Genomic DNA, 63,121 nt, shown 5'->3' with positions numbered 1-63,121 from the left:
AAGAGAGGAGCCAAAGAAAGATCCCCACCAAAACATCGATTATGGATTAAAATGGAAAGTAGGAGAAGCAGAACATAAAGACATCGGTGAGATTTATCGGTTCAGTTTAAAATCAAATCGAATAAATTAAAAATTAAAATTTTAGTATTTATAAAAATTAAATTGAATCGATCTAATTCAATTCGATTTAATTTAATCGATTTAAATTTTTAATAAATTTTTTATTTTTTATATTTTATTTTTATTATTTTAAAATTTAATTAAAATGTTTTAATTTTAATATAGTATAATCTCTCTATATTATTAGAAATAATATATTATTATTACTAATCAGTTTGATATTTTTGATTTTTTTCTGATCAAAATCAAACTGAAATAATTGAAATTTTTAAAATTAAAAATCAAACCGAATCGAAATGAATAAAAAATCGAATTGAATTTTAAATTAATCAAATTCAATCAATTTTTTCAATTTAAATGGAATACAGCTTGCTTGCATATGGAGATCCCATAGAAAAAACTCAAAGCTGACTCATTCTTTATATGCATTCTTTATTCTATAAATTAAAAAATAAATTTTTTATTTTAAATGAAAATTTTAATTAAAATAATTAAATTGAATTAATTTTTTTTGTGAATACATATAATAAATTTATGAATCATATTTTATTTTTTAATTTTAATTTTCAATTATAATTAAATTGAAAATGAAGGACCCAAATGTGAATATTAAAGAATTATCCCACTTAGTTGACTCTACAATTAAATGAAAGATGAGCCACAACCTTACTTTAAACTGAGACCATAATCTAATTAAGCATGGCTCTTGATGTCCTTCTATAATTTTATATAACTTATGAAATTATTTAATCTAATAATTTAATTTATAAAATTACATGCAAAACTTTATATTAGAGGTTAATTGTTGGGTTTTGCACAAATTATATTTAATTAGTTTAACTTTATCGTAACTTTAATTTTAATTATAATTATGTATTTGTAGTGGTCTTGACGACAGGGACTAAAAAATGAATACGCAGCACTGTCATTGCTGCATGCGCACGCATATATAAATTTTAATATAGAAAGATTTATTATTTAATTTTTGAGTTATTATTATTAATAAATTAATTTTTATATTTTAAAAAATTTATTAAAATATTTTTATTCTTTCTTTCAAATATTTGTTTTATTTATTTTTATATTAAAAAATATAATAAAAATTAAATTATCTCTCAAAATGAAAGGGATAAGGATTTAATGGTTTGAGATATAGAAAATATGATTTACGGTATATGTATAAACTTAGCTTGGAAAGATTACACCTCTCTTTTATTCTTTTTTTATTGTCCTATATTAGTATATAACCGCTATTTTACTATAGATATAGATGTCACATGTCCCTATTATTAAAACTCGTACGTACAGATGTCTCAGCATATCCTTTTCTGTCAGGCGGCTATTTATTTTTTTCAGTATAGGACTGCGAGGTGATTGAATCTGTTTCTCTGGATTAGACCACCCTTAGTGGACTCATCCATGAAATTAGTATGGTCTGCTTTAGTCACGAGATGGGATACGTGATATTGGATCGATCTACTTTAAGAGGTTCCGATAAGTTTTGGGCTTATATTCTTTTTCAGAGTCCAGTCCCATTTCAAATATAAAAAATTCGATGGTCATTAAAACTATTTTATTAATTAGGAAAAAAAATAAAAATATTATAATAGATTTTAGAAATATATAAACTGATCGGTTAATAATAATTATAATTAAATACTAAATAAAAATTTTATTTCACAGTAAAATTAAATTTGAAAATTTTTTCTCAATTATTTATTTATTTTTAATAAAAAAATAAAAAACAATTTTATTGAAAAAAAAAAGTTTTAAAAGAACCCACTTGATAAATCTCCTATAATATTTTAAAGATCTTTTCATATGCAAGTAAAAGCTAAATAAAAAATATAAAGAAAAGAAAGTGAAAGTGAAGTGTGACTAATATTACATATACTAATTTCATACAATAAACGCATGAATGATTACATATATGTTTGATCATTAGTTTAATTACAATTATAATCTTTTTTTTTTCGTCATAAAAGAAACTTAAGAAATAATTTATTTTCTTTGCATTGGGCAGCTTCCTCCTTCCTAAAATCAAATATTAAAATAATAAATTTATTTATTTATAATAAAATATTAATTATGTAATTTAAATTTTAGATATATTTTTTTATAAGTCAAATTGCTTACATCATGCTACTCACTGAATTCATGAAAAAAAAAAGGATTTATAATGACAGCAAAGAAAGGAGGACTGGAGTTAAAGTTTGAAAATTTTGAAAAATTATATCATATTTCGTTAAATTTTTTATTTATATATTTTTTTATTTTTTTATATTGTAATTGATGAGAAATTATTATTTAGTATTTATTTTTTATGAGCCAACTTTCTTTGAATAAACATTTTCCTTCCAGGTTTCAGTCGCCATGGAAATGCCTGAGGTATATTCTTAGCTAGAAGAGTCTAAGGCTGCCAATGAAAAGTCCACACTCTATTCTCTATATAAACTGTAATTTTGCTAAATTCTCAAACTAGTCCCTCTCTGTTTTCTTCAGACACCTCTGTTAGTTCCAGCACCGTCTCAAGTCGCCAGAATTCAATTTTGTAGTTTTTTTATTAATTTTTATCTTCAATTTCGGTCAGTATGATCGTTTTTTTTTTTTTGCATTATAAAATAATAATAATTATTTAATCAACGGCTACAAATACTCCACCCTCTGCTCTCACTTGCATTCCAAGAAAAATGGACACCATTTCAAGCTCAGCTTCAATCTCAACTCCACGGTTCCGGTGCTTTGATCCTTCCAACTCCTATCATGCAACAACTGTCAATCACAGGCCTTATTTCTTGACCTTCTCCGCAAATCCTACCACCGCCGGCATTAGTACCAGAGACTCCTCTTCCAAGGACGCCATGGGAGATTCTACAGTATACGAGCCCAAAATCATCACCGGAGACGCTGGCTACGTTCTTGAAGACGTTCCTCACTTGACTGATCACATATCTGATCTCCCAGTACTTAATGTTCTCCTTTCTTGATATATATATATATGTATATATATATATGTTGGCTGGCGGATATGTTTCAATGCTTATTCTTGTTTGTGGTCTGATGCAGACATATCCCAATCCATTACAAGACAATCCTTCCTATTCAGTTGTCAAGTAAGTTAAAGTTTTGGGTATTTGAATCATAATTTGGAGAAAAAAGTTTGATTCATAATATAAAGTTTCTGTTGTTCCAGGCAATATTTCGTTAACGAGGATGATACTGTAGCCCAGAAGGTGACTTCCCCAAATTTCTCTTAATAACCCATTCCTGCAATTCTGATTTTGGTGGGTTTTTTCCGTTTAATGCATGCAGATAGTTGTACAGAAAGACAGTCCAAGGGGAACACACTTTAGACGAGCAGGGCCTCGTCAAAAGGTTTGGATTTTGTGCTGTGAGTAATTTCTTGATTTTGGTTCTTTGAGTCTCAGAAGAGTGACAAGTTATTGCATGATCCTCAGGTTTACTTTAAGTCAGATGAAGTGCACGCATGTATTGTAACATGTGGTGGTCTATGCCCTGGTTTAAACACAGTGATTAGAGAGCTAGTGTGTGGCTTGCATCACATGTATGGTGTTAACAAAGTTCTGGGAATAGAGGTAAGGAAACAAAGCTTTTGATTATTAGTTTGTTGTTTGATCAGGATCCTGTTAGATTCAAGATATGAGATTTTGGATACAGGGAGGATACAGAGGCTTCTATGCTCGGAATACAGTTCCATTGTCGCCGAAGGTTGTGAATGATATCCATAAACGTGGAGGCACTATACTTGGGACGTCCAGGGGAGGCTATGATACCTCTAAGATAGTTGACAGTATCCAGGACAGGGGCATCAATCAGGTACTTTGACATCATCCCAATTTTAAATGCCTTGCAGGTAATTGTGGGTCTTATAGGAATGATGAATGAATGCATCATTCAGGTTTATATAATTGGAGGAGATGGAACTCAGAGAGGGGCTTCGGTGATTTTTGAGGTAATTTTCCAGTCTGCAGTCAAAAGATCTTTTGCTTTTTGCAGATAATTTTCTGAGAATTTGTAGATCAATCACAACATTGGATGTTTCCAAGCAGGAAATTAGAAGACGTGGCCTCAAAGTTGCTGTGGTTGGAATTCCAAAGACCATTGACAATGACATTCCGGTATTATTCTTTTCAAATAGATCCCACTTTGTTCTGATGCAAAATATCACTCAAACTGGAAAGCTTCTCTTTATGCAATTTTTTGATTCAGGTTATTGACAAGTCCTTTGGTTTTGATACTGCTGTCGAGGAGGCTCAACGAGCTATAAATGCAGCCCATGTTGAGGCTGAGAGCGTTGAGAACGGTATAGGTGTTGTCAAGTTGATGGGCCGCTACAGTGGTAAGTTCTGCATCAGTGGACTCTTTACAAGTTCCTACCAGTTTAAGAGCTATACTCTCCGTTACTGGCTATTATCAAGGAATAAAAAGATGTTTATATAAATTCAATGCCATTGACGTTTTGACATGTCTGATGCTAATGGTTCTTGCTTTCAAAATCTAAGATAGATCTCTTTTGCAGGATTTATAGCAATGTATGCTACTCTTGCCAGCCGAGATGTAGACTGTTGCCTGATTCCAGAATCACCCTTTTACCTTGAAGGCCCTGGTGGACTTTTTGAATTCATTAGAAAAAGACTAAAAGAACATGGACACATGGTTATTGTAATTGCTGAAGGTGCAGGACAAGAGCTTCTTTGTGAAAGTATCCGTGCCATGGACCAGAAGGATGCCTCAGGAAACAAGTTACTCCAAGATGTTGGTCTATGGATATCCCAGAAAATTAAAGTATGAATTCTACAGGATAATTTAACTATTCATATATTCAACTTTCCCTTCTTTTAATAAAATGTTTAATATGGTTTTGCAGGATCACTTTGCAAGCCAGCAAAAGATGAATATAACTCTCAAATACATTGGTCAGTCAACTGACATTTTCCTTCATACATGATTGCAATAACACATTATGAAAAAAGCAATTTAACCACTCATTGTTGCTTTTCTTGCAGATCCCACTTACATGATCCGTGCTATTCCAAGCAATGCGTCTGACAATGTCTACTGCACTCTACTAGCTCACAGTGCCATTCATGGTGCAATGGCAGGATATACAGGGTTCACAGTTGGCCCTGTCAATGGGAGACATGCTTATATACCGTTCCATGTAAGTTCTCCTATGGCCAATTCACACTCTTTCTTGTCAACATTCAGTCTCCTTCTGATAAATTCTACATTAATAATGCTGCTTAAAAGGGATTCTCTATTTTTGCACATCCAGTCATTATATATATTCCAATTTGTCTGTCTCAATCCTTATATTGATCTTGACATTGTATCATGCAGCAAGTGACGGAGAGGCAGAATAAGGTTGTGATTACTGATAGAATGTGGGCAAGACTTCTGTCTTCAACAAATCAGCCAAGCTTTGTGGATCCTAAACAAGTAATTAAAGATATAAACGCCGATGAAGAACCCCAGAGCGAATTACTAGATGGGGATAATTGCATTGATACACCGACAACCAAGGAAAGAGTCTAGAAAAATACATGCAAAATTCAGTAAAATTGCAATGGAGACAACATACTTCTCCAGCATCCTTTCCGAATGCTGGCTTTGGCCATTTTCTATCTAGTACACTTTCAGAAGCTCCTATGGTTTTTGTGCAAGGTGCTGTAAGTTTTCAGCTTCGTTCTTTCTTTTTGTATTTCCGAGAGAAACATTTCTGTATCAGTCCGAGCATCTGAAACCCTGGAGGTGTGCTCTTATAATATGTCAGCAGCTGTGTATGAACCATGAAAGTTGTTAGATCAGTGGCCAAAACAAGTAGATTTGTACTGTTAGCTATTGTAATAACACAACCTAACAAGTCTCTTATTCTTAAAAATGATACTGCTTTTCTTTTACTCTTATCCATTATCAAGAATTCAGGACCTAACATCTTGTGTCAATTTACATTATTATTAATGACGACATCACATGGAGACAATTTTGCTTTTAAAAGGTATATTATCAATGAAATTTACAGAGTTTTACTTGCATAAGATTTCCTATTATCTAAAGTGTACAGTAGGCAAGTATCTGAAATAAATTACATCTGGGACAAAACATGAGTATGATCTATAAAACCATCGGTATCTTGTCTTTTACATTCCTGGTTGCCCTCTTTGTTGCCTTTCTGAAAAGGAGATTGTAGAAAACTACAAAAAAGAAGCAACTTGAGGGTAGTCTTCCCGTGAACGATTCAGGAAAAGGCTACAAGTTCTACATCAAAGGCGCAAAAGCTTTGTTCGATTTGTCGGATGATGCATGATAACAAAAATTCATACGTACATGGGCTTTAGAATATCCTGTTCCGTGTCCAACTTGCCAAAAATACTCCAACTTCATTTCTGTCTTGTGAAAACCGTGTCAATGACTTGTCTCAGATTAGAACAGCCTATGATTTTTAGCCCCTCAAAACCTACAGTTGATAGATATTTTTCAGCTGACTTGGGAACAATACACATTTTATATCCCAGCTTGGCAACTGTATTTACTCTTTTCTCCATTCTTGGTACCTGCAATATCATGATTCATAATGATGAATATAGATCCAAGCTTTAATGAATATCCAAAGTTCAAAGCAGTAAATTGTGAGTTTCAATTACTTTTCAATGCATATCTATGAGAAATGAGAGGAAAAAGGATATCCAGATACACCATTGTATGCATGACAGCATGAGGTATGAAGAAGAAAATGTATACAATGATGAACAGACATTTCCCAAAGCTAAAAAGAAAAGGGAGAATCCTACTAAAGACGCAATTCATCCTGTTAACAGCGCTTCGAAAACACCATGGACATTATATAATTACCGTGCGTAGCTCACCACCAAGGCCAATTTCTCCAATGAATGCAACGTTATTGGGAATAGGGAACTCCAAGAAACTGAGATGTCAAGGAAGATACATATCATCAACTTTGTAAATTCTTGTAGTAAACACAAATGTAGGGGAATAAGATAGAAAGGTGTAACTGTGCAAATGTAAAGGTCTTTGTACTGCTTGCACCAGCACAATGGTGACAATAAATTTCTGTATATATTTGTTGGATGCGTACATAACAATATAAATACTCGCAAAAAGTTCATATCAATTTAAAAAGTATACTAAGGACGAGTAACAAACAAACAAACGAAAAAAAAAAAAGAAGAAGAAGGAATACTTGCCTACTGCAAATTGCAGCTGCTATTGCAAGATCTCCAGCAGTCTCACTCAATGTCACCCCGCTAACAACATTTAAAAAGATACTCTAATGGAGACAAGAAGGAAAAAAAATAGTTAATCACAATGACTCTCAACTAAATAAACTTCCAGAACCATCCAGTTATAAATGATATCTTCATAGTGCTAAAATTGATGCAACCAAACAAAGAATATAAACATTCCAATATAGTTCACTATAAACCATTTTTCTATGACGCACGAAAGATGAGACAAAGAAGTAAATATTGTAGAATTTTGCAATTGCATTGTCATGAGTTCTTAGCAGTTACGCTATGCATATTACATTCTAATTTGAAATTTTTCCCGTGATCCTACTCTTCTTCACATTACTTCATTTCTTTGACAACAGAAGTATACTTGAAGATAATGAGAAAAACAAGAAAAGAAAAAGACACTACAAATTGCCTTGTATAGCAACTAATACAACGCATTCAAATTTCCGCACATTTCCATAAATTTATATCCCCATCTTGAAGAAAAAAGGGCAACCGTGTCAATCTTCAAATCATCCCTGTTTTGAAATTTTAAAAGTTGATGAAAAATTAAACACAGGAAAGAGGAAACCAAATACAAGCCTTACAAGTATCTTATCAAATAGAAAACTAAAAACAAAGAAAATATTCTCAAGAGAAGGATATGTAGAATGTAGACATTTACTTACATTCTCTTGGAGCATTAAACCAGCTTGCTTCTTAAGAACCTACAAGTCAAGAAATACGAATTATCAATTTAAAAAATGGCAGTTTGTAAGCTACATCTAAGAAAATAGTTATCCTCTTAATCCTTCAGTACTTGCATCAAGAATGCCGATTCTTACAAACAAACAAGATAAGAAAAAAGATGAAAGTGTGCACATAAAGTTGTAACATTTAATTTCATATGGAAATACCTAATTTTCATAATAGTAATGATAACGATATTAATGTTTATATATATTCAGGAAGCTAATTCAATTAATTACTGAATTAGCTTGAACGCATGCTTAAAAAATCAATTAAAATACATACGTAAATATTAAAAATGTCTCAAATTTTCAGAATTTCTCAATCTAGGGCATGGAGAGAAATAACGCCAGTTTTGAACGGCAAAGTCAACCAACATATGCATGTATGTATGTATATGATTGGAGATTAAAATTTAGTATCATGATTACAAGTTCTAGATAAAGAATAATAACAAATAATGTAGATACCAAAATCACAGTAATGGCATCTCATGCACCTAAACCCTACCAAACCTTTCACTTACCGATATAATCATGTCAGCTCTGCTAGCTTGTATCCCATTAACATGCCTTGAAACTGATGAACCAGTGGCACACAATGCCTACATGAAAATTCAGAAAGAAATCATTGTGATTATGCATTATCATTAACCCATAGAAAGAATGTAACCCAAAACAACCATTTTCAAGCTTACCTCCTAATCATATGCAAAATTGTGGACGGGAAATTTCAGTAACCAAATCAGATTGCAAAAAGTACAAAGAAATTTTATATGCTATGGACCTGAATTTCAAGAAGGAAACTTCGAGATCCATCCATTATTACCGCAACAGCTAGCCCAACTAAAATCTCTGAACCCAAATACTGCTCACTTAAGAATATCTCACTTGGATTTGAAACAGCTTCCAGACCTGATTGTGACATCTCAAATACTCCAAGCTGAAAGCAAGAAGCAATTCTATTATCACAAAGCCTAAATGAAACCTTTATCTAAATGATTAAACTCATCAAGAAGCAAGGACTAAGCAAACCAAAGTCATTAACTACCATCAACACGTTCTTCCATTGTTTTAAAGAGATTATTCTTCAGAAAGGTTTTATTTTAAAAGCAAATCATAGCCCCAGTTCTTAAACATTATGAGACTCATGAGTAGGCTGGCATAGTTGAGCTTTTTTAAAAATATGCCAATTTTCATGTAAGTTATAAATACACTAGTAAAGACCTCACAGTGGGAAAATTCAAGTGCATATAAAGTTTCCCAGGCATGAGCTACTTAAATTGGTAAGATAAAAGCATACAGGGTAGAAGCACCAGGCACCATGGGTGTGCTTAGAGAACTTAGAACTGTAATGTATTAGCATAAGTTACAGAAACCAACTAGCTCCAAGGTGAAGGGGAAAATTGAAATTGCATAATATCCATGGAAATATGCAACATACTACAAATAAATATGAGCTGCAGTGTCACCACTACTGCACACCTCATCAGTGGATCCAAAGCGATTCTTCACAGGTCGAAGTAAGCGATGAGTTGAGTGCTTCTCTCCCTGATAGGTGAATGATAGAGTTAGTTTCACATTACACCTATCATTACACATTATCTTTGATCAGTAAGTTTACATATGAAGTATAAAAAGCCGAAATTGCCTAGAAATTCTCACAAAAACAAGGAGTTAAAATATCAATGTCAAATAATCCTTGCATGCAAGTTGTTCAGAAACAAGTTCAATCTCACTCGATTATGTGTACACAAGTTAATCTTAAAATGAAATGCATCTACAAATTGAAAGATGGACCAAAAGTAGACTATATGCCAAATAGAAAGGTGAAAAGACACCTACAAAGCAATCAAATGCTAGCTTCACCAACTATCCAGTAAAATAAAATGTAAGAAGGTACCAACTTCCAAATATAAAACAACATCAACGATGTGCTCCAAGACACGGGGCCCTGCTATATCTCCGGATTTGGTCACATGTCCAATCTGTGAAAATAGATAAATATATGAGCACAAGGAATGAGTGAGTTAATGTGCAAGTTAAACAGTGGATATTGGAGTCGGTCAGCAATAACTAAAAGATCACAGATAAACAACAGATAGAACAATAATATCTGAAATGACAAAATTCTGAGGATAACAGGAAAAGATTACTCAAGAATCCACAAAAACAAAGGTGGTACTCAAGTTGCGGCAGCCACAGTCCTATTTGGACCATAGAGTGGTAATCCAAGTCCTGGTCCATCCTCCCTTTGAACCTTGAAGCAGACCAGAAACGGAACAGAAATTTTGGCCCGTACATCCAGTCCAGCCTGCCGACATCGGATTGCCTCAACAAGGATCAAACGGGAATCACTAGGACCAGAACCCAATGGTTCATTTCAGGTTTCTCCAGCCATGTCCCTGAAGTAGACAGTGGCCAAGTCTACACTCAAGAGCAACATATAAGACTAGGCAACAAAAAAAATGGCAAAATGAAACTTCTGATTTGATGAATGGCAATACTTGGGGTAAAAAAGTATACTGAAGATATTGCCATGGAGAACTTGGAGAGAGAGAAACAGAGATGAGGGGTTTAAAATTGTGGTCTCTGGCCTCACTGTATGGCAATTGCAGAGTGTCAAGGCCAAAGAGTAATAGTCATAGTACACATAATCATTTTCTTATTTTTGCAGTTACCTAGCAGAAATGGGGAAATTCATAGCACAGTGGCTTGTAATAGAGGGTAACAACCATAAGGGCCTCTGTAGGACAAAAAAAGCAATATTTAATGCTGTTATCTAAAATACAGAGAGAGAGAGAGCCCACAAATTCCAAAGAACAAAATAGAATAAAAGTGAAGACTTTGAACAAGCAACTACTGAAACAGTGGTCCAGTACTTCACATTCATTTGACATACATATCATACGAGGGAGCATTTCCATGCAATATGAAATAAACAACAGAGCTATAGGAAGAAATTGATATGTGTAAAAAAACTTCATATTTTTTCCCGATCATTTTTCTAAACTCCAAATTAAAAACTTTACAGACATTAAAAGAAAATAGAGAAATAGGTGAATGCATTTTAGACAGTTAATGCTCACCAAAAGAACTGGTATTTTTGTCTTCTTGGCAAATCGCAGCAAAGCTGATGTGCATTCCTTAACCTGCCAGAGATCCAGGCAATGGCAACACTCACTATACTTTCACAAATGCATCACCCACATGAATGCACATGTGCATACATAAACACATTAGCAACTTAAATGTTTCTCAAGAAAAAGAACTAAAAATACAAGGAAAGTGATACTTATGAAGACAAGAAAGGAGATGGCCATTATTTGAAAGAGTACTGCAAATGAAAAGTTGCACATAATGTTATCGATAAGGCACTTTTATTAGGCACTGGCATTGCATCTCTTCTGTTAATAAGCTGAAGAATATAAGCATATGAGAAGATGTCAATATATTAGGTGAGCTTACTGGTTTGTCAATAACTTTAGCTTCGACTGAAAAGGGGATATAATTTAATGCAAGAGTACTTATCAGATGGGATTAAATATAGAACTCCCAGAAGAAATACACACTTATAATTAGTATATGTAGTGTTTTTCATACATCAGAGAAAAAGAGCATATTGAGCTAAAGTGATGAAATATCCTGAGCACAGAATGCCCGTGGACTAAATGATTCCAGCTCAGCATAGTGAGATCAGGTATTTTATTATTGTAGGTTATATTCAAACCTGAGATAATCCTCCAGCACTTCCAGTAACTCCTTGTATATAAACTGTTTGAATTGAATCAATAATTAGAGCACGGGGAGATAGAGGCTGAATTTTCGCTAATATGTCCTGGAAGAGAGCAAGTTATATCTATTACTATAAGCTTTGCACAAGATGAAGCAGCAACATGAATCAAAGCAAAATTGCAATAACATGAAACCACAAACACAAAGAATAATGATAGCAGGCAAAAGGTAAAATAATAACTAACAAATCCCTTTGGCATAATTACAAAAATAATTACCTCAATATCAGTACTTGAATACAAGAATATTTCCTCCACTCCGATCCTTATGCGATCAGCCCTGTTAACAATTTGCTCAATACTCTGCCACAAGAAAGGGAAGCGAGCTACCACTTAACACATTGAAAACAAACCTTTAATTGCTAATTGATGCTCAAAAGAAATGAAGTCAAATATTGGATGGAATCAGAACTGTAGCTTCTGAAAATAATGAAATAACTGGACTACTAATTTTGAAGCCATTTATATAATATCCCCCCAAATGTTGATATCTTAAACACCATTCATTTTAAGCAAGGGTAAAAATTAAAGAAAGGAATTATGTTAAAATACCAAAATTATGAGAAGTTGACATTTCATTTGAAATTAACGAAGAAGCCAAAAGGTATATTTCTTTCCTTTTTCCTTTTTTGGCATATTAAAATCAGAAAATAGGAAATACTAACCTCTTCTCCAGAGACATATACAACTGGAGTTTGTTTACCTACATCTTGTCCTTCAGCAATTATTGCAGCAATCTTCAAATTTAAAAGAGTATATATCACATCAGACAAACACTAAAGATAGGCATGGAATGGGGGGATAAGATAACTGGAGATCAAACAGAAGCATATATGCGAATATCCTGAATATGTTAAAGGAATAAAGTCAAGAATTCCACAAAGCACATTAGACTAATGTAGTGTAAGCAATTTGTACCTGCAATAACAGAGTGCTCTTGCCAACACCAGGATCACCACCAACCAAAATCAAAGAACCTTCAAATAAAAGGTCATGACACAGATTCAATACCCAGGCCTTGCATCCACCCCAAAGAATCAAGAAAATAAAAGCTTCGGCATATTTACTTAAGGAATTAGTGAAAGGTAAAGCTAATTATCTTTCATCCATTCTTGGTCTCTCTTCTTAGATCCCATGCAGGATTAAAAAGAGGAAAAGAACTCTTCTCATTCTTGGTCTACCATTCTCATACTGCCACTCCATTGTGCCAAAAACTCCAATAGATGGAAATGACACACTGATTCTCATTCCTATTCTCTTGTTCGTAGTGACCAAATGAACAATCTGGAGTAATATTCCACATTCTACTAATTATATTAATAACAAATCAAACAATCAAAAAATGTTCTTTTTTACTGTTGTTTCTATTTGTTTGTTCTAGAAGAATATCTTCTTCGCTGTATTCTACATTCTCTATTGAATAAATTTAATTTTCTTATATTAAAAAAAATAATGGCACAAAACCATGATTAAAGAAAAAGCATGAAGAATTTTTTTGCAAGTTCCACCAAAATGTAAAGGATGTGATAAATGTAACAGCTGGTGCATTTCGTTTCTTAGTAAATGCTGCAAAAAAAGTTTTACCATGGAAGGAAGATCAACAACATCAATCAGGATGAATCACCAAAGTTGGCATATGGTCCTTAAATGAGATGACCCGTATTATGTTAAAACATAACAACCACGAATACTAGGGTGGGAAGGAAAAAAATTGCATATAAAACAAAGACTCCAAAATTGTCCTCAACTTTCAGCACTGTTGTGCTTGCTGCAAAGCTGGAAATTTTCAATCAATTCATAAAAGAGGCAGAGGGATAGAGAGAGAGAGAAGGGAAAATATAATATTGTCAAATTACTAAGAACACAAGATATAAATGAATTAGCAGGTTTAAAGGCAGTAGTTTCTATTTCAACAAAATGCTGCATTGCTTCTACCTACTGCAAGCTGATAAAGATTCAGAAACTAAGAAGGTCAGATCATGAAAACAATATCTTAAATCATTAATGAGCATGATTCAGACAAATCTGGCCAAACCTGGAACAAGACCGCCACCAAGCACCCTAGCAACTTCACTTCCAAAGAGTCCAGGCCTGAATCACAATCCACAAAAAATTATATGCATGATATAAAGGAAGCAAATTGCAAATTTATATTACTCTAACTAATGTATGTACATAGGGCCATGGTATAAAATTTTGTATTATAGTCTAAAGAAGTTGCCATTGTGGATTTTTTTTTACCAAATGCCTAAAATTCAGTAATTCTCCATTGCAAAACAGAAATTAAATGCATGTTTGAACTATGCGTGTACTTTCAATGATAAGCAAGGATATAATGTCCCAATGCACAGGATGGAAGTTCATGACACGAATTGTCCATAAATGATAAAATCCTAAACAACCAACCATAGGAACTACAGGGCATTAAAAGATGCCACCAAATAGAGGGCTGATTCTGTTGCACATAGATAATATCGCAAACATCCTTGCCTAAAATGAGTCATTTTGCAGGAAACTTTTATTTTATTTTTCTTTTAAGAAAAGGGGGTCATCCTTATGTACCTTTAGCATCTACATTCAAAGAGCCAGGTTTCCAGAGATTAAAAATTTTAGAGGACAAAATAAAGCCAAAAAAAGCGCATTAGAAATAGAGTACAGATGAGAACAAGAAATGAGAACTCAATTAAGAAGTTGCCAGGTAATGTACTACTCCCTTGGTCTTTACTAATTAAAGCAAAAAGCTACACCCACCAAACCCGATGTAATCATTTGTTTTAGTTAATGTGACCTCAGATTTCCTTGAAAACCAAAACTTATACAGCTCTCTCACAACCAGCTCTACTGAGTCTTGTTGAGGTGACTACATTCTCAAAACTAAAGAAAAAAAAAGGGGGTCCAGTATTCTTTTCGAGCAACAAACAAAGAGAAATATATCTAAATGGATCACCAACCACTTACAAAGGAATCCTCCAATTCAATTGATCCATCCTCTGGTTAATATCTTTCAACTTCAATGGATGTGCCTCACCAACCTTCTGTGGTAGCCAAGACCGCACTGCATTTTCAGAAACCTCCATCCCAGTTACTTTAGTTCCACTCTCAACATCCCTTTCTATAAACTGCTTCATCGTTCCTGCCAGGCGACATTCTCGACAGATTCCCCACCATTGGCCATCTTCATACCCGCAGTTCTCGCAAACATAAGTAATTTTAGTCTTTCCCTTCTTTCTACTCCCAACTATCTTCCCAGGTCCCACTTCCTTGAGCAAATCGGCCTTCTTCAAACCTCCATACCTCCTTTCGTTCAGAAAATCTCCATTATCATTACTATAACGCACTACTCCCTTCCGGATTTTGTCTCTATTACTCAAATTCTCTGTCTTCAAACCACTATAATCGTTTTCCTTGGATAACTTGTCTATTTCTTCGTCAGAACTCTCCACGCCCACAGGAGCATTGTCCTTGTCACTCAAATTTCCCTTCCTTGCGCTCCCATAAGTCCTCTCTACATGGGTATCCCTAACTTCCGTTGGAAAATTTGACAATCTCGGCTCCAATTCTTGCTCATCACTCTTATTTGTGTTCGATGAGACTGAACCATAAATACTCCAAACTTGACGGGCACTTTCACTATTATTGCCATTCCGCTTGTCGCCAGAATCGGAGTTAGTTATGGAGGATTGGGAGCTGAGAGCGGACTCTCCGGCGCAAAAACGACGGGAGGCAGGGTGGAATTGACGGGGATGGAAGGAGAAAGCCCTGAGGGTTTTGGTGGGGTTAAAGAAGAAGAACTGGCTGTGTGTGCAGAATGATCTTACGGCTTTCATGTCAAGGATTTGCATGAGAGAGATGTAGTAAACCCCAACCCTGATTTGAAAAATGGGAGTGTTGCAGGGCTTTAGGGTTTAGTGGAAACCCGCCAATTTCAAAATGAAAATAATCGTTATTTGGTCGGGACGAAGTCCAAATACCTGATGGAATAAAAATAAAAACTTATATTTATATTCCTTTTTAACTTTATCAATTTTAGTTTGACTTATGTATATTACTATCTGGCATAATTTTTTACCAATTTTTTTAATTATTTTAAAATTATTATTATTTTTTAGTATGTAAATTAATTATTATAATTTTATTTAAAAATATTAAATTTTATTAAATATAATTAATATAATTTTATTTAAAAAATTTTTAAAAATTTTAATATATAAAAAAATAAATAAAAATTATGAAATAAAGGGAGTAATAATAATTTTAACGTTTATTATAAATATTTATATATGTATATATATATTCATATACTTATATCAACCAATTGCGTCAAGCTTTGGATTTAAAAATTCTATAATAATAATAATAATAATAAAAGATATGATTTTTTTTTTGAAATAGAAAATATATGATTATATATATCTTTTACGGAAACATTAATAAAATTTTAAATTTTAATATTTGTTTCGTCTCATAATTTTTAATTATTTTTTTAATATATATTAAAAATATATATTTTTATTAATTTTTAATTATATTTATATTAAATTTTATTAAATATTAATATTTTAAAAAATTTAAAAATAAAATAAAATAAAGTAAAATTATAATAGTTAATTTATATATTATTATAATTTAAAAAATAAATAATTATTTTGAAAAAATAAATAAAAATTATGGAACGGACAAATATTTAATAAATTAAAGCTTGAATTCTCTAATTTCTAATAAATTATTAATTTTAAGATGATCAGGTGGAAAGGCGGAAATGGAGGGTGAGTTACTACCATGGATGGTATTTTCACGCCATACCTGAAGCACATAAGCTAGCTAGCTGCCAAAGGAAGCCAGCACAATCCTCGTTTGTTTCTCTGCAAGTTTAAAAACAGATAAAAACGGAAGCGTTTTGTAGCAGGCAACTTGTTTCAAAAGCACAAAAAACAGCTAATATGCAGAAGTAACCTCGTCTATATAAAGCCATCAGGCTCTCACAAACAAAGGGACAAGGGATATCAAAATGGAAATGGCAATCTTGAAGATCAACTTCATGGGACTGGCAATTCTTGCAATGGCTGGAATTCTGATTTTCAACAGCAGTGTTGCTCTGAGCCAATCATGCCAAGGTGACCTGCAAGGTCTAATAACAGAATGTGCTATGTACGTTCAAAAGAGAGGTCCGATAATGGATCCATCTCCAGGCTGCTGCAATGTAATAAAGTCAGTTGATATTCCATGTGTGTGCAAGTACATCTCCAAAGAGATTGAGAGCGTGATTGACATGGATAAGGTGGTTCATGTCGCTGATTTCTGTGGCAAGCCACTTAGCCATGGCATGAAATGTGGAAGTTAGTATCTTCAATCTTCCTTTTTTTTTTTTTTAATTAATTTTCTTCATTTTCTCTTATGATCAAATGAATCTAACTAATTTATTTAATTACTTTTTTTCTTTTGTCTAAATTTGCAGGCTATATAGTCCCATGAATTGGTTGACAGGACAGCGAAATGTTTCAGAATAAACATATTTATGTAGCAGCATTACTTCTGCTGCCTTTGAAATTATGGTGTAATGAAGCTATAAAATCTATTGTCAATAATATTCTAATTTGACAACTTAATATTTATCTTTTATTCAACTTGGTATGTCTCATAAGATTATATATATTTATAATTTTATTAATTTTAAATTATAAATTTAGATAATAATTTATTTTGTTTAAATATTACTAAAAAGTTTATTAAAATTTTTTAAAATTGATATTAATATTTATATTTAATATTTTTTATTAAAACTTTTCCAATTTTTAGGATATTCTTATATAAAAGTTCAACCTCAATTTTGAACAAAATCTAAAATTTTCTTTAAATTTGCATAAACTCACAAAATATGAAAAAAAACTCATAAGTACAAAATTAGAAAATTTAAATTTCAATTAAATATAATCAACAAAAAGGATAACTCGATAAATTCATTGACGACCAAATCCCTTATCAAATTAATTTTTTTTTAAAAGAAAAAAAGGGGGTTGACTGGGTTATTAACTATTTCAAAAACTAAATTTGTCTAAAATTTATTTTTCTATCGTCTAAAATTAATTACTACATAAACTAAAATTATCTATAATTATCTCCATTTAAAGCATCCGCCCGTGGAAACAGCAAATATTCTTACCCTTTTGTTTTTGAGGTACAGAATTTTACTATTTCTTTTAAAAACAGAAAAAAGTCCTTCAACCTTCGCAGAACTCTGGGCTACCAACTTGGAATCAGAATTCCCAAGAAGAGAAAAAAAAAGAAGGAAAATGGAAACGTAAAAGAAAAACTTGGAATCAGAATCCTTCAATTTCTCAGTGTAACGAGAATTTTGAGCAACAAATTCAACAATGCATGACCCAAAAACCAAACCGGTTGCATCTGTGTGTGCTTGTTTTGTTATGCTATGTTATTGATTTTTTGAAATTGAAAGCGCTTGATTATTTATTCCCATCAATCAATAGCGAGCCAGGAGCGAGGAACATTAATTTGCTATTATTTAGTAGATACTACTAGCATCAATCAGAGCTTACTGTATGTTCATTCCCAGTTCAGAATCAATGGCTCGGAGACACCTCCCTTTAACAGTGAGTCCTCCGCTTCTCCGTTTCAAATTCAACCAAATTTGAATTGGGTTTTGCCCTTTTAATTTTGCTGCTTGTTTTGAGATGGGCTAGCACTTATTATTATTATTATTATGGAAGGGGTATCATTGAAATGTGTTTTGGTTGATTTTCTTCTTTCATTTTTCTTTTGGATACTTTGATCTTCGATGGGTTAAAAGTTTCTGTATGGAAAGGGGAGCATTTACGAACTCTCTCTATGCAGTTTTGTTCAAAGTAAAATGGTTTTTTTTTTTTCTTTATCTCCATATTTGTGTGGTTTAATCAACGATAGTTAAAGAGAATATTTCCAGTTCTGGGCTTGTTTTCTCCTTAATCAGATTACTGATAGATGTGTTGTCTTTGAAAGTTTCCATGTTTCCTTTTGCCATAATACAGCTGGGACAATTTTCATTAATATTCAAGTTTTATAAGCGCTGGGTCATTGTTTGTTCTTATAGTTCTTTCATCATTCATATCTTGCGGTTCTTCCCCTTTGGTCTCTATGTGGGAACGGAGTCAATCTTAATCATACACAAGTTTTGCTGCGTTTCTGAACTTGGTCTAGTCGTGCTAATATATATATATATATATGTATATATCTTTTCATGGTTTTGTAGATGGAGGATGGCAAAGACGACTTATGATCTATATTTCCATATTTTTCTAAGCGTGCACAATTTGGTTACAATAAGGTTTCCTAATGCTCAAGATGGTAAAAGACAAGACGGATTTTAGCCCTGTTTTAGTGAAATTTGGGATGGCTTTTGCTCTTTCTTTTGCTGGATTTCTGTATTCTCGCACATTATGCAGAAGACTTGCATTTTCTAAGCCTTCTCCTCCAGGTTTGCGTATGCCTTTGGTTGATTATCCTTGTTTGAATTTTCATGGGGATTTCATATTTGCGTCCCGTATTAGATTGTAATATTATTATGTATGTTTTCAGTTCATGTTAGTGAAGCTGATGAACATGAAGGAGGAACAACTGCAATGAAGAAAAAACACAATTTGGCCAGCATCAAGCCAGTTTCAGCAGAAAAACATGCAAGTTCTTTTCATAATTTTGTTAGCCATTGATTATTTTTTGCAAGATTAAAATACTTTAGTTTTAAATTTTGTTTTGACATATCTGCTGTAAACTTATTGTATGGTAAATAACATTTTTTTTTGGATTATTATCTCCCATTATGGCACAAAATGTGATTTTAAAAGACCAAAGGGGCTTTTTGGATCAGAGGTCTAGAATAGTTGACAAATGTTTTATATTCAACATCTACCTTGAATCTGTTTGGTAAAACTAATGAACATTTGTGTTTCAACTGATGCACCCAAAAAAAATTTCAGATATTAGAGCAATTTGAAATCAGTTCAAATATAAAAGATTACTTTATCCTTATTTCTATATAGAGGACATATTATATTTATTAGTTACTCTTATTTCTTTTTATATTATTTAAGTTGTTTATTTATTTAAACAATGAAATAAATATGATATAATAAATAAAAAATATATATTTATTTAAATAAATAAATTTTAATAATAAAGTAACAATTATATATTTGTTTTTAACAATAAAATAAATCATATAATATATATTTTTATTAGTATTTTACATATCAATAATACTAGCTAGATAAAGTTTATAGCAATAGCTGCTATCAGCTATCAACAAGTAAACAACAATAGTTATCAATTATTTGTAGTTACATCTGACGATTAAACTAAGCAGACCCAAAATTATTTGTTCTGCCCACTTGTAAATACTAGTGATTATCACTATTTATTTGTATGGAAATTTTCGTGTGTTGTTGTCGTAGTTTATTTTATTTTATTTTTAATTTTTTATTGTTTGACATTGAAACAAATGGTTGAGTTGCTGTTGGTTCTTTTTACATAAAATGAAAAGGAAACTCTTTTCTGGTTTTCTGTCTTTCAGGAAGATACACATATAGTCAAGATTGCTACTGATGACCCTACAGTTCTTTCTGCAAGCTGTAGACATAATGGGGGAAAAGATGGTTACCTCTTGCCAGAATTCAATGATCTCGTGAAAGAATTTGACTACGCTGCCACTAATACGGCGATATCTACGAAGAAGGACCTAGAAACACCTAGGTCATACGTGGGAACTTCAAGAGAATTAAAAAATATGAATGATGAATATGAGCAAGAGATCAGACATTTGAATACCATGGTAAGAGTACTCCAAGAAAGGGAGAAGAACCTTGAGGTCCAGTTGCTTGAATTTTATGGCCATAAAGAGCAAGAAACTGCAATGATAGAGCTGCAGAACCGTCTGAAAATAAACAATATGGAATCTCATCTTTTCAGACTCAAGATTGAATCCTTACAGGTTGATAACCAAAGACTACAGGCGCAAGTGTCTGATCATGCAAAAAGTATAGCTGATCTTGATGCTGCAAAAGCAAAAATTAAATTACTGAAGAGGGCGCTAAGGTCTGAAGCTCAGCAGAACAAGGAACAAATCTTAACCCTTCAGAAAACAGTAAATAGGTTGCAGGAGCAGGAACTCAAGGCTGCTGCAACTGATTCAGAGATTCAGTTAAAGTTGCAAAAGCTGAAGGATTTAGAAGCTGAGGCAGAAGACTTGAGGGAGTCTAACTTTAGGTTGCATCTAGAAAATTCTGAATTGGCCAGTCAGTTGGAATCCACTCAAATTCTTGCAAATTCTGTGGTTGAAAATCCTGAGGTAATTTGTTCTCGACAAAACCTTTCTATTTCTTTATGTTCATGAATCTTGGATTTTATTTTCTAGGTTTATATTGTTGCAGAGAGAAGAATTAAGAGAACTTAGCAACCGACTAGGACAGGAAAATGGAGACTTGGCAAAGGAACTTGAACGACTCCAAGCAGATCGATCTACTGATGTTGAAGAATTAGTCTATCTCCGTTGGGTAAATGCTTGCTTGAGATATGAATTGCGCAGTTTCCAGCCCCTGCATGGTAAAACAGTTGAAAGAGACCTAAGCAGATCCCTCAGTCCCGAGACTGAGGGGAAAGCAAAACAACTAATATTTGAATGTGCAAATACTGAAGGGAAGGTGGAGAAGGGGATCGATATTATGGATTTTGAGTCTGACCAGTGGTCTTCCTCTAACACTTCCTGTATTGCAGACTCACCGGACCGTGATGATCCTTCAGTTTCATCAAAAAACAGCAACTGGAAAAAAGTCAAAATTTTCAACAAGTTAAGGAGACTTATTCGGGGAAAAGACGTTCCTCATCGTAATCGTGGGTCATCAACAGGCAAAAATGTAGGAACAGAAGATTCTGATTCTTCACGTGGTAGTTCAAGCATTTCAACAACAACCGATGCTGCAACCGATCGACAATCTAGTAGCGTTCAAAATCCGTCTCTACAATTTTGTTGGCACTCATCTGGAAAATCTGCAGGTATTCGAAGATTGAAGAGTGCAAATATAGATGAAATAAAGGATATCGAAATTGGTCGGAGTAATCATTCTGAATCTTCTTCTGAGCATAGGAAATGTTTGTCAGGTAGGACAGCTTCTAGTGATTTTTCACTGAAAAATCAACTAGACAAACACCCACATCCCATTGAGAAATCTGAATTGTTGGACATGGCCGAAGCTCTGAATAACTCTAAAATAGGAACGTTTCATAGAAAAGCAGCATCACTTGGTTCGTATTGAGGCTTTTGAAAGCTTCAGTTTACAATAATCTGACCTCATTGCTTGTCTGTATGTACTCTTGGTCAGTGTAAATGCATCATAATGTACAACCAAATTCCACAAAATGGAAGCAATGTAAATTAATGATTGATTTATTTAGTGACAAGCTTAAGCAAACCATACCACGACTTACACCAGAGACTCAGATTTTTGAATGGGCAATGTTAATTAATTCAATATTTTTTCTCTCCTTGTCGCTTGCTAAATTTACGCTGAACGAAAAATGGGAGTGGGTGTGCACTGCCGCGCCTACTAAGGAAAACGACGTCGTTAGTTGTCCAATGAACAAAATCCTAGTGGGGCCACCTTGGGACACTTTGCATTATGTGCAAGCGAGTACCCGTGTTTCTCCTACTTGGAGCGAGTATCCTTTTACACCTGCAAAAATACACAGGGAGTACAGAGGGCTGAGAGCTCACCGTTGTAACAAACAAAAGTTCCCTCCTCCTCTCTGCCCCTGTCTTCGCAGAACCATATGTTTGATTTTAGAGCAAGAAAATCAATGGCGGCGGCACCGTCATTACAGCCACCGGGGGACCTGAGACAGAGGGCATCGCTGTACGTGGGTGATTTGGACCTGGAAGTCACTGAAATGGACCTGAAAACTGCGTTTTGCTCAGTGTGTCACTTTTTCACCCTTCGTCTCTGTCGTTGTGCTTACACCGGCAAGTCTCTTTGTTATGGTTATGTCAACTTCTACTCTCACAACCAAGGTATAATCCATTATCGCTACATTCTTGTACAAGAGGAATTTCTTGGATTTCTTGGTTGTACTTGTTTCTCTGTTTCTCTTTCTAAGAACTTTTGAACTCTCTGTGTATACATTTTTGTGAATGCATGCCTGGAACTTTAGGGGATTTGGATGTTGGTGCTTTACAGGGTGGTTTTTATGTTCCCTCTGTTTCTTTTGCTAACAATCATTTCTTTATAGCTTTTCTTGTATATCTCTATGTGTGTGTGTATATGTTGCTGTGATCTTTAGTTCTTTTTGGTACAGTTGAAGCTTTTTTTTTTTTTTTTTTTTTTTATCTCTTAGTCCCCCTACGATCAATTTCTGTTGAACGCTGTCTCTCTTTGGTACTGTTGTAATGTTCTCTTCTCTTTCAGCATGTATGCGTGAATATTATATGTTTATTCTTGGTTCTGAGCTTTGTTTCTCGGCTGTTGTGATTTTCAAAAACTTAAACTCAGGCCTAGCTAGATGATCAGTTGCATTAGTTGTTGGTGGTAGAGCGGATGATTTTTTTTTTTTTTTTTTTAAATATACCGTAAGACTGATATGTCTAGTCCTTGGATTTACTTATTTATTTATTTGGGGGTGTGTTATGTTTTTTTATCAATGAAATTTGTGCTCATTTTCTCTCCATATTATTTTCTTTTGTTATGTTAATCTCATGTTTTGAGATGTCTTTATTAAAGTAAAGAATACAGCCCCTTTCTTCTCTGTTTTGCTGTTGCTTTCTGTTTCTGTTCTGTTTTTAGAAATTTGTTTTCTGATTTAAGAGTTTTAGTTTTCTGTTCTAAATCCAGCAGTGGTATCAGAGTTTCCAGAAACTTTCTGTTCTGATTTTAACAGTTTGCTTCTTTTTCCATTTCCAAGCATATGAAGCTCTACATAAACTAAACCATACATACTTGAAGGGAAAACCCATGAGGTTAATGTGGTCTCAGAGGGACCCTTTTGCAAGAAAGAGTGGCATTGGCAATCTTTTTGTGAAGAATCTAGTATCTTCAATTGATAGTGCTCGGTTAGAGAGCATGTTCTGCAAGTTTGGGACTATACTTTCTTGCAAGGTGGTTGAAGAACGTGGCAAGAGCAAAGGTTTTGGGTTTGTCCAGTTTGATTCAGAGAATTCTGCCTTGGCTGCTCGAACTGCTCTTCATAATACTATAGTTGAAGGAAAGAAATTGTAAGTCAGGTTTACTCGGTATCTCCATTCTTTAGTTACCCCAATTATCTGTTTATTACCTGCAATTTAAGTCACTTCACACACATGAAGAGATTTGATAGTTTTATCCATTGTATCATTTTTATTTATCTTACATGTTGTAGTTGATTATTTCTTAATTGTTTTTGTTCTAAGCAATGGGTCTAATAGAACTAACCTCTCATTGCCTGTACATGTGCTTTGCTAGCATTTTCTTTTCCACTCATACATGTAGTGACATCAATTCTACTGTCATTTTTATTTTGGCAGATCATCTTTGCTACATTTATTTATTTTTAATGGCTATTTATCTTCTACAATAGTTGAGTTTTTAATGGCTGGTTTTATTTAGTTTTGATTGATCTTTATTTACATGTTCTTCTCAGGTATGTATCCAAATTTGTCAAGAAAAGTGACAGGACAGCAGCCACAATTTATGAAGAATCAGAATTTACAAATCTATATGTTAAAAATCTGGCTGATAATGTGACAGAGGATACCCTTCAGAACATGTTTTCTATATTTGGGAAGGTTTATAATGTTGTCATCATGAAGGATCATGATGGGAAATCAAGAGGTTTTGGATTTGTCAACTTTGATTCACCAGAAGGTGCCAAGAAAGCTGTTGATGCTCTGAATGGTTCTCTACTTGGTAGATTTTTTAACATGTTCCTCTTTGTTTCACTTGCTCATTCACTTCATATCATGCATGTCAATACCAAATGAAATGATTTGTGAATCAGGTTCCAGGACTTTGTTTGTGGGAAGAGCCCAAAACAAAGCTGAGAGAATAAAGATATTACAGCATGAACGAAAGGATATTTTCAGCAACCATATAGAGAAGTTGAGATTATCCAATGTGTATGTGAAGAATCTTGATGAATGCATCGATGACAACAAATTACAAGAAATATTCAGTACCTGTGGAAAGATAGTTTCAGCAAAAGTGATGCGGTATGATAATGGGGTAAGCAGAAGCTTTGGATTTGTGTGCTTTTCAAGTCCTGGAGAAGCAAAGAAAGCTTTGAATACTCTGAATGGTAACTAATTCTTCCTCTCTTTTCATGCTGCTTCTATTTGTCAGTTGAATTTTCATTCTCAGTTTCGCTCTATCTAATCTCATGTTCAAGTTACTATTGTTCTAGGAATCATGTTGGAGGGGAAGTCTCTCTATGTGGCAATAGCTCAGAGTAAAAAAGATCGCCGCCTGGAACTGGAGAAGTATTTTTCTGCACGACAATCTCAGTCATTATATCCTTCTAACTGCAATGTCGTTGCACCTCCAATTGGCCCAGTCTATTACAATTTGTCTACTTTCCATCCACCAATCCCTTTCCTGCAGCATCAAATCTCATACCAAAATTTTGGTGCGACAATGGGAGGCCAATATCCTTTGGCAGCTGAGAATTACCAGCAACATTTTTGCTCATATGTAGGGATTCTCTTTTATGCAACTATCTTTTCCTGAATAGATCTCTGTTTATTTCACTTGTTTTTCTTATATACTTGTAAATGACAGATTCCATTGGGACAAACGCACCAAAGCACTCAGAATCTCTTGGCTCAGTCCTGCCAACAGCTTGTATTTCCCAACTTCCTTTATATCTCTGTCTTGTTTTATTTTGTTTTAGGTTTTGAGAAGAATACTCACAATAGTGCAAAAAGTCGTGATTATTTGTGCATATGGAATTTAAAGAACAATATCTGTAATTCAATTCCCACTTTGCTTAGCATAAAGTTTGCATTATGTTGTTAATTTCATTTGCTCATTTCTTCCCTGATTGAAATTTTGCTTTTTAGTCTGTGAAACGTGTTACCTCATATCTTCGTGATCGAGATCTGAATGATGGGCATTCTGGAATTCAAAATTTTTGCCCTAGGAAAGGGTGGAATAATAAAGCAGGAAGTAAGTCCAGAGGATCACAAGCTATCACATGTTTTGCTGCCACAAAATCTCCTGATAACTGCAAGGAAGACATAGGAAATTGTCTCCATCCCCTTGGGAATGTTCAGGTTTGTGGATTCTAGAAGTTCTCTTTTCTGGAAAATAACATAGGCTCTATTTATGAGGAAACCCCTACCTATCTAATGGTTTTCTCAATGTATGAGTGCAATGATGTGCATATAATATGGCATCTTTCATGATCGAATGTGTGTGTGTGCAGCCTGATTGTTAAGGGAAGATGTCTAAAATGCTGTTGGAGGCCGATGCTTTACAAGTTGACAGGGAAGGTTAAGTGCTGAAGGAGGCCAATACTTTGAAGAGTGCAGATACTGGTGCAAATTCAATATTGCCCAATCTGCTTGAATTACTAGAGCTGCAATTTCTAACATTCTCAGTACCACTTCACAATGCCAGTTAGAAGTCTGGTGCGGTTTCTATTGACCTTATTTGCCAATTGGTGCAATAATTCCATTTTTTGTTCTCCTGAAGAGATGTTCTCTAGAGGCTCTGTAAATCTTTACTAGGATAGATCAGCATTAGTTTTGTCACATAGAACATGGAGATTTCATGTTTCTACTTTCTATGGTATTGCTCCTTTATGTTTGGTTTGTGTTCTTGACTTCTTGATGCTGGATGCTTTCTATAGTTCTCATAACTAAAAATGTGATTTTTCATTCCGATCTACAGAAGGCTAATATTTTTATTTTGTAATTGCAAATGTTTAAAATAAAAATATAAAATTTCATTGAAGTCTTAGATGACAATGGTATTAACTTGAATTTTTCTCTCATTCTTTTTGCAAGGGAAATTATAATATTCTTTTAGAAAAAATCATTTGGTTCATAGCTAGACAAATTCAATGATGTAAATTTTACATGTTTTCGAGCTCTCTTTGCTAATAACGTTCTTATATCATCTTTGATATTTTACTCATAATAAGATCAAGAGGAGAAAAATTTGCTATTGAAGTTGACATAATAGGGGATAAGTTTCTTCAGCTACATGAAATTTAAGACGAAAGCTTTTGATTAGGACAGTAGTAGAAATGCAATTCTCACACGAGTAATATGTTACACATATAAAAAGGAAAATTTTATATATGGGCATCAAAGGAGAGCGAAGCCCTGAACAATCAGTGCGTCTGCAAGGACCTGATTGGCTGCCTGAGATGGATGGACACTGTCCCAAAACACATACTGGGTGGCATTGGGGCATGTTCCTGGAGACTTTGGATTGCACAAAAATGATGTCGTCTCTACAGTCCCTGTCCCACAGCACCCTCTTGTTGCTTCCACAAAACCTATTAAACAGAATAAAAGATACTGTTATAATAATCCAACCCCCTTATTACCAAATCTCAGTTTGCTTTCTCTTAATGTTCCTGAATCTGTTACCATTAGCTGAAGGGGATTGAACAAGGTCATAGAGTGGCTTGAAGATGTCGAAGATGACAAGCTTTAGATCAGGAAATTGCTTTTGGAGACTCGCAGCAGCTGAGTTTATCTTCTTGTTAAATTGCTGGGCATCAGTGTTAATCCTGGAGACACACCCACGCTCATGATATCCAAATAAGGTGCGAGCTGCTGGTAGGCAACCCAATGGTGGGAGTGAAGTTACCCCAAGTCTTCTGGCCCCCAAACCATATAAATCCTGTTTGCAAAACAGAAATTTCTCAAATTAAATTTCACTTTGCTTCTGCAGATAACTTGTAACAGCCCGCCGAATTAACACAAATATCTTTTTGACTCGTGCAAATATCTTTTCACTCATTAATTAAGAATTGTGACGTAAATTACATCACCGAATCGGTGAAATATTAAGATTAAAAGCTATATATAATATTTTAGTATGAAATTATTAAATAGTTTGAATTAATTTTTTCGGATAAAGTAGAAAATGAGTAATTTTTTATTCACTTTGGGCAGTTTTAATATAGAACTAGCGGAAAAAAAAAGGTGGTAGTTAGCAGATACCTTGACAAAGCTGGTAAATGCACCGACGAGGAATGAACCATACTGATCAGGTGTATACATTTTGTTTACCCAAGGATTGACATAGTAGTTCTGAAGGAAGTCGCTGCTTCCTGCACTCAATAAGTAGAGTGCCCCACTGATGATTGATTCCGATTTGTTACTTCCTGCAACCGTGTCTAGCTTACTTTTATATTCCCTGAAGTACTGCAACTGTTTAGACAATGGAATTGCATGCTGCAACCCAATTTGTGAATATTGTTAGAGACAAAATTGTGCCTTAATTATGCAGATAAATAAGATAAAAAATACTTCACATTTAAATTGGCAGCATTTTCATCATATCCAGATGCAGCTGATGCAAAGTTAGCTCCAATAAGAAGATTGTTTCCTGATGCATCTGGGCTAAGATATGCAGGAGGATAAGTCTTAAACCCAAGAGTTTCAGCTGCAAAAAGACAAATCATTTAATGCATCATGGTGTAGTGTAGATTTTGCAAGCAGAAGCTGAATAATGTAGCCCTTGATGATTGATCTGTAATTACCTGTTAAATCCGTAGCTAATTTGCCATTGCAGAATCTCCCTGTAGGCTGTTGATTGATAAAATCTCTTCCATAAGGAGGATAATTGGCCTTGAAAATTGTAGGGAGATAGTCATTGTTCCCAACATCTACAGCTGAGTCTCCAAATGTAATGATCGCAGGAACAACTGTATCTTGTGCAAGCCCACCATTCAACACAGCAAATGCCAAGGCCAAAACCATGGCTGCAGCTCCTCTAGGGTTGATATCCATTTTTTTCGTTTTGGGTGCACCTGCAGGCAGCAGTAGTGTGAGTGGGTGAGAGGGTTTCTTCTGATGACTCTTTTATAAAGCAACTTGAAAGTGACTTAGCTGGAGTGGTACAGGTTCTTTGAAGAAGGAAGATAGAAGTTGAGGATGGCTCATAAATGTGAGTTGTTCAAGTGGATATGTTAGCATTCATAGCATATACATCATGCAACTTTGAACACATAAAAAGATATTTCTTTGTTTCTCTCTTAAAATCCTTCCTTTCTTCTTTTGTTCCCTACCCATTACCTTGCTCTACAGCTAATATCATCAGATGCAAATGCATGCCATTATGTCAAGGATCAAACTCACCCATCTTGCCAAATTTTCATGAGTTCTTGCCCATGTCAAAACTGTCCATGGGCATTCTTAAGGGGAGTGCTGAGATGTAAGGGCTAAGCATTGAAGGAGAAAATTTAGGGTAGTTGGGGGTGATAAATGATGGTGTACATCATATGCTAGAGGTGCATGTGCAAGAGTTAATATGGGTCGTCCCCATGCAGGAGCCAGCTTGTCACTTGCAGGTTCAATATTATATTGGGGATAATTTACACAAACGGTATACAAACTTAAAGAGTTATAACAATAAAATAGATTTTTATATTATTTAAATAAAATTCGAAGGGATTTTATATTATAAAATAAAATATATATACTTTGTTTTTGCAATAATTAAATCGGTGTATAGTCTATATAATCAATTATATTATATATATAAACCATATATTGCAATAAATTATGCTTTAGGAAATTGGTTGCTAATCTTATCAACTGCTTAAATTTTCCTTTCATCTTTTTTTAGATGGGAGTTTTTCCTTTTCTTCTTCTCTTTAGAAAAGATGGTTTACTTAATTAATTAAGGAGGCCTGAAATTTTAGTTAAGAAGGGCTGTCGAGGAAAGCAACCATGGAATTAAGACATGATTAACTACAACCACACCTTCTCATTTGAGGCATGAAACAGGAAGTTAGATTGGATTGGCATATTCTAAGGTTTTTATATATATAATTTTTTTTTTCTTAAATATCTCAAAATACAGAATTTATTGCAAGCTATCACTTGCTTAAGTCAACGATCAAAAAATAAAAATAAAAAAATAAATTATATAATAATTTATAATAATTCGTATAAATTACTAAAAAATTTGAGTTAATCAGAGTTAAAAGTAAAAAATAAATTTAAAAATTATTTAAGTTAATTTAGATCAGACTCTAATAAAATTTTTAAATTGCTGTAGATTTAATATTTAAATTTAATATTAAATATGATCATTATGACTTTATTATATTATCTCAAAAATTTGTATAATCGTTTACAATAATTACTTTTTGTATTATAAATAGTCTTTATCTTTATAAATAAAAATATTTCTACTTTATTTTTTTATGAGAAAATTACTTTGTAGTCCCTGAGGTTTAATGTAATTAACACTTCTGTCCCTCTATTTTGGCGACCCAACACTTAAGTCCCTCACTTTCTTTTCTGTCCAACTTCGTAGTCCTTCCGTCCAAAATAGCCGTTTGGGACACGTGAATTGACAAAATTAACCTTTTTTTTCTTCTTCTTCCTCCTTTTTCTGCAACTTCTTCTTCTTCTTCTTCTTTCTTCTTCCTTCTTCTTCTTCTTCTTTCTTCTTCCTTCTTCTTTCTTCTTCTTCTTCTTCTTCCTACTCTTTCTACAGCAGCTTCTTCTTCTTCTTCTTTTTCTTCTTCTTCTTCTTCTTCTTCTTCTTCTTTCTTCTTCTTCTTCTTCTTCTTCTTCTTCTTCCTACTCTTTCTGCAGCAGCTTCTTCTTCTTCTTTCTTCTTCTTCTTCTTCTTCTTCTTCTTCTTCTTCTTCTTCTTCTTCTTCTTCTTCTTCTTCTTCTTCTTCTTCTTCTTCTTCTTCTTCTTCTTCTGCTTCTTCTGCAACTGGAGAGAGAAAGCATGAAAGAGAAAAAAAAAGGAATTTCACATTAAGAGAAGGGTATTTCTGGAAAAAATTATCACCTCTCACTTTTGACTCTTTGACCAAACGGTTTAAATGGACGGAAGGACTACGAATTTGGACGGAAGAGAAAGTGAGGGACTTAAGTGTTGGGTCGCCAAAATAGAGGGATAGAAGTGTTAATTACGTTAAACCTCAGGGACTAAAAAGTAAATTTCCCTTTTTTTATTTATAAATTCGAGATAATTTTTTATTGATTTGATATTGTAAATTAAATTTCAAAAAAACATGTTAATTCTGAAAAATTACAAAATAAATCCTTAAAACAGTGTTAACACAAATTTAAATTTTATTATTTTTATCTTATTTTTCCAATATACTAAAGTGGTTCATGCCCTTAAATCCAAAATCATTGCTAGAACCAATACCATAATAAATGAAAGCCATCTAATTTGGTTTGGTTTACTTTCTCTATCTTGTGGGCGTTTGCCTGACTGGTTCTTCATGAATTTTCAGGATTTTTTTGTTTCCTTCAAATTGCAAATTGCAGGAGTTGACTACAGAACTAAGTTATAACACTGCATTTAACTTTTACTCAGAACTCGGGACCATCCTGAGTTGACTACAGGGTTGTTGCATAAACGATGAACCCAACCCAACCCAATAAAGGAAGCCAATTTCTCAACCAATTTCGTTAATGGCAAAAAGAAAAAGCTGCAGGTTCTGGTCTTCCTTGGTTAATTAGCATTAAATAACTAGAGTAAAGATGGCAACTGCTTAGATGTCTTGTCTGCTCAGGTTAGGCCATGAACATTCAACATGCCTCTGTTTCTGTCTTCAATATTGGATGATTGGGACGGAGAACTACATCTCTGTCATGAGTAAGATTTCATTGTTGCCAGCCAGGGATTAGCTGGGCACTGGTGGACTGATTTCTAGCAACTGATGGATAGTTAGAGGAAAATGTTAGTGAAAGAAGAGGGGATGGCTTATATTCCTACTGTTTCTACGGTCCCAAACACGGAATTTCATGAAGAAAAACCAAAGATTAAAATAAAATGTCGACAGCAAGCTTCGAACATGCGTTGGGCCGCCCAACAGATTTCAATCTGTTTGCGCTTGATAATATGGGGAAGCCTAAGGAGAACAGGGTGCGGTTGCGATTTTAATTTTGGTTGGGTTTTAATTAAGAACTTGAATCAAAACTAAATCTTTTGATTTTTTTTTTTTTAAATTTTTGAAACCAAACTTATAAGCTAAACTTCGATTTCGGTTTTTGATTCAATTTTAAATGATTTCAATATAGTTTCGATTGTATTTTAATTTCAATTTCATTAAACATTTTGGTTTTTACACAAACTATCAACATTCTTATATTCATTTTAAAATGTTGTTTAGGTCCCCACTGCGTCTTAGCATTCCTTTTATAAGAGACTTAAGCAATCCCAGAATTTTAGTTACAGAAGAAATGAACAAAGCTATTTGGCTTGGGATAAAATGCAGATTGCTTCTTAGATTTACAAGCCTTTGCCTTTCTTCATGAATTTCAAAATTATTAACTCTGAGCTGCTGAGTTTACATATAACCGGACGATTTTCATATCCCACCGACATGGGAGGTGATATGAGACTACCTTGGACTAGGAGCCGTTTCAGTGTAGATTTCCAAAGACCTCATTTCAAGTGAATTGATGGATCTTGTCCTTCCTCTATCCATCCTCTGAGATCCAACAACAGCTGTTACCATACCCAAACATTCCTTCAGTTCAATCAATACATCACTTATGTCTGGCCTTCGAGTTGCTGTATTCAGTACACAGGCCAGAGCTATTTCCGCAGCTTTCCAGGCAGAATTGGTATCAAAATCTCCCTGTAGCCTGGGATCAACTATGCTTCTAACATCGCCGTTTTCAATTATTGGTATGACCCACTGTTGTATTGGAATGATTTCTCCATTGACGTCTCTTCTTATGGCAGGCTGACCAGTTATCAGCTCAAGTAGAATTATCCCAAAGCTGTATATGTCGCTTTTCTTATTAAAGTTTCCTGATGACTGAGCCCTAATTGAAAAATGAAAAGAAACTGGATATCAGCAGATCACTAGCTGAAAAAGTTTAGAGAGCATTAGAATAAATGTGGAGCTGAGAACCTACTGAGGATCCAGGTAGCCGAGTGTGCCTGCAGGACAAGTTGTTATATGTGAACCACTTTCATTTGTGAAAGCTCTTGATAGCCCGAAATCAGATATCTTTGCTCCCAATTTTTCATTCAATAAGATGTTGGAAGTCTTCAAATCCCTGTGGATTATCGGTGGCTTGCAACCGTTATGTAGATATTCCAGTCCTGCAACTCCCCATTTAGAATTGGATAACACAAAGAAGTAAGAAATTATCAATGAAGAGAAAAATTAAATAATCTGAAATGGATCAGATAGGAACCCTGTGCTGCATCTGCTGCAATCTGAAGTCTTTCATTCCAATTCAAAGTACTTCCACTTGTCTCTGCAATCAAAATATGTAAACAATCTTCTCTTTCAGTTGGTGTTGTTCAAGAAAAATGAGAGGCATAGAATAAGCTGGTTACCTGATAAATGCTCTCGCAAATTTCCATTAACCATGTATTCATAAATCAGAGCCTTATTATGACGGTCATCACAGTAGCCAATCAGAGAAACCAAGTTTCTGTGATGAACAATCATCAACAGTTGTGCCTGCATTCCAAATTGCTAATCCATTTTAGCTAACATATGGTGTACATCTTGAAGTCAAGGTTGACAGAGAGAATAAATAATTCAAGTCAATAAAAGAATTGCAGAATCTTTCTCTCTGACCTCAGCTTGAAATTCCTTACAGCCTTGCCTTGAATTTTGAGAGAGCAATTTGACAGCAACTTGAGTGTTATCTTTCAGAGTCCCCATGTAAACTTTTCCGAACCCTCCTTCTCCAATAATGGTTTCAAAGTTATCAGTAATACTGACAATATTTGAATAAGTAAAAGATCGATTCTTTGAATTTACTAATCCTTCCTTCTTAGATTGTGATGTTCCTGGGAAAGCATCAACATAGATGGAGTGGAATCATCCTTGGAGCAATGAAGATGATCATGATTGTAAAATGAAATATTACCTTCTCGTCTTTTTAATCTCCAAAAGACAAATATACTGCTGAGAAGCACCGTAAGTATTGCAACGGATGCTACAACTATTGGAAGTGGAAAATTTCGCTTCTGTTTCTCACAGGAATCTGTGTAGCAAAGATTTGGGTTTCCGTCCAAGCTGCATTAAGTAGAACATCATTAAATATCTTAGTGATCAATTATCATATGACTGATTATGATGTGATGCCTAAGCATAAGACCTCGTATGTAGGAAAAACAATTGAAAAGATGCAAAATTAAAAGAAAGTAAAAGCATTTGGACACGGCCAACTTTAGACCAACTACATAGATTGGCTACAAATGAAGGATCTAAGGTAGCTCAAACCTCAGCTGCAATAGACCACTGTTAGATTTTTGGACAAGAGACCGAGGAACTGAACCTGTGAGCTTGTTTCCGGTTAAATTTCTGAGGAAAAAACAAAAGACTATGAAGTAAATCACCTGTATACTCTAAGCTGAAATTTCTCATGGCAATTATCAAAGCTAATTAACTTACAGAACAGTTAAATTTGGCAGTTGTGCTAAGAATTCTGGAACTGTTCCAGTAAGTTCATTGCCTGATAAGTCTCTAAAAAGAAAAAGAAACGGCCTATCAATAGATTTTTTTTTAATCAGCATAAATAGATGCCACAGAAATATGGTAGTAACTAAGTGAAACAGCAGATGGTAGTGGTCAGCTGGTGTTTCTGTAGAATCTAACTCAGAACCAAAAATTTATTAATTACAAGTCAATTAATACTTACAAGTACTGTATCGCTTTGAGCTTGGAGAATGAGGAAGAAATGCTTCCCTTCAATGTACTTGCACTGAGGTCCCTGCTCATGATTTGCCGAGTAAAAGCATCAGTTGAGAAACTTAATCAAAATAGAAGCTGTATATCTTGATAAAAATTTATAATATGCTGTTGGGTATAGTCTTATCAGAAGGATAATTTGAAAACGAACTCACAAAAAGATGATCCTAGGAGAATTATTGTAGTAGCTGCAATTCAAGCCTGTCCAAGAATAAGCTTCAGGCATACATGGGTCTCCTTGCCAGCTATCATCTTTATTAATATTGTACGTTTGCTGGATGGCCATTATAGCATCAACTAATTTAATTCACAAGAAAGATCACAAGGTGAGAAAATAAGCATCATGTAAAATTACAGAGCATAAGAGAAATATAAATTGAACAATGTAGCTACCATCTGCTGGGTTTGTGGGGGAAACGGGTTTCATCCACGGAATGAAAATCTCCAAGGCGTTGAGGATTGGTGGATGGTGAGACTGTACAGTCGGATCGATAGAAAAATAAACATATCCATTGGTTCTTGATTTAAGAGGTCGAGTACAAATGCTGAGTGGCTGCAAGTATTGGAGGGTAAAAGGTCCATAGTTTTCACCATTAAAATTGATGGTGAATTCTCTTGGACCTTGAGAAATCTGTAATATTTCTGCAAAGTGAAAGCAGGCATAGTATTCATAGTCATAATAATTATTAGTGAAAATTGAGTGATTAAATGATCAGAGGGGACTCATCGGTTGGACTGCAGTTCTTAAAACTTGAAGGGGTGTTCTAAGGGGATTGCTGCTATTCTGGACGTCAATATTTGAGGTGGTGTTCAATGAAATGCAATCGACAAACGTCCATGGGAGCCAGAACCGATCATAAACATCATCCTTGTACCTGACATATCTATTGGTCGAATTATTACCAAGGTCATATCGTTCCACTAGATATAGGTCTTTGGACTCAATTCTATAAATGGAAGGGTTGAGAGGCCTCAATTCCAATGCTGAAATAAAAGGTGTTCCATGGCCAATGTTTACGAGGCAGATCTTAATAGTATCAGTTAAAGAAAAATGAATAATCTCAGGTACTAAATTCGAACTTGAAGTTGCACTGTCGCCCAAAGATTAACACCGAGATACAACTCAAACCTTGGAACTTCATTGTTGGAGTCATAATTTCCATATCTGAAGAATGCTCTGATAAGATAATTTTGATTTTTACCTTGCTCAGGTCTCAACGTATAGCAATTCCTTCTTCCTTTAGGAAAGAATCTTAAACTTTGGAATACATGTCCAAAATAAGGATCCTTGTAATCATATTCAGGAGACACGTACCCGTTTTTTCCAGTGTTTATGAAATCTTTGTCAGAGTTGTAAAATATTCCAGTTTCTTTGTCCAAATAATCTCGATCCGCCCCACAATCGATGCTTATGAAACCTTAGAATTATTTTACAAAAAGAAAAAAATCCAGTATCAGAAATAAACAAAGTCAGGCAATGAGCAAGAAGAACGTAGGATATAAAAAGTTGTCCCTACCCGAGGTACTGGACGCAAGCTTTCTTCTGTCGACGAGAGCTGCAGCTAGTTTGAATTTTCCCAGAGTAGCACACAGCAGAACAAAGATTAGCCATAGTGTGACTGAAACCATTGCTTTCTGTCCGTCCATTTCCTTCTTTTCCTGACACTTGTTTGATTCTCTCTGATCAGACAAGTCCACTACTCCCGACTGGTGAAAATCTCAGATATATAACACCCGAGAAAGTGAAAGACGTCTCCAGTACGAATAACTCGTCAGACACTCAGGAGACTGGAAGTAAACCTGATCCTGCCCCAGTTTGAGGGGAAGTCATATATATTGACTCGTTGTCGTTTCCTTGCAATAATTTCTGTACCTTCCATCACTGCAAGATTTCCTCGGATTACAAACAAAAATCACAAACGGACTTTGAGCCCTTTAAAAACTCAAATGAATTCGTAAACGATGGTGCGTGTAAATTTTGCTGTTCTAATAATTTTTAGAAATTTTTTCGCTATTACTTCTTTTTAACAAACTCTTAACTACCTAAAAATATGTCAAATCTTTTTTTTTTATGATCTTAATATATTAAATTACTTTTTAATAATAAGTAACAAATACTTAACTATATAAATTTTTATCCAATATTTAATAAATTACTTTAAATTAATTAAATAAAATAAACAGAGTCAAATATTTGGTACAAGGTTGGGACCATTCCGTAGATTTTGGTTACCACTTACAAAGCACGCAGTGGACTTGAGAGTGAAAAAAAGCTGTCTGTAGGCTGTACCTTTGCCGAAGTTTCCAACCCAAAGAAAGGGGTAGATCTTAAAAATCTTAAAAATCTCAGACGCAATTTCCTTTCTTTTTTTAAAAAAAAAATTAATTCAAATAACTTTGTGATTTATTTTTCACTTATTTAAAATAATTAATTTAAATTATTTAATAATTTTTATCTATTATTGTATATATATATTATTCGGCTCACTAAAAAAATTCATGAATATAAAAATAAATTGAAAATATATATAATAAGAGTTATAATTCGGAAAGGATCTCAAAACTAAAATCTCATTTTCCTTTCTTTCCGAAGAATAGAGGTTTGATCAGTTATTTAAAGAAAAGAAATTTATTTTTTAATCTAAATCTTCTCCTTTTCCGTCCAATTAATTTATAAACTTTCAAAATTTTCAGCTATATCCTTATTTAAATTAATAGCTTTAATATTTAGATTGTTGAGTTTTATCCCTTTATTTGGATTATTATGATTTAATTTATTTTCTTAACTATTAATAGTGATTTTTATGATTTAAGAATTAAAAAAAATTAATTAAATCAATTAATGAGATTCTATTTTTAGGATTTATAATTTTTATAAGTTGATCTAAATAATATTCATAATTTATTTAGTATTTTTTAGCATGTGAAATTTTAGAAAGTTTATATATATAATATTTAAAATTTGCATTTCACATTTTATATTTTTCGTTTAGAATATTTGTTTATCTCTTGATACATTATTTTTTTCCTCTTAATTTTAGGAGAGGATTCAATTTCTAATACAGATAATAGAGATATTCTGCGATCTAAATTTATTTTACCCTCAATACAAGCGGGTGGATAAATATATAATATATATTTTTTATTTATTTAAAAGGAGAATTGATAAAATAAATTTGAATTTATTGAATCAATAGAAATGAAATTTAAAGTAAAATTGACTAAAAAATCGATTACACTCTATATATGCATCGAACAGATAATATCATGTGATTTATTTTAAATTTAGCATATATTTATACGGTTTTTGAAATAATGCTTAATATGCATAAAGCATTTGAAGTGTACGTTAGGTGGTCACTCTTTGAAGAGCTCTGCATACATATATATGATCAGTATTTTATTTGTTTTTAGAGTTAATATTATTATCATAAAGTTTAGAATATCAGTATTGCTCTCAGAAAGTTATTATTTTATTTTTAACACACCTCATATGTCAGCATTTACAGAAAACATGTTATGAGTATATGCGGATTTTATTTATCACATCCATGATTTTGTATTCATTATTCCAAAGTGATATCTTAGCAAAATATTTATTCAACTTAATTTATATTAAATGAATTAAATTATATTTATTTAACTGACCTAATTTAATTTAATATTTAGTACTACTAAGTACCTACATTTTATCTATTTTCCTTTCTTATTTATTTATCTGCTTAAATTAAATTGTACTCACCCCTTAGTTTACATTTTTTTAATATTGTCTTTCCTTCAACTTCTTCAGTTTCAAAATCTAATGGAGGTCGATGAATATTTTTTATAATTTTTTATAATTTTAAAAAATAATATATAAATTATATATTTAGCTGAATATATTTTATTTGGTGTATATATATAATTTTTTTTATTATAATAGAGGGAATGGTAGTATAAATATATTATAAATTGACTGGTTCAACTGCCGGCTCTTTCCTTTAGATTTTTGTCTTATAGGTTAAAATTTATTATATATTATGGGAAAATTTTATTAATTTTTTGAATTATATTTGTTCTATAGATTGCTTATGACAATATAATTTTAAATTTTATTAAATCTTGATAATTAATTTAAATGATTTAATAATTTTTATCCATTATTATATATAATTTTAAATTTTAGTAAGTCTTCGACGTGGAACAAGTTTCACCTTCTTTATGAAAAATATGTATTTCTGGTCATTCTAGTCCACGGTCAATTAGCGCGTAAAAAATTTAAAAGCATAAAATTGAGATAACATGTTACTAGTAAACCTCATAAAACAAGAGATTTTTGTTTATTATTATACTAAGTAAAAAGCTTCATTTGAGTATATTAAATAATAAAAAAATATTATTTAATTCTTATATTATAAAAAATATATTAATTAATTTTTAAATTTTAAATAATATATTAAAATACTTTTAACATTTTAAAAAATTTATTAATTATATTCACATATTTAATCTGATAGTAAGTACATCTGAATAAATCTGAAAGATCTCATATTCTACTCTCAATTTTCAATTTCTATTTTAAAAAAAAAATTATTAATTAAATTCACCTTAGTAATTTTAACCATTATCTATAAAAAAAATTATTAATTAAATTCACCTTAGTAATTTTAACCATTATCTATACTATATGTATATAAAAGTGAGAAGAGAGAAATATTTGGATTACCCATTATGCCCCTAAAGTTTATATTTATTATAATTGATTTTAATTTTTAAATTATTTAAATTTATAATAGATAATATTTAATTTAGATAATAATTTATTTTAAAATTATTATATTTATTTAACTAGCATATTATTTAATTTAGATAACTATTCAATTTATGAGTTTTAATTTTTTATATAATAAATAATGATTCATTATTTAAATTAATTAAAATTAATAATTTTAAATATATTTATTAGTCAAGACGTTTTTTAAATATAAAATTTAAATTAGTTAAATTTACAATAAATTAAAAAATACACTTTTTTTAGTTCAACTTTAAAATTAGTTAAATTTATAACAGATAGTGATTTATTATTTAAATTATTTAAAATTAATAATTTATTTGAAAATTATTAATAAGTTTAAAATTATCTAAAATTATTATATTTATTAAACTAGCATATTGTTTGATTTAGATAACTATCAAGTAGATGAATTTAAAATTATATATATAAGAGTTACAAGAGATTTTTATTTTTATTATTTATAATTATAATTATAATTATTTGTTAGGTTACTCAATGTTATTTTAAAGGAATAATGCAAACCATTTTGAATAAAAATAATTTATGATATAAAATTTGTAGAAAATGCAATAAAAAGATTTATGATAATGGTAAAACGACATGTTATGTTTCAAATGTTGAATTTATTGAAAGGTTTGATTATATGTTTCATGAATTTTTTAGTATTATTTAATTTTATAAAAAAATAAGAAATAAAATATATAAATTTTATATTTTTATTTTAATTATATCATAGGTACAGGCTTAATTTCAATATTATTAACGAAGATAAAATAATTTATGTCATTATATTTAATAATGCTGAAATATTAATTGGATATTCAGTCAACAAATATATTAAAAAATGGTATGTATGTATTTTTTTCAAACTTTTAATTTAAAATTTTAAACAGAATAAATATCTTAAAATTTATAGTTTTATTTATCAAAATGCACATTCTTAAATTTATTTAAAAACTATAATGAAATAAATGGATTCTTTTTAAAAACTATAATGATAATGAATTTTATTCAATTAATAATAATTTATTTTTTTATTATATGTAAGTGAATTTAAAATTTTCTAAAATTCCTTTTTTATATATGTATGTTTTTGGATTTGATTAAAAAATTATAATGAAATAAATTATAGATGAATTTAAAATTATTTAAAATTATTATATTTATTAAATTAATATATTGTTTGATTTAAATAACTATCTAGTAGATGAATTTTATTTTTTATAATAATTTATTATTTAAATTATTTAAAATTAATAATTTTAAAAATATTTATTAAACTCCACGTTTCTTACTTTAATTTTTAAATTAGTTAAATTTATAAGGGACAAAAATGGTTTTTTACTTCAATTTTTAAATTAATTAAATTTATAATATATAATAATTTATGTGAAATTTATATTTTATGAGTTAAATGATAAAAAAAATCTGCATTTTTAATTTTATTATAATTACATCCTATATTTTTTTTGACAATTAAAACTTTACTTTTTTAAATTATTTCAATTATATTATATGCTACATTTTCTCTTAAAAACTAATGAATTATGATATTACTCATCACGTCAATGACACATCAATATATTATGTTAATAAATTTTAAAATAAAATTAATAATAATTTAAAAATTTAGAATAGAATAGCAACAAAATTAAAAATATACAATTTTTTTAATAATTATTTATTTTATTAATTTTTTTAAAATTCATTCTAAATATTAGTATAATTTTTTTTTAAAAATAATTAATTAGTATTATACTTGAAAGTTAAAAGAATAATAAAAAAATAATAAAAAAATTATTTTAATATTTTTAATATTTTCAAATTAAATCATGTTAAATATTATTTTAAATTATTTTTTAGTATTTCATAATTAATATATTTAATAAGATTACCTTTTAATGATAATTTTAAAAGTAATGCTAAATAATATATTCAAGAAAAATTAATTGATAATAATTTTAGTTAAAATAAAATAAGATAAATTATTATTATTATAAAATTATTGATAAAAATTAAAATAAAATTAAATAATAATTAAAATTACAAAAATAAAGTTTTTTTATAATAATATTTTATTTATTAAAAACTAATTTTTATTATTAAAAATTATTATATTAATTTAAGACTTAGTTCCCTTTAGCAAAAATAGAAGAAAAAATAAATAAACTTATTTTATTTTGATAAAAAAAGCTCAATTAAATTTATTTTCAATAAAAATTTATCAATCGATTACTTTCATTATTTTTTTTCTCTAAATATATATAAAATATTATATTAATCTTTAAATTCAGATGATTTTTCGTTTATTTAAGAAAATATTCTTTGCGTAATTATTCAATGGCATTAATTGAGTGATGATGGTCTGAAAAGAATTGAAATCCATGAGATTCATGAAGAAAGAAGATATGTCTAAATAAAAAAAGCAAATATAAAAAATAATTAAAATAAAAAAAACATTTTACTTAAAACTAGAATTTAAGTAGAAAAATATATTCATGTTTTAAGAAAATAAAAATAACGATGCATCATATTTTTATTTTTTATTTTATTAATAATTATTTTAATTCGTTAGCAATTAAGTCCCGATGTTAACATAGTATTTGTAGAGTTTGAAACTCTTGGACATTTTTGATACCTTATTGATAATACAAAATAATATTAAGATATAAGTAGATATATATGATTTAAATATTATTTCATTAATATTATTATTATTTTTAACTAAAAATTAAAAATTGAAAGAATAAAATTTGAGATCTTTCACATTTATTTAAATATATTTACTATCAAACTAAATCTATGAGTGTTATATAACATTTATACAAATTGTAATTTAAAAAAAATATACATAATTTTTTAAGCATTTCATCAAATGAAAAATGTAAGAAAAAAAATGATAATTTTTTTCTTTAAATTTAAAATATACAAAAGTGCTAAAATTTTATTTTTTGACCATATATATTATTTAATGTAATAATTGAAATCTGAATTTAGATTTTTTATATATTATTAATTATGATAGAAATATAATTTTTAATAAATATTTTAATTCTAAATTAAAGTTTAAATTATTATGAAAAGTATAAATAATTTGATAATATAAAATTATTAAATAATATTTTTTTTAATTATTAATAATTATATTTGAAAATTATATTTAAATTTTAGTTATATACAATAATAAATAAAAATATCAAAATTGAGATAATATTATTGAAATAAATTTAACTTTGATAATATTAAATTATAAATAAAAATTTTAAATTAAAAAATGATAATAGGAAAATAAATAATAGCAATTTAAATTTTTAATGAAAAATATATATATATATATATATATATATATATAATTATTAACAATGATATTTTAAATATCATTTTAATGTGGATGATAATTTAATCAAATTTATAAGATAAAAATTATAAATTATTAGAGTGATAATTTGATAATGTAAAATTATTAGATAATGCTATAAATAATTTGATAATTAAAGGAAAATAAAAATATAAATAATTTGATAATATAAATTTTTTAAATAATATGGTGTTGTTTTAATTATTAATAATATATTTAATTTTAAAATAAAAAATTATAAATTATTAAAGTGACAAATCATAATATCAAAAACGAATGTTAATAATTTAAATTAAAACAAATAAAAATGTAATTTTATTTTCTATTTTAATAGAAAATTACAAAAATTCACTATATTAATTTTTCAAATTTAATTTCATAATATTAATTAAATGACAAATATAATATAATATTTATTAAAGATAATTAATATTAACGTTCGATTTATTAAAAGATAATAATACAATATTAAATAATTTAAATAATAAATTTATTTAATTTATAAAAATATTTTAAATATTAAATTATTAGGATGATATTAAAATATCACATAATAAATTTAAAATTTAAATTATTATTATTATTTATACTTAAATTATTATAGTTAATTTTTTATTATAATTTAAATTTATAATATATATAAATAAATAAAATTTATAAATATTATAACGAATTTAAAAACATGCAAGGTTAGATAATATTAGTATATTATAAAAAAGTTTATAATATCTTTAATATAAAGAGATTAATCAATAAATTTTTTTATAAAACTGAAAGATAAATTAATAAATATTTTTAAATTATATAAATTAAATAATAAAATAATTAATAATTAAAATTAATATAAAGATTAACTATTAAATTTCTTGAAATATTAAAAATATTTTAAAGTTTTTAATATTAAAAAAATCAATTATTGAGTTTTCTTGTAATATATAAATTTAAATAATAACTTTTCATAAATAATAAAATTTTAATTTAACTATTATTGGTCAAAATTAGTGAAGTAGTTATATTATTGAAATAAACATTTAAAATTGTTAATAAAAAAATTTAAATTTTTTATTTGCTAAATGCATATTTATATACTTATATTTTAATATTATAAAAAAATTTATAATTTTTTTTTGAATAAAAAATTTATAATTTTTTTTAAAAATTAAGGTTTGATATTGGTTTTATAATAAAAAGTACTCCGTATTTTTTATTAGCAAAATATTATTTTTTTATTAATTCCATTAACATTTAATGATAAAATATTAAATATTTAATTTAAAATTGTATTTAAATCTGTATATGAGTTTCATCTAAAAATTTTTTTAAAAAGATTAAAATAACGGTTGACATAATTAAATATTTAAATTTTTTTATTTTCTCGTACCGTAACTCCATTTATTTTTCTATTTATTCAAAGATAAATAACGATCGAATCTCTAAAAATTATTTTTTTCTTTTACAGTATTCTTATTACATCATATTACACACATAAAAGAAATTTTTATATTTTAAAATAAAAAAAAATTGACATCTAAAAATTTAAATTCTCTTTTTTTTTATTATACAGTTTTTATGTATTTAATCTAATCAGTCCTAAATTTAAAATCTATAATTTTCGGAGAAGTTTCACTATTTTTAATTTTATTGATATCAAATTAAATTAAATATATAATATTAACTTATTTCATTTTATACACAAATACAAAACAATTTGTATTTCTCTTATTTACTGTCATTTCTCAAATTTTTTAGATATAAAATTTAAATAATTATAAATATTTAAATTCTTTAATTTTTATATATTAAAATAGATTAATATCTGAATTAAAAAATCTATAATTTTCTCAAAACTTTCAAATTTTCAATTTTCTTAATATAAAATGAAACTAAATATATAACATTAATCTTTTTTTTTTTATATATATATACAAACACAAAACAATTTAAAATTTTCTTACTTATTATTATTTCAGTACATATTCAAATAAATATAAACATTTATTTTTTTTAATTTTTATATGTTAAAACAGATTATTTTTAAATTTAAAATATATAATTTTTTTTAAAGTTCTCACCATTTTCAATTACTCTTATCTTTCATGATTAAAATAAATATTATAGAACAAATATTTATATCCATTCAAACACCTTATATAATTAAACTATTTTTATTACTATTATGAAAATATAAAAATTTATAATAAAGTTTTCAAATTTCATAATACACATTTATCAAGTTATAATTTATGTTTTGAAGAAGAGAAGGAGAGAAGGAGAGAATTTATAATTTATGTTTTGAAGAAGAGAAGGAGAGAATGATAGAATAAAAAAGAAAAAAAGAGGATTTAAGTTTTTAAATATAAAAGTTTTTTTTATATGCATTATATAATACAATAAAAATATAGTGCGATGAAAAATATATAAATCCATCCGTAATATAAAAATTACAATATAATTTACCTAATTATTATTTAGCAGCATACAAAATAGAGGCTTGCACGCCAAATATTTTCAGCTCCCATCGACATTGGGACGTGATATGAGACTACCTTGGACTGGGAGCCGTTTCAGTGTAGATTTCCAAAGACCTCATTTCAAGTGAATTGATGGATCTTGTCCTTCCTCTATCCATCCTCTGAGATCCAACAACAGCTGTTACCATACCCAAACATTCCTTCAGTTCAATCAATACATCAGTCATGTCTGGCCTTCGAGTTACTGTATTCAGTACACAGGAAAGAGCTATTTCCACAGCTTTCCAGGCAGAATTGGTATCGAAGTCTCCCTGTAGCCTGGGATCAACTATGCTTCTGACATCGCCATTCTCAATTATTGGTGTAACCCACTCTTGTATTCGAATAATTTCTCCATTGACGTCTCTTCTTATGGCAGGCTGACCAGTTATCAGCTCAAGTAGAATTATCCCAAAGCTGTATATGTCGCTTTTCTTATTAAAGTTTCCTGATGACTGAGCCCTAATTGAAAAATGAAAAGAAATTGGATATCAGCATATCACTGGCTGAAAAAGTTTAGAGAGCATTAGAATAAATGTGGAGCTGAGAACCTACTGAGGATCCAGGTAGCCGATTGTGCCTGCAGGACGAGTTGTTATATGTGAACCACTTTCATTTGTGAAAGCTCTTGATAGCCCGAAATCAGATATCTTTGCTCGCAATTTTTCATTCAATAAGATGTTGGAAGTCTTCAAATCCCTGTGGATTATCGGTGGCTTGCAACCGTTATGTAGATATTCCAGTCCTGCAACTCCCCATTTAGAATTGGATAACACAAAGAAGTAAGAAATTATCAATGAAGAGAAAAATTAAATAATATGAAATGGATCAAATAGGAACCCTGTGCTGCATCTGCTGCAATCTGAAGTCTTTCATTCCAATTCAAAATACTTCCACTTGTCTCTGCAATCAAATTATGTAAACAATCTTCTCTTTCAGTTGGTGTTGTTCAAAAAAAATGAGAGGCATAGAACAAGTTGGTTACCTGTTAAATGCTCTCGCAAATTTCCATTAGCCATGTATTCATAAATCAGAGCCTTATTATGACGGTCATCACAGTGGCCAATTAGAGAAACCAAGTTTCTGTGATGAACAATCATCAACAGTTGTGCCTGCATTCCAAATTGCTAATGCATTTTAGCTAACATAAGTGAAGTTAGGATTCAAACAAAGAGCAAGTAATTCGATTGACATTGAACTTGCAGAATCTGACCTCAGATTGAAATTCCTTGTAGCCTTGCCTTGAATTTTGAGAGAGCAATTTGACAGCAACTTGAACGTTATCTTTCAGAGTCCCAAAGTAAACTTTTCCGAACCCTCCTTCTCCGATGATGGTTTCAAAGTTATTAGTATTACTTACGATCTCCGAATAACTAAAGGACCGATTCGTTGAAATTACTAGTCCTTCCTTCTTAGATTGTGATGTTGCTGGGAAAGCATCAAAGTAAATGTAATTTGAAAGATGCAAATATGTAGAAAGAACAAATAGTTGTAAAATCATCCTTGCCGCAATGAGCATGATCATAATTGTAAAATTACCCTCTTGTCTTTTCATTCTCCAAAAGAAAAATATACTGCTGAGGAAGAGAAGCACCATAACTGTTGCAAAGGATATAACAACTGGAAGGAGAACATTGTGCTTCTTTTTCTCGCAGGAATCTGTCTGGCAAAGACTTGGATTGCCTTCCAAGCTGACATTAAGCATAACATCGTTAAATTTTTTAGTAATCAATTATCATATGACTGATGATGATGTGATGGCCGCTAAGGCCTAAACATAAAGCGAAACAGTTCATCTTGTAAGTAGGAAAAGCAAATTGAAAAGAGGCAAAGAGAAAGTACAAGCATTTTCAAACCTCAGCTGCAGCAGTCCATTGTTAGCTTTTTGGACAAGAGACTGAGGAACTGAACCTGTTAGCTTGTTTCCACTTAAATTTCTGGGGAAAAAAAAAGTAGGAGGTAAATTACCTGTATACTCTGATCTGAAATTTCTCACGGCAATATCAAAGCCTATTAACTTACAGAACAGTTAAATTTGGCAGTTGTGCTAAAAATTCTGGTACTGTTCCAGTCAGTTCATTACCTGATAAATCTCTGAAGGAAAAATAAATTGCATATAGTTAGATTTTTAATTTTTCTAAATGAGTAGATGCCACATAAATATGCACATATAGACTTGCATAATGGAAATATGTATGTACGCTGGTGCCTGCTTTCTTCGTTGTAACTCAAACGGCAGATTGTGCCTGCTGGTGTTTGTTTGCAATTTAACTCAGAACCAAAAATTTGTTACAAGTGAAGTAGTCAACTAATACTTACAAGAATCGTATGGCTGTGAGATTGGAGAATGAGGAAGATATTTTTCCAGTCAACCTACTTCCACTGAGGTCCCTGCTCATGATTTGCTTGAGTAAGAGAAAGATATCTTGATAAACAATATAATATATGTTGTTGTGTACAGTCTTGTAATTATTCGAAAATGAACTCACAGAGAGATGATTCTTGGGGAATTAGTGTCGTAGCTGCAGTTCAAGCCAGCCCAAGAATAATCTCTTGGCAGACACGGGTCTCCTTGCCAGCTATCATCTTTATTAATATTGTACATTTGCTGGATGACCGTCATAGCATCAACTAAAATGATTCGTGAGAAAAAGCACAAGATGAGAAAAGAAAGAATCTTGTAACAAATCGCAGAACGGAAGAGAAACGGAGATAAAATATCCTACCATCTGCTGGGTCTGTGGGGGAAACAAGTGGCGGCATTACATAAAAAAGCTCAAAGGCATTAAGGATAGGTGGAAGGTCAGACCGTACAGTTTGATTTATAATGAAATCCACAAAGCCATTAACTCTTGATTTACGAGGTCCGTAACAAGTGGTAAGTGGGTTCAAGTAGTGGAGGGTAATACGTCTATAGTTGGCACCGTTAAAACTGATGGTGAATTCCCTTGGGCGTTTGCCTTTGCCTTGTGAAATCGGTAATATTTCGGCGAAGTGAAAGCAGGCATAGTATTCACTTTCATTACCATAATTATACCCACCGGAATAGTAGCGACCAAATGATCTGAGGGGACTTCGTAATTGGACCGCAGTTCTTAAAACGTCAACCGGCGTTTTAAGGGTGTTGTTGATGCTCTGAACCTCAATATTTGAGGTAGTGTTCAATGAAATGCATTCATTAATAGCACTTGTATCCCGTGTATCCCATATGCGATCATACACGTCATTCTTGTACCTGAAATCCTGACCATCTCACATTTTGTTGAAAATAAAACTGCTAATATAAAAAAGAAAAATTAAAACATCTTACCTGACCGTCCTGCAACAGTTGCCAAGGTCATCTCTTCTAAGTGTACTTAGGGATTTGGACTCGATTTTATAAATAGAATTATTCAGGGGTCTGAGTTCTAGTGCTGAGATAAAAGGTGTTCCAGATAAAGTATTTACGAGACATATGTTAATAACATCGGTTAATGAAAAATAAATAATCTCATTCATCCACGGCTGTGATGCATTTGAAGGATAGACTGTCATCCAAAAATTAACACCAAGATACACATCAAACTTTGGCATTCGGTTCTGGGTATCGTAATTCCCATATTTGAAGAATGCTCTGATGAGATAATTTTGATTCTTGCCATTCTCAGGTCTCAATTTGTAGCAATTCTTTCTTCCTTTTGGAAAGAACCTTAAACTATGCAATATACGTCCAGTATAAGAAGAATCATCATCATCATCGTATCCGGGAGACACGTACTTGTTTTCTCCGGTGCTTGTGAAATCTTTGTCAGACTTGTAAAATATTTCCATTTTCTCATCGAAATAATCTTGATCCACCCCACAATCAATACTCAAGAAACCTAATAATTTTTTTCCAAAAAAAGAAAATCAATTATTCTTCTCAATACACATTATTGGATCAAAACAAACTTAAAACAATACAAAATCATCAACAATTAATGTCCATCAAATCAGCAAAACATAATAAGGATACGTTAAGTTGTCCACACGTACCCGAGTTACTGGCGGCGAGCTTTCTTTTTTCAGCAAGCTTGTCATCCTTTGCTGCAGCTAGTTTTAGGTTTCTGAAAGTAGCAGACAGCAGAACGAAGATTAACCATAGTGTAACTGAAACCACAGCTTTCCGTCCATCCATGTTCATCCTTTCCTCGCAATTTCTTTGAGTTTTTAATTTATAGCCACTTGTAAAGGAAAAAAAAAGTAAGTCAATAGGTGAAAAAAGTAAATTATTTTTAACGTTTCATATGGTATTATATACATATATGGTATTATACAATTCTCATAAATATATGTTGCAACTCTCTAAATTTATTTTAAATAAATTATGTACTTTGAATAATTTTTTATAATTTTTATATGTATTAAAGTTATTTAATAATTTTCTTATTCTCCCCTTTTAAATTCTGTGTTTTTATTTTTATTATAGATATAAATTTAATTTGATAATTGTTTTTAATGATTAAATTATTTTTATGTGTTTTTAAAATATGTTAAAATTAACTCATATATCTTTTTATTTTAAAATGTCAGTAATTTAGCTTCTATATTTTAATTTTGTCAAATGAAAAGTCGATATATTTAATTTTTTATTAATTATCTTTAAAATAATTAAAATTCTTTCAAATATATAATATTATATTTAATTATTAGATTATATCAAAATATATAATATCAAAATTATTGGATTATATTAAAATTAAAATATATTTTAATTATTTAATTTCTTTGTTTTAAATTAATCATTAGTTTATTTTTTTAATTTTAAGAAATAAATGAATTGAGTAGAATCAAATTTTAAAAAATTCAAATTTATCGTGGAAAATGAGGAAGTCAATTTGTTATTTATTGTGGAAAATGAATGAAACAAACAAAATAAATAAACTTGAGAAATACTTCGTTGAAATTGAAGATGAAGAAGACTAGTCTTATATTAAAGCCCTTTCTTTCCCTTAAACGTTTTTAGCTCGTGACAATGGTTGGAAACTTATCACCGTAGACCTATCAAATCCATAAATAAATAAATATTATCTTCATTCTCCCTTTTAAAATTTTATTATTAGATCATGCTAATATAAATTATTGAAAACTCTTAAGATATACCTTACCTAAATGTTTTTATTTTTATTATAATAAATGCATCTTTAATTCATTTAAATAAATTCATCGGTATATTCATTCACCTTTCGGTTCCCATATATATAGTCATGATACCGGTTATATAAAATCTAAACGTGATCACTAGGCAAAAACCGTTGTTCAATCATCTGCTTTATCAACACTCAGTTTCGTATGGGTTCCGGCCTCTTTCGATAGCGTTCGTTTTGAATCGAATTCCACCAGACTGCTACACTCTTTTTAACTTATAGGTCACAATCGAAACTTTGCGATCCTCTTCCACGTTCATAACTTCGAAGAAACGTTCAACCTCTGTCAGCCAATAAGAACATATTTCACATTCAACGAATCAGAAAAGTTTTGAAGATTTATCTTGATCTTGTAACCTTCTTGATAGTTCTGTTGGAGATTTACAGGCATAAGATAGGCGACTGGCTGGGGGTGTGCAGCGGCGGCGGGTTAGTGGATTCCTTACTGTAGGGTCAGCTGTCCGATCATCTTCCTCAATTCTGTCAAAGATGCCTCAATCGCAGCAAGTCGCGCCTCTTGTTAATCTGCCATGGTCGAACTTTACTCTGATACCAATATGATAAAGGACTAATTAGACTTCTTTAGGAGTTTTAACCAATATCGTTTGGCTAAAATGATATAAGAGAAAAGATATGTTGAAAGACGATGAAATTTCCATATCGAACTTTGTGACAAGACCTGCGACTCTCGTCACACTTTTAAAAGTCGTGCATCTCGAAATTCCCTTTTTGAAAAGCTATCGTGGCTCTCCATCGGACGTCGGTAGCAAAAGTTAGGCCCGGTCTAAATATGCCTTAAAGTCCAAGGCTAATTGCTCTATATCAAATTTATTTTCAGTTTAGCATATATTTATAATGTTTTTGGGACAATGCTTGATATACATATTGTCTTTGGGGCGTATGTCAGGTGGTCACACTTTTAAAAGTCGTGCATCTCGAAATTCCCTTTTTGAAAAGTTATCGTGGTTCTCCATCGGACTTCGGCAGCAAAAATTAGGCCCGGTCTAAATATGCCTTAAAGTCCAAGGCTAGTTGCTCTATGTCAAATTTATTTTCAGTTTAGCATATATTTATAATATTTTTGGAACAACGCTTGATATACATACTGTCTTTGGGGCGTATGTCAGGTGGTCACCTTTTGGGGCGCCTCTGCACATGTGTATAACCAGTATTTTATTTGTCATTGGGCCAACATTGTCATCATCGAATCTAAGATGCCACTATTGTTCTCAGGCTGTTATTATTTTATTTTAACACACTTGATATGTCAGTATTATCCACAGGGAGCATGTTATGAGTGTATCCGGATTTTATTTATCACATTCATGATTCTGTATTTATTATTCCATCAATGATATCTTAGCAAAATGTTTATTCAGCTTAATTTATATTAAATGAATTAAATTATATTTATTCAGCTGACTTAATTTAACTTAATAGTTGATACTACTAAGTACCTAAAATTTATCTATTCTCTTTTATTATTTATTTATCCATTCATGGAGTAAATTGTACTCACCCCTTATATTTTTAATATTACAGATTCTTTTGGGTGATTCACTTCTAGCAGTCTATATCTTCTAGTATTGTCCTTTCTTCCACTTCTTCAGTTTCAGAGTCTGGTGGAGGTCAAACCAATTCTAAGTCCTTTGTAACTTTTTTGTAATTTTAGAGGATGATATATAAATTGTATGCTCAGGCTATTGGATGTATTTTATTTGGTATATATATATATATTTATCTTCATAGAGGGAATAATGATGTAAATATATTATGAATTAACTAGACTAGCCACCAGTTCTATCCTTCATATTTTTTTCTTATATTTTAAAATTATAGCAGGTTATACGTATTCATTATATATATATTCAGAAAAAATTTTGTCAGTTTTCGAGTCATATCTGTAATACTCGGCTAGACTCCGGCATCAGAATTCCAACTTTTCGATGGAATCTCCATTGGAATTCGGGAATCTCGGATGTCGGAACCTCTTAGAAGGGTATAATAAGGTTTTCATAAAATATTTTTACATATTTTATGGTTTTAAGGAAGAAAGAAAATTGAGTTTTGAAAGAAAAAGCCATGTAGGAAAAACCCAAGTTCAGCCGCCGAACATGGGGCAGTTGCGGAAGTTCGTTTGGCCGCCGAAGGTGGTCTGGCCAGCTGTAACGACCCCAAAATGGACCGTCACCGGCGCTAGGACTCAGGTCGGCTTAAGGCCACCAGAACCCGTAGCAAGCCTGCTATACTCTCTGTGTACCTGTAAAACTCATACATGATCATACATTTTCTGTGAAAATAAAAACTCTTTTCTGCACCAAGGCTTAACCTGTGCATGCACTATCTCTGTACTCTGTACTCTGTACCCCTGACTAGAGCTTGCTCTAGATGGGTTAACTCATACCTGTTAAGTCTAGTTTTTCACATACAATAAAACATATATACACATACAGATCATGTACATATCAAACATTACTAAGTCAAGCATATTTCTAACTTTAAACACATCTCTTTAATATTACATGTCCACTCTAAACTATTACAAATCTCTTTACTCTTTCTGTACTCTGTGGATCTCCTCTGTATACTGTACACTGAACCTGGAAAACTGGGGTTAAGGGAGTGGGATGAGCTCTATAGCCCAGTGAGTAGAACAGTAAAACATCTCATTAAAATATGATCTCATGGAATGCACCATCTCACAGACAATCCACATCAAGGGTAAACCTGTCACCACATAGTCCCGGTAACTCTGTGCCAGGGCGTAGAATCGAGCACCTGGTCTTCCTGTAATATATGTATATGTGTGTATAACACCTCTGTACTTACCATTGCCAGGGCGTAGTCAATGGCTCCTGGACTTTACTATATACCTGCCAGGGCATAGTCAAAGGCTCCTGGACTTCTCTGTGCCAGGGCGTAGTCAAAGGCTCATGGACTTCTCTCAGAGACTATTGGATCATTCAGCATTCACCCACATCAACAAATAACTATGCCATGCAACATATTCGTGAATGCTAATGCAAACAACCTACTGTATAGTCATGATGCATGAAGTTATGCTAAAAGCTGTTTATTTCTTCATTTACTTAAAAGTTGTAAGTTTAGTTCCACTCACCTCTGGCTATCTGGACCGACTCTGCAGGCTCTGACAAACTCTGGAGCAGTACTCACTGCTGCTCTCTCTGGTTCCTCTGGTCTGTACCTATAACAACCCGAAAATCGGACCGCTACCGGCGCTAGGATCCAGATCGGCTTAAGGCCGCCGGGACCCGTAGCAAGCCTGACATGTTACCTGTAAACCTGTTTAATCCCATACATGATCAACAACATACATAAAAATTTAAAACTTTTCTTTCATACATTCTATCATACACCAAACTCAACCTGTGCATGCACTGAACATATACATAAACATAAACTTGACCCCTCTGTGGGATCTCATCAATGCCCCCAATGGGTGGCATAACAAGTGTTGAGTTGGCTAAACATGGACATCAATAACATTAAGATCATGTTTCAAAAAGGGATTACATCATACTATGGTCAAGCACACTTCTAACCTCAATATCGTTACATTACATATCTATACATCATAATACAGTCTGTCATGTCCACATTCTAACTATTACATACATGACTTCATTACTCTTCTTGACTTCTCTGTCTAACCCGTACCTGCAAACCTGGGGAATTTGGGAGAGGGGTGAGCTACTAGAGCCCAGTGAGCAGAATCATAAAGCATTTAAAACACATGCTATCATGGAATGCATCACATCACAACTAATCATATCAAGGATGAACTTGTCACCATCTAGCCCTCTACATAATCCAATCATGCCAGGGGCGTAGTGCAGGCCACACCTGGTCTTTCTCTTATACATAACATAACATACATATTCCATGGTGCCGGGGGTGTAGTGCAGGCCACGTCCGGTCTTTCTCTTACATAGTGCCAGGGGCGTAGTGCAGGCCACATCTGGACTTCCATATCATATCATCATGTCATAACATATGAGGGCTAATGGATCATTCAACATTCATCCACATCAACAACATTTTATGCAATGCAACATATTCGTGATTTCTAATGCAAACAACCTAAAATATCACATGGCATCCGTGATGCATGAACATGCTCAAAACTGATTTATTTATTTAAAAGCATAAGAGTTATTCCACTCACCTCTGGCTAGCTCTGACACTGACTGAAGCAGCCGACTTACTGCTGAGGTCCTCGATTCCTCGGGTCCGAACCTACATAGGTGGACTCAAGTGAGGGACCAAACAACTAGAACATAACACTAAAAACATCTCCCAAAAACCCCCTAAAACATCTCAAAACATCCATGCAAGAACATGCAAAGGAAGGCTGGACAGGGCACTTTCGGCGGCCGAAAGTCCCTCGAGAGCCGAAAGTCAGGCAGGTTCGGCGGCACCTTCGGCGGCCGAAACTCCCAGACAGAGATGAAACTCATGCATGTTCGGCGGCACTTTCGGCGACCGAAACTCCCAGATAGAGGTGAAAGTCCTCTTTCGGGGGCAAGCTTCGGCAGCCGAAGGCTGCTTCCACAAGAGGGTTCGGCGGCCGAAAGTCCCTTCGGCTGCCGAACCTGGTTTCTCCCAAAGGGCAGAAACTTGGTTCAAACATGGACAAAACGCCTCAAACTCATACCATCATGCATTTAGCTCAATCAAAACATGCACACAAGCTCCTAGGGGTCATAAACTAACTCAAACCCCAACTACAACACACATACACAAGCATTTGCAAGTCACATTGTCCATAAACTCAAAAATCATCCATAACTCACTAAAAACTTACACATGCATTTCTACCCCATAGATCTTGCATAAAACTTATTTAAAACATACAATGAGCTTAAGATCCGCTCTTACCTCTTGAAGATCGAGAGAGAGACGACCTAAAACTCGAAGGTGGGAGAGATTGGATTCTTGGACCTCCAAGCTCCAAAACTTTGCTCAAAAGCTCAAATCTTCAAAACAAAGTTAAAACACATGAAAAACTTGAAAGATCTTGAGGAAAAACATCAAAGATCGATGAGGGACGGCGAAGAGCTCACCTTGGCCGAAAATGGGGAAAAACTCGCCCGTTTTCGGCTAAGGGACCCTTTTATAGTGGCTGGCCAGGCCACGTTCGGGGGCCGAATGTGCCTCCGCATGCATGCCATGTTCGGCTGCCGAACTTGAGGTTTGGCGGCCGAACCTGGACTCCCCTCACTTATGCCTTCGGGGGCCTAAGGCTCACCCGAAATGCATACATGTTCGGCGGCCGAACTTGAGATTCGGCGGCCGAACCTGGGTTTTCCTCCAAGGTTGTTTTCATGCAAAAACTCATTTCCTCTTTACTTAAAATCATCAAAAACATTAAATCATTTCATGAAAACATGGTTTTACCCTTCTAGAGGTCTCCGACATCCGAGATTCCACCGGACGGTAGGAATTTCGATACCGGAGTCTAGCCGGGTATTACATTCTCCCCCCCTTAAGAACATTCGTCCCCGAATGTTCCTCAACTAACACATAGCATGGCATACACATAACATACATGCAAAACACATAAAACTCACAGGGAACCAACCTCAGAAAAGATGAGGGTATTGCTGGAGCATGGACTCCCGTGTCTCCCAGGTGCACTCTTCCATATTGTGGTGGTTCCATAGGACTTTCACCATCGGTATTTCCTTTGTTTCTCAGCTTTCTAATCTGGGTGTCTATGATCCACACTGGCTGCTCAACATAGGTGTGAGCCTCTTGGATCTCCACATCAGGCTCACTAAGAACCTTGCCCGGATCTGACACGAACTTCCTCAACATTGACACATGGAAAACCGGATGGATTCTTTCCATTGAAGCAGACAAATCTAGCTTGTACGACACATTCCCAATCTTCTGCAAGATTTCAAAGGGTCCGATGTATCGTGGGGCTAGTTTACCTTTCTTCCCAAAGCGAACCACTCCTCTCATTGGAGACACCTTGAGCAATACCAGATCCCCCTCTTGAAACTCTACCTGTCTTCTGCGGATGTCTGCATAACTCTTCTGTCTGCTTGTAGCAGTCTTGATTCTCTCTCTAATTATGGGTACCGCCCTGCTGGTGATCTCTACTAGCTCAGGCCCTGCCAAGGCCTTTTCTCCAACTTCTTCCCAGCAAACAGGTGACCTGCACTTCCTCCCATATAAAGCTTCATATGGAGCCATCCCGATGCTAGCATGATGGCTGTTATTGTAGGCAAACTCCACCAAAGGTAGATGCTGCCTCCAAGAACCGCCAAAGTCCAGCACACACATTCTAAGCATATCCTCGATAGTCTGGATGGTCCTTTCGGACTGTCCGTCCGTCTGGGGGTGGAAGGCAGTACTGAAATCCAATCTAGTACCCATGGCATTCTGCAGACTCTGCCAAAACCTGGAGGTGAACTGGGGCCCTCTATCTGACACTATCGAAACAGGAACCCCATGCAGCCTGACAATTTCATCCACATATACCTGCGCCAACTTGTCCACAGAGTAGCCACTCCTGACAGGGATGAAGTGAGCAGATTTGGTGAGTCTGTCCACAATCACCCATATGGAGTCCAATCTGTTGGACGCTGCCGGTAACCCCACTACGAAGTCCATAGCTATATTCTCCCATTTCCACTCTGGAATAGGTAGCGGGTTAAGCATTCCAGCCGGCTTCTGGTGTTCCAGCTTCACCCTTTGACACACTTCGCAGGCTGACACAAACTGTGCCACTTCTTTCTTCATGGCTGGCCACCAATAAACTTTCTTCAAATCTTGATACATCTTGGTGGCTCCGGGGTGAACGCTGTATCTTGCATTATGAGCCTCCCTCATAATGTCTCCTTTTAGCCCTATGTCATCTGGTACACACAATCGACTCTCATAGCGGAGGATCCCCTTACTGTCAAATCTGAACTCACTGTCCTTACCTGACTAAACAGTCCTGGCAATCTTTACTAACTCTGGATCCTCATGCTGTTTCTGAGCCACTTGCTCCAGAAACACAGGTGTCACTCTCATCTGGGCCACTAAAGCACCGGTACCAGACAACTCCAACTGTAGACCTTCATCAATGAGCTTGTAAAACTCCTTCACCACTGGTCTCCTCTCTGCCGTGATGTGGGATAGACTGCCTAGTGACTTCCGGCTTAGGGCATCTGCCACAACATTCGCCTTACCCGGATGATACTGAATCTTGCAATCATAGTCACTCAGCAACTCTACCCATCTCCTCTGTCTCAAGTTCAAATCTCTTTGACTCAGGATGTACTGCAGGCTTTTATGATCTGTGAAGATCTCACATTTTACCCCATAGAGGTAGTGCCTCCACATCTTGAGTGCAAAGATTACTGCTGCCATCTCAAGGTCATGTGTGGGGTAATTCAACTCATGCTTCTTCAGCTGCCTAGAAGCATAAGCAATCACCCTCTCATTCTGCATCAGTACACAACCCAGTCCCACACGGGACGCATCACAAAAGACTGCAAAGTCCTCATCACTAGATGGCAGAGCTAAAACTGGTGCTGAAGTCAACCTCTTCTTAAGCTCTTCAAAACTCTCTTCGCACTGGTCGGTCCACAGAAACTTCTGATTCTTCCTGGTTAGTCTGGTTAGAGGAGCTGCTATTTTTGAGAAGTCCTGAACGAACCTCCTGTAGTAACCTGCCAAACCCAAGAAACTCCTGATCTCCGTCACTGAAGTGGGTCTAGGCCAGTTAGCCACAGTTTCTGTCTTCTTAGGGTCCACTTCTATCCCATTTTCTGACACCACATGCCCCAAGAAAGAGATGCTCCTCAGCCAGAACTCACACTTAGAGAACTTGGCATACAAGCCATGTTCTCTCAAGGTCTGCAAAACCAACCGCAGATGATGGGCATGCTCCTCTGCATTCCTGGAATACACCAAGATATCATCTATGAAGACAATAACAAAGTGATCCAGGTACTGGCTAAACACTCTGTTCATGAGGTCCATGAATGCTGCAGGGGCGTTAGTTAACCCGAACGGCATTACAAGGAACTCAAAATGCCCATATCTGGTCCTGAAAGCTGTCTTTGGCACATCCTCATCTCTGATCCTCAGCTGATGGTACCCAGATCTCAGATCTATTTTGGAGAAACAACCCGCTCCTGCTAGCTGGTCGAATAGATCGTCGATCCTTGGCAAAGGGTACTTGTTCTTGGTAGTGACTTTGTTCAATTGTCTGTAGTCGATACAAAGTCTAAGGGATCCATCCTTCTTTCTGACAAACAAGACTGGAGCACCCCAGGATGAGGTACTCGGTCGGATGAAGCCCTTGTCTACCAGCTCTTGTAACTGTTCTTTCAATTCCTTCAACTTCGCTGGAGCCATCCTGTAGGGAGGGATAGAGATCGGTCGGGTTCCAGGCATCAGTTCTATCTCGAACTCTATCTCCCTAGCAGGTGGTAAACCTGGCAGCTCATCTGGGAAGACGTCTAAAAACTCTCTAACCACTGGCACTGAGGCGGGCTCTCTAACCTGACTGCTAAGCTCTCTCACATGAGCCAAATACCCCTGACATTCCCTCCTAAGCAACCTACGAGCCTGAAGAGCTGATATCAGACCTCTAGGTGTACCCCTCCTGTCTCCTCTGAAGACTACCTCTGACCCATTCTGACCTCTGAACATGACTACCATGTCCCTGCAGTCCAAGGTAGCACCATGGGTAGATAACCAGTCCATCCCTAGAATGACGTCAAAATCTGTCAAATCTAGAACCACAAGGTCGGCGGACAAGCATCTTCCCTCAACAAACACAGGACTACACTGGCAGACTGACTCTGCCACTGATGGATCACACTTGGGTCCACTGACCCAGAGAGGACACTCTAACTCAGAGATCATCAACCCTAACCTCTGGATGGCTCTCGGTGCAATAAAAGAATGAGATGCGCCCAGGTCCATCAAGGCATACACATCTGAACAACCAATGATTAAGTTACCTGCCACCACGGTGTTAGATGCATCTGCCTCCTGCTGAGTCATCGTGAAGATCCGTGCTGGAGCTGATGGACCTTCACCTCTGAAACCCGCTGAAGAAGAGGCTGCCCCTCTCCCTCTGCCTCTGCCACTGGCCTGAGTCATGGCTGGAGCTGCTGGCTGCGCTACACTACCTGAAGCTGTCTGCTGGGACTGTGCCATCGGGGCCACTCTTGGACAGTCTCGAGACATATGCCCCTCCTGACCACATCTGTAACAAGCTGTCATCCCAAATCGACATACTCCCCTGTGTGGCTTACCACACCTTGCACAAACTGCATTATCCGCACCAGAGCTTGAGCCACTCCCTAGTCCCAGACTGGACTTAACCTTGTTCCAGAACTTGTTCTTCTTAGACTTCCTGGGACCTCTGTCCCACTTCTTGCTACCTGAAGTTGCTGCACTCATTGAAGAAGAGCCTGGGGTCTTAGAATCAGAAGGCTGTGCCACTGACTGCTTAACTGTCCCCTGAACGATGGCACTGGCCTCCATTTTTCGGGCCATATCCACTATGGCATGGAAGCTTTCCCTATCTGCTGACTGGATCAAGGAGGAATATCTGGAGTGGAGTTTCATGATATACCTCCTTGACCTTTTCTGTTCTGAATCAAGGTTTTGCCCTGCAAACGGCAACAACTCCAAGAACTTGTCTGTGAACTCCTCTACACCCATTTCATCAGTCTGCCTCAATTGCTCAAACTCTATCATCTTCAACTCCCTTGAACTATCTGGGAAAGCCCATCCTGCAAACTCGTTTGCAAATTCCTCCCAAGACATGTTGTCCACCCTCGGGTTCACATAATTCTTGAACCACTCTCGTGCCTTCTTGCACTTAAGTGTGAACCCAGCCATCTGAATTGCTCTACTATCATCAGCCCCAATCTCATCTGTGATTACTTTGACCCTCTCAAGATACACAAACGGGTCATCCCCTTTTTCATACTGGGGAGCACCCAACTTCATGTAGTCGGTCATTTTGACCTTGCTCCCACTGGCTGAGCTAGGTCTAGGAGGTTGAGCAACTGGGGCTGCTGGTTCTGCTGGTGGTTGAGGAGTTGCAGCATCCCCTGGGGTAGGGTTTGCTGGATTTGGATAGTAAGGTGGGGGTGGATACATTGGGTATTGTGAATATGGTGGGTAATAAGGTGGGTATGTGATAGGCGGTTGTCGAAGCCGTCAAAAATAAACCTATTAAACAATCAACAATAAACTTGTAGATAGTGGCAATAGGGTCGAACCACAGGGAATTGACACTAAAGATCTTCCTAATAATAACCAAGATGAGTAAATAACAAATAATTAAAAGAGGGGGGTTTGAGTTGATGAATTAAAACTAAATAGGAAAAGAAAGCAATAATTTAAAGATGAGTAAATCAATAAGAGAAAAGCTTCTAGTTGAAGTATGGATCTTATGTCAGATTGTTTAGAATTGATCATTGATTCTTTAACTCTCCTATTTATCTCAATAAATTAGTTTAGGATGTGGAAGACGCTTCTCACAATCCAAATTCCTCCTTAGTTCTAGTTTGATTAGGAAACGTTCGCTAATCAAACACTAATCAACAAGTTGCCAAGGAACGTCCTTGGGGCATTGTAGCATCGAACAACTGTTGACTGCATTAAGACTTAGAGAAACCCAATTCTATCCTTGCCAACCGCGTGGTCAAGTTTAGATTATGCAATTTGATTAAATGTGTATTTGAACAACCTAAGCAATTACGGACCTAAATCATTCAAACAATATTACTTAAGCAATTTAAAAGCAATAGGCTCTAAAAGCAAAGTAATAATTATGGAAAGCTCAAATTGCATAAATATTGAGAATAAATAGAAGTTTAACAATGGAGATTTAAATCTCCCAATTCATAACAAAATCTGAAATTCACCAACTTCAACTAGAAAAGAAAGAGTTTAGCCACTCATGGTGGACTAAATACAAAAAGATGAAAAGAAAAGAAAGGAAGAAAAATGCTGGAGAGTTTCTGGCGAGTTGAGTTGCTGATCCAAGATGATGATTTTGCTGGTTTGGAGGCTCTCCTTTTATAGCTGCAGAATTTCTCTCCATCTAGGGTTTTAAAATCCCTCTTTGATTTGGTGTTTAACTCCTCTTTTGATGTTGATTTTAATTGCAATTGGAATTCCTTGGATGAGAGACTCTTTCGTGGCTCTTGGATTTGTATTGATAGTGATTGAGTTGGATTTGGACTTCTAAAAATTCGGATTCCTGTTTTCTGCCCAAATTCCCGCTCTGCTGTCAGTTTCTGTTGTGAAAGTGATTTGCCCGGTGATTTGACCAGTTTCTTCAAGTGATTGGGCAAATCGCTGACCAGATCACTTCTCTGTGAGTTAGTCCTCTATGTCTCTGCGAGTGATTTGGCCAGTGATCTTCGAGTTTCTTGGGCAAATCACTGGGCAAATCATCCCTTTGTAATTTTTCTGCACTTTTTCTCCCATTTTCTAATTTCTTCCTTTTCTGTAAAAACAAGATAAAAACCATAAATTAAACTAAAAAATGTGTAAATAAGCAATAATAATTATGATAAAAATGTGGCTAAATTATGCTTGATCAAATACCCCCACACCTAGCTTTTTGCTTGTCCTCAAGCAACAAATAACTTAGCCAATCAAGCCCACTTTTTCCTTAGAGCCTAAGTTCCACTTAATCAGCCCCCCTAGACTCCTAAACTGAAGTATCACAGTATAGAGTACATGCACTAAGGTCATCCTCTCCTTTCCTTGTTTCCTTTCACCTACCATGGTCAAGGGAAAGGTTTTTGATTCAATCATGCTTATTCTTTTATGTTAGGTTTAATGTAACCCCTAGGAGTGACTTGCCACCTTCTCTCTTTCTCCTTTTTATTCAATTTTTATTTTCAGCAGCACTTATTCTTATCCTTGCCTGAAAAAGTCACTAACCTTTTTACGCGATTGTGTACATGGGTGATACACCCCTGGTTACTCAGTTAGTCACTTGTTCAAGTGGCTACTAGCTCTGTTCATAGTCTAGACCATCGAAACTTATTTGCTTGAAAAAGTTACTGACCTTTTTACGCGATTGTGTACATGGGTGATACACCCCCGGTTACTCAGTCAGTCACTTCTCCAAGTGGCTATTAGGCTCAGTTCATAGTTTTAGACCATTGGAACAAGTTTGTGATTTGTGCTTTGTGCTGGTTTGTCATGATAGTTTGGGCAAATCAGCTCATAGGGAGTTACACTAGCTTTTTATTTGCATGTATTTTTATTTTTATTTCCCTTGCCCACAACAAATTTAAGGATTCAATTCAAATAAAGAACTTCCTAAGTGAAGGTAACATACTGTGAATGATTCAGTTTAGGCTTAAAGGGGTGGCAAATCAATGGGGTCATGAGATAAGGAAGCTTTTTTTAGCCTTGTTATCTATGTTGAGTAAAGCAATTAGCTACAAAATTCTGTGTGTGTGCAAAAAGGGGTAAGAACAATGCAAAAAGAAACAAAAGAAAC

The 63,121-nt window shown here is 33.3% G+C and overlaps 7 protein-coding genes and 1 long non-coding RNA gene across 13 annotated transcripts; 5 read left to right on the top strand and 3 right to left on the bottom strand.

The window, feature by feature from the left end:
- Positions 1–2,595: 2,595 nt before the first annotated feature.
- Positions 2,596–6,045, top strand: LOC110626452 (ATP-dependent 6-phosphofructokinase 6). Its single transcript, XM_021772362.2, has 13 exons — positions 2,596–3,083; positions 3,187–3,233; positions 3,314–3,353; positions 3,433–3,495; positions 3,579–3,716; positions 3,799–3,957; positions 4,040–4,093; positions 4,191–4,259; positions 4,351–4,480; positions 4,661–4,926; positions 5,009–5,057; positions 5,148–5,302; positions 5,482–6,045. The coding sequence occupies exons 1-13, from the start codon at positions 2,811–2,813 to the stop codon at positions 5,674–5,676; spliced, it is 1,638 nt and encodes a 545-aa protein (XP_021628054.1). The 5' UTR covers positions 2,596–2,810; the 3' UTR covers positions 5,677–6,045.
- Positions 5,604–15,899, bottom strand: LOC110626451 (DNA repair protein RadA). Of its 6 annotated transcripts, none has more exons than XR_002489727.2 (16): positions 14,878–15,898; positions 13,955–14,010; positions 12,838–12,896; positions 12,585–12,656; positions 12,139–12,222; positions 11,856–11,963; positions 11,215–11,277; positions 10,033–10,113; positions 9,611–9,676; positions 8,913–9,068; positions 8,653–8,730; positions 8,066–8,104; positions 7,347–7,429; positions 6,994–7,066; positions 6,469–6,695; positions 5,604–5,917 (listed from the first exon to the last, which is right to left on the bottom strand). XR_002489727.2 is itself a non-coding variant. In XM_021772359.2 (15 exons), the coding sequence occupies exons 1-15, from the start codon at positions 15,759–15,761 to the stop codon at positions 6,522–6,524; spliced, it is 2,076 nt and encodes a 691-aa protein (XP_021628051.1). In that variant the 5' UTR covers positions 15,762–15,898; the 3' UTR covers positions 6,125–6,521. The 6 variants fall into 6 exon arrangements, 4 of the variants coding, with proteins under 4 accessions (XP_021628051.1, XP_021628052.1, XP_043817743.1 ...); XR_002489728.2 differs by lacking the exon at positions 5,604–5,917 and adding an exon at positions 6,125–6,335; XM_021772359.2 differs by lacking the exon at positions 5,604–5,917 and having other exon boundaries at positions 6,125–6,695.
- Positions 15,900–16,933: 1,034 nt separating this feature from the next.
- On the top strand, positions 16,934–17,260 carry LOC110626016. The gene has a single exon (XM_021771741.2). It carries the CDS (start codon positions 16,934–16,936, stop codon positions 17,258–17,260), a length of 327 nt encoding a protein of 108 aa, XP_021627433.2.
- Positions 17,261–18,108: 848 nt separating this feature from the next.
- Positions 18,109–19,868, top strand: LOC110626382. The gene is made up of 3 exons (XR_002489717.2): positions 18,109–18,527; positions 19,163–19,387; positions 19,489–19,868. It is a non-coding gene; the product is annotated as an uncharacterized LOC110626382 (long non-coding RNA).
- Positions 19,869–20,222: 354 nt separating this feature from the next.
- LOC110626381 (protein CHUP1, chloroplastic) lies at positions 20,223–22,382 on the top strand. The gene is made up of 2 exons (XM_021772227.2): positions 20,223–21,253; positions 21,336–22,382. Exons 1-2 carry the CDS (start codon positions 20,693–20,695, stop codon positions 22,215–22,217), a joined length of 1,443 nt encoding a protein of 480 aa, XP_021627919.1. The 5' UTR covers positions 20,223–20,692; the 3' UTR covers positions 22,218–22,382.
- Positions 22,383–22,522: 140 nt separating this feature from the next.
- LOC110626390 (polyadenylate-binding protein 4-like) lies at positions 22,523–26,739 on the top strand. The gene is made up of 8 exons (XM_021772238.2): positions 22,523–22,969; positions 23,857–24,166; positions 24,571–24,836; positions 24,928–25,224; positions 25,330–25,616; positions 25,704–25,766; positions 25,985–26,197; positions 26,350–26,739. The coding sequence occupies exons 1-8, from the start codon at positions 22,732–22,734 to the stop codon at positions 26,359–26,361; spliced, it is 1,686 nt and encodes a 561-aa protein (XP_021627930.1). The 5' UTR covers positions 22,523–22,731; the 3' UTR covers positions 26,362–26,739.
- Positions 26,740–27,067: 328 nt separating this feature from the next.
- Positions 27,068–36,465, bottom strand: LOC110626673 (putative leucine-rich repeat receptor-like serine/threonine-protein kinase At2g19230). Its single transcript, XM_043961872.1, is given in 18 exon segments — positions 27,068–27,429; positions 27,524–27,779; positions 28,103–28,336; positions 28,417–28,547; positions 28,645–28,961; positions 32,486–32,914; positions 33,008–33,197; positions 33,293–33,355; positions 33,438–33,564; positions 33,685–33,899; positions 33,980–34,128; positions 34,336–34,416; positions 34,507–34,578; positions 34,754–34,825; positions 34,959–35,100; positions 35,197–35,874; positions 35,877–36,221; positions 36,321–36,465. Coding segments are annotated over 18 exon segments (3,825 nt in total). The 5' UTR covers positions 36,451–36,465; the 3' UTR covers positions 27,068–27,235.
- An 8,953-nt stretch (positions 36,466–45,418) lies between these two features.
- LOC110607707 (putative leucine-rich repeat receptor-like serine/threonine-protein kinase At2g19230) lies at positions 45,419–49,611 on the bottom strand. Its single transcript, XM_043961969.1, has 13 exons — positions 49,460–49,611; positions 48,772–49,305; positions 48,172–48,696; positions 47,935–48,076; positions 47,765–47,836; positions 47,468–47,539; positions 47,302–47,382; positions 46,985–47,136; positions 46,659–46,873; positions 46,431–46,557; positions 46,286–46,348; positions 46,001–46,190; positions 45,419–45,907 (listed from the first exon to the last, which is right to left on the bottom strand). The coding sequence occupies exons 1-13, from the start codon at positions 49,605–49,607 to the stop codon at positions 45,478–45,480; spliced, it is 2,751 nt and encodes a 916-aa protein (XP_043817904.1). The 5' UTR covers positions 49,608–49,611; the 3' UTR covers positions 45,419–45,477.
- Positions 49,612–63,121: the final 13,510 nt, after the last annotated feature.

The sequence above is a fragment of the Manihot esculenta genome, chromosome 11, assembly GCF_001659605.2.
Source record: "Manihot esculenta cultivar AM560-2 chromosome 11, M.esculenta_v8, whole genome shotgun sequence".
NCBI classification, from domain to species: Eukaryota; Viridiplantae; Streptophyta; class Magnoliopsida; order Malpighiales; family Euphorbiaceae; genus Manihot; species Manihot esculenta.
The sequence above is the reverse complement of the archived record's forward strand: the minus strand, read 5'-3'. Positions and strand labels throughout refer to the sequence as shown.

Bases quoted from the DNA above. Each gene is read 5' to 3' on its own strand.
- LOC110607707 (XM_043961969.1), bottom strand. From the start codon at position 49,607: ATGAACATGGATGGACGGAAAGCTGTGGTTTCAGTTACACTATGGTTA. The intron at 47,137-47,301 runs GTTTGAAAATGC...GCTTAATGTCAG, and splicing joins AATGGACTGCTGCAGCTGAG to CTTGGAAGGCAATCCAAGTC. The intron at 45,908-46,000 runs GTAGGTTCTCAG...TTTTTCAATTAG, and splicing joins ATCGGCTACCTGGATCCTCA to GGCTCAGTCATCAGGAAACT.
- LOC110626390 (XM_021772238.2), top strand. From the start codon at position 22,732: ATGTTTGATTTTAGAGCAAGAAAATCAATGGCGGCGGCACCGTCATTA. The intron at 22,970-23,856 runs GTATAATCCATT...TCCATTTCCAAG, and splicing joins CTTCTACTCTCACAACCAAG to CATATGAAGCTCTACATAAA. The intron at 24,167-24,570 runs GTAAGTCAGGTT...TGTTCTTCTCAG, and splicing joins ATAGTTGAAGGAAAGAAATT to GTATGTATCCAAATTTGTCA.
- LOC110626016 (XM_021771741.2), top strand. From the start codon at position 16,934: ATGGCAATCTTGAAGATCAACTTCATGGGACTGGCAATTCTTGCAATG.
- LOC110626451 (XM_021772359.2), bottom strand. From the start codon at position 15,761: ATGCAAATCCTTGACATGAAAGCCGTAAGATCATTCTGCACACACAGC. The intron at 14,011-14,877 runs GTAAGTGGTTGG...ATTGTGATTCAG, and splicing joins TTGAATTGGAGGATTCCTTT to GCCTGGACTCTTTGGAAGTG. The intron at 12,657-12,837 runs GTACAAATTGCT...TTAAATTTGAAG, and splicing joins AGAGCACTCTGTTATTGCAG to ATTGCTGCAATAATTGCTGA.
- LOC110626452 (XM_021772362.2), top strand. From the start codon at position 2,811: ATGGACACCATTTCAAGCTCAGCTTCAATCTCAACTCCACGGTTCCGG. The intron at 3,958-4,039 runs GTACTTTGACAT...TGCATCATTCAG, and splicing joins AGGACAGGGGCATCAATCAG to GTTTATATAATTGGAGGAGA. The intron at 5,303-5,481 runs GTAAGTTCTCCT...TGTATCATGCAG, and splicing joins ATGCTTATATACCGTTCCAT to CAAGTGACGGAGAGGCAGAA.
- LOC110626381 (XM_021772227.2), top strand. From the start codon at position 20,693: ATGAATGATGAATATGAGCAAGAGATCAGACATTTGAATACCATGGTA. The intron at 21,254-21,335 runs GTAATTTGTTCT...ATATTGTTGCAG, and splicing joins CTGTGGTTGAAAATCCTGAG to AGAGAAGAATTAAGAGAACT.